This window comes from Bubalus kerabau, chromosome 8 (assembly GCF_029407905.1).
Source record: "Bubalus kerabau isolate K-KA32 ecotype Philippines breed swamp buffalo chromosome 8, PCC_UOA_SB_1v2, whole genome shotgun sequence".
In the NCBI taxonomy this organism is placed as follows: Eukaryota; Metazoa; Chordata; class Mammalia; order Artiodactyla; family Bovidae; genus Bubalus; species Bubalus kerabau.
The window spans coordinates 95,820,381-95,891,340 of NC_073631.1; the positions used below are offsets into that span (position 1 = coordinate 95,820,381).

Sequence of the window (70,960 nt, forward strand, 5' to 3'; positions counted from 1 at the left end):
GTGGTTTAGACTCCGCACTTCCACTGCAGCAGGGGCACAGGTTCGATCCCAGGTCAGGGAATTAGGGTCCCACCTGCTGTTCGGCTTGGACAAAAAAACCAGGAGATGTTTTTCTTCATGGTGTCTTCCCCATCATTAGCAAAGCTTCAAGCCAGGAGGGGATGGAGGGGCCCACCATCATGCCCACTACTTCACCCCAGGGTTTCGTCTGCACACTCCCATGGGGTGGATGGCCCTGAGAAAGCCTGGAGCCCCAGGATGAAGTTGACTGGCCACCCCTCAGCCCTGCCTTTGCCCACACTCCACTATTTTGATCCAGAGGCCCGTGTGGCTGTGGCCCCGTCCCTCTCAACAGTCACAGGCTCTTCCGGGCCACATCCTGCCATAGCTGGTGACAGCCAGGACAAGTGAAGCCCATGCTCCTTCAAGAAACTCTTTTTATGCAAAGGGAGACATGGAGGCCCTGAGGGGGGCAGGTTAGGTGGCAGCAGAGATCAGAGGAGGACAGAGCACTGGCCTGGGTGTCAGATGATCTGGGCTCGCATACCAGCCCTGTCCTGCGCCGGCTCCTCTGTCTGGGCCTCAATTTGCCGTCTCCAAAAGAGATAGTGCTCTCTGGCCTGCCTAACACATAAGGTGGGTCTGGGGTCTGATATAACGAAGGAGTTACACCAGAGTTGACCCTGCTGGCTTGGGAGGAGCCAGAGCACTCTGCCTCGGAGTTGTTCTTTTCCTCTGTGGCGTTGTTGTTGTTCAGTCGCTCAGTCGTGCCCAACTCTTTGCAACCCCACGGACTGCAGCACATCAGGCCTCCCTGTCCTTCACCATCTCCCGGAGCTTGCTTCATGGCATTACCCACCTCTAAAGACACAGGCCTACTTTGTTCCCTAGGGCCCTGCAGCGGCAGTATCGTGAGGGCAGGACAAGCACATATACTCCAGCAAATGATGGCCACTGCCCTCCTGGAGGAGGGGTGTTTGTTGGGGCACTTTTAAAAGAATATTGTCTATAATTCTAACTACAATTTTGCATCCAGCTCCAAAGGGTGTGTTTTTTTCCCCATACTAAGCAATTCTCCAACACCAGCTGGGTGTCCTACATTCCAACTGAATTCTGACACTATCTATTTGGAGATAGCATCGGATCCTGCAGGTTAAAGGCCCAGTCCCCTAAGACTGCTTCCCACCCTCAAATCCAGAAACCAATCACACATTCAGGATGTTACCTGTGCTTCTAACCAATCGGAGGTTCCAGTGACCCCCTCCTAATTTGCTAGAGCAGCTCACAGAACCCAGAGAAACTAGATTACCAATTAATCCTAAGAGGATGTAACTCAGGAACAGCCAGATGGAAGAGACGCACAGGACAAAGCACTGAGAAGGGGCAGGGGGCTTCCATGCCCTCTCCAAGTGAGCCAGCTTCCCCAGCTGCTTTCACGTTTATCAACCCAGAAGTCCTCAGAACCTTGTTCTTCCAGGTTTCCATGGAGGCTTCCTCAAAGAGGTGTGATTGATTAAATCCCTGGCCACTGACGACGGAATCTTCAGCCCATTTCCCTGCATGGGAGATGGGAGGTGAGGCCTGAAAATTCCAACCCTCTGGTCGCTGGGTTGGCTCCACTGGCATCTTTAGGGACATTCCAAAAGTCACCTTATAACAAGACACCTCTTTTGCTCCCTGCACAGGAAGTTCCAAGAGTTTTAGGACCTCTGTTCCACGAACAGGGACAAAGACGAAATATACATTTCAAATTATAAATCACAATATTACACTATCTTTTAAGAAGGGTACACCTAAATCCTCTCATAGGAACAATGTTCTGGACGTCTTCCTCCATCTGAGGTGCCAACTACCACGATAAGGTCTTCCCCAACACAGGTTAAAATAGAAAGCATCTGTCCTGCAGTAGCTTCCAAGGGGAAAACCTCATCAGAAGCCCAGCACCTGAGTATCTTTTGGTTGAAAAATGCATGCAGACAATGGCGTGGCAGACCCAGGACAGAGGAAAGGAAGAGGGGAAAATAGTGAAGCTGAGAGTGAGAAGGTGACACTTGAGAATTAGCTTCTTAATAGGGTTTCTGCACACAGCCTTTAATGCACAGCCCTGTACTTAAGGGCTGGGAGTCCCTCGGGCAGAGGGGGACAGGAATGGGATGGGCGCCAGCCACAAGGCAGATTGAACAATATCTGAGGGAAGTTGCTGTTGGACTGAGGCTCAGACAGTAGTCCAGGGAAGATGAAAATGAGAGACAGGAACTGACATTAACTGAGCACCTACTATGAGGAACAAGGATGAACTAGAAAGAAAAAAAGAAATACTTCAAATGATAGGCTGGGGAGAGGTCACCACAGCAGGTGACTGCTGAACCCCTTATCGTCATCATCCTTATTAGCAATCACTAAGGGCACCATTGGCCATGCCCTGGGGCTGGGATGGCCATCATGGGTTCAGTCTACTCGGGGAGGTCAGACCCAACGAAATGCCTAGTCAGCTAGCTGCATATATTGTCAAAAGAGTAGGACACCAACCAGAAAGTGTCAGGGACCAGGGAAGGGACTGCAATGCCCTGCGTTGGATGAAGTTCCCAGGGAGAAATGGTGGATATGAGTGGAGAGGGACAAATTGGCATGGACCAGGGACAGCAAAGAGAACACAGGTGGCATGCTCAAGGGACTGTGACCAACAATGTATTATTCTTTTTCTATCACTTTGTATTTTGGATCCCTTTCACATACATCACCCCAGGAAACGACTCTGCCGTCCTTCACAAACCCTGCTAAACCCTGGAACAGATGGTCTTCTGTTCCAGGGAGTTCAATGGAGTTAAATGAATTCCTACTACGGGTAAATCATTGTTAAGTATTGCAGGGTATATAGAAAAGTGTAAAATATAGTCCCTGCCCTCAAGGACAAAAAGGATTTCCCTTCTGTCAAAAGGCCAGGGAAGGAGATCCCAGGACGACTCTGCAGCAGTGAAGTCTTATGTCTGACAAAAAGCAGCAGGCTCTGGACGGCGTGGACAAGCCCAAGGAAAATTGGATTTACCATCCGTCAAGATGCTCCATTTGGGGGTGGTCCAAAAGGTTATTCTGGTGACTCTGCAGTTTCCTTCTCAGAATTGGTTACCGAGCTCAAGTCAGTCTGTCCTTCACATTCTTCCCACTATATTACTCCACAAACACAGAAGCCCGTCTGCAGCCAAACACCAGTTCAGAATCAAAAGCCAAAGTCACTGTAGATGTACTTATAACTCATCTACCACCGGGCCACTGAATAACATCCCAATCAATGAGCAGTCTCGGACTCTGCAATTAATCTTGGAGAGGAAGAGGCGTCAGGACAAGAACAAAAGAACCAAAATAAGACAGTGCATCTGTGTAACTTCTAAATTAGTCAACCATAGGCAAAGGGAGGTTTGGAAATTTTTACTCTGCCCGAAGGTAACAAAGCAACCTTATCCTGACCCTTTAAGTGCCAGTGAGGACTGAGTGAGAGAAAGCACAGCTGAGCATCATCTGAGATAAACAGAAATGCAATCTTACCTCGGGAATCCTCAGTCTGATGATGTGGCTACTGTCATGATGGAGCAGTCCATGGAGGAGTCTCAGGAACTTTCCAAGTTGGGTGGGCAGCGTCGCCAGTTCCATGACAAAATTGGCAGAAGCCCGTCAGTCACTTCTCAAAAAGTGAGTGACAAGAATATTAAGCAATGAACTGGCTATATGGGTCAGCCAGAGGGCCTGTGAACCGAAGATTCTGAGTGGTCAGCACTCAGAGGCGTACGTGACCTCCTGCTTCCTCAGATGACTGAAGGTCAAATATATGCTGAGAAGGAGCTCTCTGGAGCCTTGAGGTTCTGTACTCTGAATTTTTAGTTGGAAAACCTCTTTTCAAGACAAAAACATACCAGAGGACATTTGGAAGTATTTCCAAGAACAACTTCACATGCCCTGACTTTGTAATAGAGGGAGTTGGAAATCTCACTTCAAGACAGTGGAGGCAGAATCCTTGCCGCAGGCGAAGTCTAGAGGAAGGGACTTGTACACTGTGGATCAAAGCAGAGACTTCACATCGACCGAGTCTCCCACTTACACCACCCCCTTATTAAAAAAAAAAAAAAAAGCAAAGAAACAGCCAGTACACAATCTTAAGACTCTTTATTTAAAAGAAGTATCTCTGAGTCAAGCTGCTGCATAATCGAGCCAGAAAATCTACTGACGCTTGACAGTTCTGACCGACAGCCTTCAGTCTTGGATGTTAAAGGAAATGTTTGTCTTGATGTTGTTTTTGAACCAAGGAGCCCATAAGTCCACTTTCATGTTTAATTCAGAAAATTCCATTTCATGAAACATCAGGCTTTGAAGTGAAGAAGTGGGCACAATTATCCTTGCGTTAAAACTCCCAAGGCAACCGTAAGAGGCTGCCCAGATAACCGGTGGTAATGTGCCCCCCAGGAGGACGTCACACAAGGAATCTGGGTGTTGAGAAAGTGGATGATTCACCCTAGAAATTTTTAAAGAACTTTTCAAAGAACTTTTCAGGCAACTGAATGATGTTTTAAACATACCGGGTTGCTAAACCTGTCAGGAGAAACATCTGGATCTGAGAAAATCTGGCAAAGCTATCTGAATGAACACCAACTGTTCTCTATCCTAAATGTTAAGATTATTTTTAAAGGTTAATTTATAGATATTTGGACAACAGGGGAAAAACTGTCTGGTGGGCAGAGAGTTGGAGAAGGGAAAACAGAGCAAAGGACAGACAGGCTGTGGATATTCTATGCATTAATACACCCTTAATAACGTGTCTTGACTCCATCCTAGGGTTGATGGGCTGCCAAGCTGCTGCCAGGACTCCCCAGGTCACAGAGTCTCAAGGTAACTCTGGAGACAAGTTCTCTCCAAAAGCTTTCAGCATTTTCATGGTCTTTTACCCATCATTAAGCCAGTTAAGAGCATTTCTGAGCATTCACGAGTTTCCCAAGATACTGCAATGAAATAGTGATATCCTTAGGTCAGCAACAGTTCTGAAGAAAGCCTCTCTCATGATAGCACCAGACTGGACTGGGGAACTAAGAACTCTGTGCTGTATTTCCAACTCTTTCTCTGGCCTCCTGCTCACTGCTCTCTCCACTACCCACTCCGTCTCTGAGTCCACAGGAGGTGGTGCTGGAAGACAGGAAACGTAGGCTAGCACCAGCCAGGCTGGGTCTGTGGGCCACTGCAAACGACTCCAAGTTACTACCAGCTACTCCCCACTCACTTGACAGACAATTATCAAGCGCTGCTCCTGGCCAGGCCCCATGCCCTCGATTACTTTCCAAGTTTCTCCCAACCTCAGAGATTAGGTTGGAAATCATTTTTCTCTGCTCTTTCTTAATTCCTGCAGTATGTAGGCCTACATGACTGAACGAGAGTTGGGAATACATTTATAAATTATAATAAAGGAGTCACATATATTAAAAATGAGAGTCTGTTATTCAAAAAGCCACAAATTAACTCATTTAGAGAAGACACTTAACAAAATATACATCTTAAAACTTTGGTAGTCAAGAATGCTTTTTATAATTGTTTCCATTTGAGAAACACAATTAAAATAAGTAAGAATTAATAGACACAACTTCACTCAGAATTTGTAAAAAGCGTCACATGTTTTTCTGATATTCCTCTTTGTGGTTAGCTAACCACGCACAGGAGGAACCAAAGTCCAAACGTTCACATCCCGAAGTGGCAGTGCTCTCAGGGGGCTTCTTCCCTCGTAAGTGACAAGTGGTGGGGGGAGGAAGCGTTACCAAGATGCACACAATCCAGTTCCTTACCCCGCCTTCTAGCATCATCAACTGTCAAACCATTTGCTCCGCTTTGCAAGAGGAGCTCCTTTAGAAAGTCCCAATAATTTCTGCTTATATTGTTCCACCAGCTGGTTGAAGCGAACTTCTGTCTTATTTCCTTTAGCTTTTTTTCTAGGTACCTACAAATGAAAGGAAACATAAGATAATCAGTTTCAAGCATTAAGCATTACCTTACCCTCAGGCCAGCCAAGGGAGAAAGAGAGTTAGCTTCAGAGATCTTGTCCACCACATGAGGGACTTCCAGGAAGTTACCCCAAAATGATCATCCACTGGTGAGAAAACAGACCAGGAATGCCTAAGAGAAGGACCCCACTAAAACCCTGCTCCCACTCCAACTCCCAAATGCCCACACAGATCTCCTTAAGGATGAGTCAGCCTCGAGTCCAGATGGTCTCACTTGCCCTTTCCTTCACCAAGGATTACAGGGCTTCAAAGAGACCTCTATAAGATGGTCTGCTGGGTCAGAGGCTTTCCAGAGACACAGATTTCTTGAGTGGGATGAGAAGGCAAATGCATCTTGTACCCTTAAAATAAAGGGACTAGGCAAGGAAAAAAGAAAATCTGACCTCAAATGATCAAGAATGCATGACCACCACTTTCTACTAAAAAGAGCCAGGGCCCCTTGGAAGCTAATGCCAGGACTGACAAAGTAATAGATAAGTGGGGACATCCCACTGTGTTAGAAGCAAGGACATTACCACAGGCTAGGTTGCATCAGGACTCAGGAGTCAACCTGAAGGGGCTTCTGCTGGCCTCAGATGGGACAGAATAATGACTGCATCTGACTGAAACATGTCAAGTACATAGAAGCTCGCGAAGTCACAATGCTACAAAAACCTTATTTTCTCAGAGAAGGTTGGTAGGGCAACAACTCATTACTCTGGGAACTAATAAAAATTAAAAAAAACTCAAGCCATTACTTTGCTTTTCCTACACAAATGGTATTCCATGGTAACCAAACAGTTGATAAGGGAAGGCTCTTTTTTCTAGAATTTTACTTAAAAAACACATAAGGATTGATAAAATTAAGAAATTACCATTATGCAACTTGTACTGAAATACAGATCTAAATAAACAGCAATCTTCAATGGGTGCTAAGACTTTACAAATGGAGGGATAAAGCAGACAATCTCTAAGGCTACTGATGAATCAGAGCATCACTAAAAATGGGGCAACCAAGGGAGGAAGAATGGAGCGACGGGGCAGTTAGGGAATTTGGACTGACACGCACACAGTGCAGTATTGTTTAAAATGGATATCCAACAAGGTCCTACCGCACTGCACAGGGAACTCGGCTCAATGTTACGTGGCAGCCTAGACCCATGTATACAATGGATACATGTATTTATATGGCCGAGTCCCTTTGCTGTCCGCCTAAAACTATCACAACATTGTTAATCAGCTATAATCCAATGTAAAATAAAAAGTAAAAAAAAAAAAGAGGCAACCAGACACTATGCACCTCACAGTACAATACAACAGAAAGCACACAGCACCACCTATGAAATACTCTCACCAAGAAAACTGGACCTAAATCTAATCAAGGCTCCGGACCTAAAGTCCAGTTTGTAAGCAACCTGGGGTACTACAGGAACAAGTTAAATGACAGCAACAAGGAAGAAAGCAGCTAAATTCAAAAGGTAATATATTCTAAAAGGCCAAGGACCTGGCTGATCCAGCTAATTAATAGCATGGAAAAAAGGGTGTAGTAAGGAAGACTGGATATTATAGGGGAAAAGAGATTTAAGAGATTTAAAAACCAAATACAGGGGACTCCCTGGTGGTCCAGTGGTTAGGACCCGACACCGTCATGGCTGCGGCACTGCTCCAATCCCCGCTCGAGTAAGTAATCCGGCTTTTTGTTTGGAACCCGATTTATACACACCAACTTAAAAATATGTATTTTTGAGGTAACTGGGAATGTTTTAATATGGGCCACATATTAGCTAGTAAGGGTTTCTTATTAATTTCATTAGATGTGATGATCGCATAACATGTGTCTGTGTGTATGTGTGTTTAAAGTGAAAGCAAGTGTTAGTCGCTCAGTCGTGTCCCAATTTTTGTGATCCCACAGACTACAGCCCGCCAGACTTCTGCTGTCCGTGGAATTCTCCAGACAAGAATACTGGAGTGGGTACCGATTCCCTTCTCCAGGGGGATCTTCCCAACCCAGGGTTCAAACCCAAGTCTCCCACCCTGCAGGCAGATTCTTTACCATATGAGCCACCATATGTGTGTAAGGCCTGATCAGCTGGAGATGAATCCTGAGATATGTTTCTACATGGGGCACATCTACAAGTGAGGTAGAGTTCACTGTAATATACTCACAGGATGGGGTGGGGGTGGGTAGGTAAAACAAGATAATTGTTGAAGCAGAGTAACAAAATCATGGGGTCCATTGTATTCTTCTCCCTACTTTTAGGACTCCACATCTGCAGCCCTGTACATAATCGCAATCTAGAAGAAGCCTTTTCCTTTGCTTAACTAATCAAGGCTCAAGTGGCTGCTGACCCCGGCAGAGCTGTGCCATATCAAAGCCTCAGGGCCCACAGAACTTACCTGCTTGGAAGGTAATTTCTGCTTCTCTTGCTTCTGGTGGTTTGTCTGGGGCTTTGGCTTCTTGGGAGGGAGAGGCTTCGTTTTGCCTTTGTCCCGCAACCTGAAACAACATGGTCAAGTGTCGCCCTGAGTTCTTCCTCTAATTGGCACTCCTGAGGTTTTCTCAGCCCAAAAGATAAAAGGCCTTTTCTTACACTGGCTCTTTCTAAGCCCCTGAGAAATCAAGGCATACTGCAACAGAATGTCCTAGGGCTCAACATTTGTATACTTGTCTTTTGCTTTGGCTTAAAAACCTCAAGGGACTTTCAAAAACCACTGTTTACTTAACAAAAATTTTGTAAAGATTGAGTTTTGTTGACAGCATTAATCTGTTGTTCCAGACAGAAACCTCAAGTAGGTGGGCCTCACAGCCAACCATCAAGACAAGAGGAAGCGCTTCAGAAGAGGAGAAAAGCGGCATGAGAGCCCACCCCGGAAGGCTCCTCTGAGGGGCCCGAGGCCAGTCCTGTTCTGGCCTCCATTTGGTCCAAGAGCGACTCTGCCGGCATAGAGATACTGCATGCGGGACTGGAGCAACCAGCATCCCTTTCATTCACACAAAAGCCCCAAAGAGGAAAAATGGCGAAGTAAGACAAACTGCCTGAGAAGCCATCCCACATCTCACCTAATTTTGGGGCCTCGGTGTGAAGGGAGTGCCAGGACCTTTCTTCTCTTCTTCCCATCAGGCAGCTCCACATGCTCCACTTCGGCCTTGGTCTGGAACCCTGCCCACGAGACAGAGTCTGCTGTCCTCTTCTGCTGCACGGAGGCCTGGCTTTGTTCCTGCATGTGGTTCTGAGCTGCCTTCTGTTGCTTTTTCCCAGGTTCTGGTGGTACCTGCTGGGGCTCACCAGTTCCAGGCTTGGATTTCACTTTTTGCTGCAGAAGACGAGAGAATGCTACTTGGTTACTAGGTGAGATTTATTTGCTGGAAACACTCAGCAGAAGAGGACTGAGTTTGGTGAGAGAAGGGGAATTCTTCCCCCAAATAGTTAGAGACTTTAAGAAAGTGAACACAGGCAGGTCACAGGCCCTGACATCGTAACAGAGGGTTACTGCGTAGGGGACACAAAACAACCATTTTCCTTTTCCCATGCAGAAATGAGGGGAACGTGTAGGTACGTCCCAAACTCAAAAGCCAACAGAAAACAAACAAGAAAGGGCCAGCAGCATGGGGCACAGGTGTAATGGGAAAGAAGAAATACCTGAAGTAATGAGAGTTGAAGATTTTCAAACTTCAACAGACGCTAAACCACAGATTCAGAAAGCTCAGACAAACACCAAACAGGATTAAAAAAAAAAAGTACATCCAGGCGTATCATATCAAATTGCAAGAAATCAAGGAGAAAAATCTTTCCCCAGAGGTAGGGAAAATTCATTACCCACAGAGGAACAAAGTTAAGATTATACTGGATTTCCCTTCAGAAACCATGTAAGCAAGAAGAAAACAGAATAAAGTGTTTAAAGTATGTGTGTGTGGCAGGGGAATCACCAACCTAGAGTTCTGTATCCATGTAATTATCCTTCAAAAGTGAAGGAAAAACAAAACTTTCCCAGACAAACAAAAATTAAAGAAATATGGGGATTCCCTGGGGCCCAGGAGTTAGAACTTGGTGCTCTCACAGCCAGGGCCCTAGGTTTGATCCCTGGTCAGGGAACTAGGATCCTGCAAGCCGCTCGGTGAGGCACCTACCCACCTCAAAAAAAAATTAAGGAAATTTATGACTGGTAGACCTTCGTCACAAGAAATACTAAATGAATTTACTAAGAAAGGTAAAACGACAGGTTAGAAACTCAAATCCACATTAAAAAAAAGGAAGAACCTTAGGGAAAAAAATAAATGAAATGAAGATAAGGAAAAGACATGAGGAGGAGGACATAAAGTATGTTACATATTTATTTTGCACAAGTGGGGGAAGACAAAGAACATTCATGTGAAATCAATGCAGTAATAATAATCTTATTCTGTCCTTTTCACCTCAGAAATCTAAACAGGCATAGTGGGAGAACAAAGATCTATTTTATGCCTCTTATGTGCCAGTCTCTAAGTGGTAAGGGTACAGATGAAAGAATGAAGTATCTACCTTTTAGAACTCACAGCCCAGTGGAGAAAAGAGATATAAACCAAGTAAAAAACTAAAAAAAGAGCCTAAGGACATTCATGAAAGCACAAGCAATAAAGTCTCTTCTCTTCTGAGAGAGGTGGGGAAATGTCACTTGGGGAATATGAGCATGGAAATTGAGAAGGATCCCTGAGTCACGGGAAAGGGGCACTTTTACACAGAAAGACGGGTATGTACCTAAGTATAGATAACAAATAAGGCCACCTGAATTTTCTTTTTAAGCCAGAAGCTACAGAATCACCTCTAATTGAGGCAGTAAATAATTCTATAACTACAATAACAAAGCTGCCTTAAATAATAAGCAGAACCCAGATTTTTCCAACCTAGGGTCATGGTATGAATCACTGAAATTCCTCTTCTATGGGTCACGCTCATGATATACACCATAAAGACCCAGAACACAGCAAATGTTTGGTATATATCCAAGTTAAGGTACACTATCGATGAGACTGTAAGAGTTATGGTATCAAGAATAATCTGGTCTTCTATGTCCTGTGGCATGATGGACAAGAGAATGAGTACTGACTGTGTACTGACCGTGGAGCTTGTGAGACAACTTACACATGGTAACACAGATGACAGTAAACCTATTTTTATAAACTAGAAGCTGAAGCTGAAAGGGGTAGTAACTTGCCAAGGAACTCAGAAAGGGGCAGAGCCTGAGTTTGAACATGAGTCTTCCTGTTCCCAGAGTTCCTCTACACTACACTAGATTAGAAACAGTACTAAAACAACCAGGCATCACACCTCTGGAGTGCACAAGATGAAAAGAGAATTATGGAAGAGATAGCTGAAATCTACAGGTAACGGACAACTTAACCTTGGTTATTAATTCTGACATGTACCATCACCAAACACTGCAGTACAAGCCCTGCTGACTGCCAACAGCATCGGGCTGATTCTCCTCTCCCTTTCCTTCTGTGGAGCTATCGCCAGCCAGGCCAGCGGAGGAGAGACGGCCTGCAGAGTTCTAGGAAACTAGGAAACTAAGAGGAAAGCGTAACCAAGAACCTAGCAAGGCAGAGACCTAATTTAAGGAAACAGAACCACAACTGAACAAAACAGGAGCTTAAATATGGTCTGAAAAAAAATTGAACTGTATGCTTAAAAATAGTAGAGTTTATGTGATGCATATATTACCACAATAAAAAAAACAAAGAGAAAAGAAAAAAAATTTCAATTCTGTACCTGGCTGCGCTGGATCCTCAGTTCCTTGACTTTAAGTTTCCTTCGATCTTCCAAAGAGAATTCCACTATTGGTCTCTGCAGCAGGAGACAGATTGTCATTCATTTGATTTCTTAATCTCTGCATGCAATAGAGCTGAGATGCTCGCCACCCCCGCTCCCACTACTCTCTTGCTTGCAAGTCAGAGGGTGCTGCTCACTTCCCTCTACTTAAAGGCAAGAGGCCAGTTCTGCAAGCAGACTACCCAAATTAGAATTCCCTCCAATCATCCCGTCACCTGAGTCACCGCTCACTTCTCCAAGGCCTTGCCACTCTTATCCATCACACAAGTGTCAGAGGGCTTCCCATAAATGGCCCCCAGAGGACAGGCCCCCCGCCACAGGACAAGGCTCACCTTCTGAGGCCCGAAGATCTCCGGATTGTTGTTGATGTGGCGCAGGGCTGCCAGGGCATGCTCGTGCTCCTGGAACTCTGCAAAGGCGTAGCCCAAGGACTGACCCTTAATTTTCCCATAAGCTCCTTTCAGGTCTCGCATCACCCGACACTACCAGTAGAGTGAGGAAAAGAATCAGTAGTTAGAGGATTTATTTTTAATTTATTTATTTTAATTAGAGACTAATTACTTTACAATATTGTAGTAGTTTTTGCCATACATTGACATGAATCAGCCATAGTTAGAGGATAAAGACCCTTAACAGCTTCAACAAGAAATCAGGTTATTGAAACAGTCTTCATCTATATCACCATCACAAGACTTTTACTGGAGTAACACTTATGAATGTCTGTTTTATTAGAATATACCTGAGAGCACAGAACACATTAAATAGGTATTTTCTTGCTTTCTAAGGGTTTACAAACATCCACACAGACCTCCAAATAAGCATGCAGATAAACTTCCCAAGAAGAATTTTAATGGCTAACTGCTGACGTGACAGCACATACAGGCTGAGAGGTACGTGGTACTTGGGGTGGTATAAATCAGCGCCGGGCCTGAAGCGCTGTCTGCAGGTCTCCTCACTGAAGAAACCCCTCAGAAGAAATATTACTGAAGAAGGGAAGGATGAAGGCCTGATGGCTTTAGATAAGAAAGTTCTGGCATGAGGAAGATCCTGACCAACAAATAGCCTCAGAAATACAGGAAGGAGCTTCAGCTGTATTTGCTCAGAGCTCAGATCTTCTCTTGCATGATTTTTTCCTAAAACTTTAAGCTATACCAGGCATCTTGGGGCACCAAGGAATGGCAGGGTATTTTGGGAAAACTGATCATTTACATGGTTTCACTCCCAGGAAGCTGTGTTTGTCGGGTAATGGAGAAGTCTAGGTATCAGGGACATGTGGATGCCGCATTTGGTATATGTCCAGTATCTACTCTGTGCCTAGAACGGTGCCATGTACTGCAGGGAAATCGAGAAAAGCATATAGGCAGCCGGACACGCTGCGCAGCCCTCCAGTCTCCTCAGCTGCCTCCCCCAGGCCTGGCCCAGGGCCTCTCCTCGATGCAGCATGGCACAGCACCCTCGACTTCATGCTCAAGAGCCAAAGTGAGACCACTGGATGGTGAGACCGTTCCAAAGGCCGCTAGTCCATTTTCTGGGAGCAGGTGATGACGGAGTCAGTGCACACCTGGCGGGACCATGGCTATTTAGCAACCTACATAAAAATGGCAGCTTTTGCCAATTTGAGAATTTACTCGCCTGGATCCAGATTTATTCTGGACCTTCAGAGTTAACGACTGTGATGCCCAAGGCAGAGAAGCTGACAGTCTTTTGAACACAGTAGAAGAATGAAAGGACTGAGTCAGGACAGCACTGAGCAGGTGAAGTGATTACCACCCGTGGCTAGAGGAGGGGCCATCAAGAGATACTGGCCCACTGCGGATGGCAGACTGGTTGGGCACAGCATCGATGAAGTGGTATGTGAAGACTCACCTTAACAAAACTTTAAAATTGTACACTCAAAACAATGTGGAAATATTCTCATCCTCAGTGGGGATGTTACTAAATACTCCATCCCTTGGCACTACCGGTGGGTTGTTTTTATTTTTCAGATGAACATTTACATTATATTCACCTGTGGCTAGTCTGGCATGCTTTATAACAGAGCCATAGAACTGTGTCTTGATACTCTTTTTTTCCTTAGTTTTCTTACTGATTAAGAAATTTGGATTGTATTTCAAAAGAAAATATAACTGATTTTTTTGCTTTTTAAAAAATTTTTCTTGAAGTATAATTGATTTACAATGTTGTTAACTTTCAGTGTATAGTAAAGTGATTCAGGTATTCGTTTAAAAAAAGAAAAGCATAAAATGAGGCTCTTAATCTTCAAAAAGCTTACTATCTTAGCTGAACACTATACTTACACATACGAAAGATTTAAAGAGAAAATTCAATATAATGCAAATACTGTAAAACACACATACATGTCTCTAAGCGATGACAGGTGTTAGATATACAGACTCTTACTAAGTACCGCAGATGCTGATGAGAAATTACATAACTGACTCCTATGACAGTAACTCTTTGAATGGTTCTACCAAGAGTGGTGTTAGCTATGCTCACATTCTCTCCTATAATTCCCTGAGTAGCAATATCATACATTTTGAAGAGGATTTCCAGTAGTAGGAAAATAGTTTATGGTGATGAATCAGAGCAAAGCAGATTCATAATACTGGCTATGCTGCTTATTCAATAAACACTGATCAAAAGATGACTATGTGCCAGTTTCTATGCCAACAACTGGGAACAATGAGATGACACCTGCTCTCAAAGAGCTCAGTGTGGCTGGGAGAAATGACTGACGAACAATTACAGGACCGTGTAGCAATAAATCCCACAGCAGGCATGTGGGGGCGCCGTGGGGGCAGGACAGCGGTTCCTGTAGTCGCACAGAGCCTGACTACGCCTTGGTGTGAGCTCAGAGTTTGTCTAACACAACTGCTGAAGACCCGAGTGACTCCCTGTGCTCACCACAGGGCACTGAGAACTTACTATAGTGCAAGAGCCTAAATGGTAGTGAAATGCTCCTCTAAGGAGCAGAGGACATAGATTATTTTCTCTGCAAGAAAACTAGCATTACAGCACCTGGTATAATGCTGAGAATGCAGCAGGTATCCAATAAATGCTTGCTAAATTAAGTCATGAGCGCAGATACTTCTGCACATTCTGCTGCAACTGGTCAGATGTGAAAAGCAGTTCTTAGAAGAAGGGAAAAAAAGTTTTTTAAACCTCCCCAAACCATGAAAATCACCAAACTCAGTCTTGTCTGCTGACAATGAGCCCAAAAGAAGATCTGTCAATCTACTAGCACCATGGGCATGCATGCTCAGTCGTGTCAGTTGTGTCCGACTCTTTGTGACCCCATGGACTGTAGCCCGCCAAGTTCCTCTGCCCACGGGATTTCCCAAGCAAGAATACTGGAGTGGGTTGCCATTTCCTCCTCCAAGGGATCTTTCTGATCCAGGGATCGAACCTGCGTCTCCTATGTCTCCTGCAATGCAGGTGGATACTTTACTGCTGAGCCACCAGCGAAACCCACTAGCACCACAGCCTGAACTAAACATGTGCTCTGACCCAGGATGAGCAGCGAAGCCCCGAGTGGGCAGGGCCAACTCTCACCTCTTTGATGCGCACCGCCTTCTCCCCTCTGGTGGCATTCAGCAGCAGCTTTCTGAGCTGTTTGTCATCCACAGCCTTTGGGAGATTGTGCAGGCACAGCCTGGTCCGGGAGACAAAGATATTTTGGTCCTTGAGTTTCTGATGCTTCAGCAGCTCGAACTGAAAGAACAACAAATTGTTAACAGTACAATCTACTCTTTAAAGATACAGGCACATAATTCTCCAACAAGAAAGAACCATGACCCCAATCCAGTAACCACACACCTAGAAAGAATAAGGGAAATCACCCACGCTGCAGCCTTTTGATGATGCCCAGCACACAGAGAAAGAAAAGTTCGAGGAGGCAAGAGGGTGGGTGATAAGATCATGGGCTCTGGAGTCGGGCTGAATTCGAGAAGTTACGTAACACTTATTAAGCCTCAATAATTTCACCTACAGGGTAGAACTGCAAACCAAAATATAATACCGATTTTTCAGTACTGATGTGAGGCTGAAATAAGGTAATATGCATAAAATCCCAAGCTCAAATATGGCCCAGAGCAAATAATAAATAATACTGTAGTTAACATCTATGCCAAGTCCTTACCTATCCACCAACTCAAACTGATTATTTAGTCCTTCCAAAAGGAAATGGATTTACTTAAAGGATACGTGACAGAATACTGTCTTGTCTCAACTCTGCCACCTTGAGGCAAAGAAACGTCAATAGAAACAAACAGTTTCCAGAGCCTGACCTATGTTGCTCAAAGCACTGGCCCCAGGACAATCTATCTCTAAAGTGAAAGGGTGACCTTCTTCTCCTGACTTGTTTCTTAAGGGCAACTCAGCCGAAAAAAGTTTTAAGTTAAACTTTTATTAAGTTTCATTTTTGCCACTTCTTATTTGGTAAAGGTACTATTACAGCAACTCACAAAATAAATACCCTGGAAACAAATATTAAAAGGGCTATCTGAAGGGTTATCATGCTTAAATTCAACAGTGCGATTTTTCTCCCAGGAAAAGCTGTGTCTGCTGTTTAATTATAATGCGTATAATCTAGCGAGCCTTTTGCTAGGAAAATTCACTTTAAGGAGAATTAAATGTGTCACTATTGCACTATGATCAGAAAAGGGCATCCAGTGCCCCCCACATACCATAATCTCTAGATGCTCACTACCAAAAACCGTCGAGGACACCAGTCTAGAGCCTGCACAGAAAAGACACGCTGCCTCCGGCCTCACTATATTCTCGTCTCTGTCCGTCATCTTTTGCACTTTCAGGTTCCAGAGCTAATTCTATTCATGATCATGCATCTTTACCATTCTAGGCTGGCTTAGCTTTGTGAAAGTAAACTATACGGGCAAAAGTAAAAATTATTGGAACAAAGATTGCTAAGCAGCAAAGGAACTCAACAGTACCAGTTATCACTAGAAATCCCATAATATGGGGTTTTCCTAAAATGATTTCATAATCTGGAGATACCCTCCCTCCAACAAAATACATCTTATCTCTCCCTTCCAAGACCCACATCCGCACTTCCCTCTCTATTTAGCCCACACTGAACTTCCTTTCTCATGTTACTCTGCATTTATACTGACACCTAATTATATGTAGCCCGAGCCTCTAAGTGTCTACTTCATGATCTAGAAGCATACTATCTGGGAAACACATACTGTTGAGCATTACAAAAACAAAGAATAAGACCCAGCACATAATGTTGACATGGTATCATGTGCACCGCCGGGTTAGCGGCTGTCCCACCTGCACACCTGTTTTCTAACAAAAGTGTAAGTAGCACCTGTGACCGAGACTTGCTTGGCTCTTTGATGAGCACCTTCAGCATTATTATTTATCGATTTATATTGAGTCCTGCAGAACCTGAAGTTGGTGCCTAATCTACTCACTCGTTCTCTCTTGGCCATATCAGCAGCGCTCACACCCTCTGCAGCCTTCGTCCCAGCACGAATCACTGCAGAAAGAGGGAAAAAGGCCAAGACATCAGCAAGGGAATTTTCACTGAGCAATAAGAGGAATGTGATGTGAATGATGCAAGCTCTCTATAGAGGGCCCAGAGGACTATGCTGGCCAGGACACAGTGATATCTGGGTAGGTCCAGAAATAGGCTACAGGGCTAAGTTCTTGTCTATGAGCTGCTCTCAAGGACTAAAACTGAACATTTTGTGATTTTGTTCTTCTTCTTCCTTCCCTTCAAAATATTTCATGTCGTGCCCAAAGTCAGATGGGAAGGCCTAAAGGAAGTTTTGGAAATAAGTACATTTTAGGCATCTGGAATGCCAATATGCTCCACCTATGACCTGTCCTTGGAAATCTCCCTGCTCATGTATTTGGGAGCCATTTCTAAGCGGTGAGATAAGCCAACCAAGAGAACAGCCACACTGTATAACACCGGGCCTGGCCTCAAAGGTTAGCGGCCTTCCATTTGCTAGTCTGGGCAGTTTGCAGCAGGAGGCAATACTGTGTGACCTAAAGGAAGGAATTCTCTCTTTTATCTTAATTAAAGCTAATTTCTGATTATCTTTCTGACACTAAGGGAAAGGTACTCAGTGCATATTTTAAATCCATGAGTAATCCAAAAGAGTAATTTTAGTCATAATTTTCAACTCCTTCAGAAAACCTATCAGAAATGATGACAAGGGACAAAGGTAATTTGGGTTTTTCCTCCCTCTTTGCCCTGATAATCTTCTAATGAAAAGGTCTAAAAGCAATCAATCAGTCAGAAAGGAGAGTGGGGACTGGCTAATCCATGAACTGGGTGAAGGCTTCCTAACAGAAAGCTGTGCATCTGTTAAAGTGGAATCTGCTATATCTGCTAAAGTAGAATAATAATAATATACCACCATTAAAGAGGACGCAGGGTTTTAATCTGAAACATGCTCCAAACATACTACTGTCAGGCTGCTGTCATGGCAAGTGGCCAGCTACTCCGAAGCCTGGTTCCCCTCTCCCTGCCACTACTCACAGCCTTCTCGGGCCAGATAGAGGTTACGGGTCCCAGTAGGCTTCTTCACCTTCTTTGTCCGGAGTTTTGCAGCCTCATCACGGGTCACTGCCAAGTCAACCTTAAGCTGCCGGCCATCCAGTTTAAGTCCACCACCCTGAAACAGATTGCGACCTCTCTCTCAAAATTCATGATGAGTAGAAACTAAGCACCTGACAAGGAGCACCAAGGAAAGGGAAAACAGCAAACCCCCACTGTTGTGTGGACCCCTGCCTCGAGGGTGTTTTAGGCCAGCTGGATGCAAGTGGATCACTGAGCCGAACAGTATTTAGCACAGCTGTGCAAAGGCCACATGTTCATTTGTTTTCAGGGAGTTGATTAGTCCCAAAGTAGACCAAATTAAGAAAAACGACCTGTAAATAGGCAAATTTTTAGTATGCTAAAGAAAGCTAATGAAATAGTATTGGTAACTCTACTCATGAGAATTTAAGAGACAATGGCAACACACAGTAACTCAGCTCAAAACAATCTATACTTGGTTATAGAATACACAGAAAAATTTTCTATCACCTACACACTTTCTCTCTCATTTACTCCACTTCATAGATGGCCTTAATCCCTTCTTGTCCCAGTCTTTCACGCCATCAGCCTACGATAGAGACTGATATAAGAAACTGACCCATAATAAAGATTATTATACCTACTTCCTCACCTATAAAGGATTACTCACCTTACAAACACCTATAGGGCTGATGTGAGGATGTAACAAGGTCATGCGTGTAAAGCTCAGTGCCTAACACACACTCTGCTGTGCTTAGTCCCTCAGTCGTGTCCGACTCTTTGTGACCCCATGGACTGTAGCCCACCACGCGCCTCTGTCCATGGCATTCTCCAGGCAAGAATACTGGAGTGGGTTGCCATGCCCTCATCCACGGGAGCTTCCCCACCCAGGGATCAAACCCAGGTCTCACGTATTGTAGGCAGATTCTTTACCATCTGAGACACCAAGGAAGTCCTAACACACTATGTATTCAATAAGTCTTAGCTTTATTATTTTCATATCATTGACAATAATAATAATAAAGTTTTGTGGAAATATCAGCTGTTGCCCCTGGGAGGCAATCACCTAAATTAAAGAGTAAAGGAAATGTCTTCCTTACCTCAGCCTCTGGAGAAGCAGCTTCAAGGCATTTTTGGGCTGCTTCTTGAGTCATGAACTGGGCAAATGCACAGCCTGCACAGAGAGACAAAACCAAGTGAGATCCCAAACTCGCACGGCCCACTGGAAGCCAAAGACAACACTACGCATGGTGGCAGCCTGACTGAAGTGGAAGGGGTAGTAGCATCCTTGTGTTAAGTACAATGAAACTTAGCTAAAAAGTACTGTGTCCAACACCTGGGGTTCAAGACAGGCAAGACGGCACACCTGCTCATATTGAAATTTTATTACTACAGGCTTCATCTTTTCTAACGCTTCTTAGAAACTTTAGTTGCACCATCTCATGCAATGAGAAATATCCACAAGAAATACTAGAGAAATTCCAGGCTAATGTTTCAGTATCACTTTCTACGTGCTTGTTAGAGGACTAAAAAAAAAAAAAAAAAAAGAAGCAGCAACCACTTAAGCCTGAAACTATAGATCTCACTGTCATCAGAGTCCCTAAGGAGGCATCAAGTGAGGGCAGGTCTAGTTCCTGGAGTAAAAGTCCCTGGCCTCTATCCTGTGAATATAGTGGTGAACTGCAAAGTCATGAGCTCAACTTTTGACTCCTGCTATAGAATTTCCACAGGTATATCTTTCACTGGTTAGAGGCAGGGCCTATCAGCTACCCTAATCTTTTGCTTTTGATAAAAAGCAGCTTTTATAAGGGGGAAAAAAAAAAGTTCATTTTACAGTAAACTAAAAAAAAAAATTAAGTTCCATAATATTTTGTTAGCATTCCTATAAACCTTAGTTCTTCCCCCACAGAGGAAGGCAGTGTCATATTTCCTAGAGCTACTGGGGCACTGACCCTTTGCCCCTCTAAGAATGAATGGCAGCGAACTAGCTGCAAGGACGCATGTGGCAGGCCAACCCAAAGGCCACATCTAGTGAGGCCTTCCCTGCCTCCTGCAGGCAGGGCTAAGTACCCCTGCACCCCTCCCCTGCCCCACACTCCACCCAGGCCATCCTCCACTCCCATTTCTATTATGGATGTCAGAGAGCATCTTCCCTAAAAGACTTGAACGTCTCAGGAAGAAAGCTCATGTTTCTTGGCTGTTTCTACATCCAAAGCACTTACCATGACATCCACCGTTAGTAGATAATCAATAGGAAGCAACAAGTAATACAGAAAGAAGTCCAATATGAAGAAAATGAGGTGGGTTCTTCTCTCTGAATGGGTACGAATGTTATCATGGGAATTTCCAGGGTATATACTGGGTCAGTTTTAACACTTCCCCAAAAGTCTTCAGATAATACTTAGCCCTTCCAGGCAGCAAAATAGCAGCTGACAGGGATGAGGGGTAGGAGGCAGCCAAGGCTGTACGAGTAGGCAGAAAAAGTGCCAGGAAAATCTAATATGAGCTAGGGAAAGACAACATATCATGGGGGAAAAAAAAAAACAAAAAACTACGCTTATTAAAACCATTAACTCTCAGCTAACATTAACAGACCAAGAAAGAGATTGAGCAGTTCAACCACAGACTCCATTCTAAAAATGTCAACCCAATACATTAGGGCACTCAGAAAGAGATAAAAGAGATGACCAAAGTCAAGCAGTATCAGACAGTACTTGCAACATTCTATGCAATTCTAGTTGCCCATTTTCAGAAAAATAAAAATGAAGAAGGTCCAAGAAGTATAATTGAGTATCAGAGCTAAAGGCACCTTAAGTGATTACTCTAGTTGAACTCACTCATTTTACAGATAAGGAACGGAAGCCCACAGTGGTTAAATAGGTGCCAAAAAATCACCCAGCTGGTGATTTAACTGGGATTAGACCCCTAACCTCCAGAAAGCAGTTTAGTCTTTTTTCCATTACACTACCTCATTTTACATCTTCTATAGCTAAGCAAAAACTAAAAATGATCAGGTTTCATCAAACTGGAAAATAAGACTTAGAATGGAGGTAATTAATCCATAGATAGGCTCCAGAGAGCTCCAAAACACTCAGAAATGGCATTTTTATGAGGATAGGGTTCAGAGTTCTTGCTAGATCTCAAAGGGATCAAGAACCAGAATGAATTAAAAAGTCACTGCTTTAGCAGAACAACTGCACTTGATAAAAACCAAAGATTATGAATGGGTTGAAAAGATGCTTATCTAACAACAGTATATCAGAATGAGGAGTGGTCAATCTTTAAGCTCAAAAGAAATAGCTTGGGGAAAAAAAAAAAAAAACCAGCACCACCACTAAGGCAGCACTTCTGCTTTTCCTTTTGACTGTTGGCATTGCAACCAAGTTTCTATCAGCTTCCCTCACTAACAAAAGCAACTGAAAAATATCTCCATAATTTCAAGCACTGTGGAATGATTAATACCCATGAGATGCTATCACATTTGAAATTCAAAGAACAACAAATGGAATTCATTACCCTAAAGTAAATAAGCAAGAGTTTAAAAGCTTAGACAAAATTACAGCTGGCAACACCATGACAGATGCTGAGTCTGACATCACTGGAAGACAACCTCAGAATGTCCTTGGTGCTTCTATGGATCACAGAAACCTGGATGATGGTGGACCCCTGGGAGGGCACACATTATGCTCTCATGTAACCTCATCAGTGCCCATGACAGTGGTCTCCATCGTTTTGGGCCTGACCAGATGACAGCAAATACCTTTAGAATGCTCTGTGTCTGGATGCAAGACGATTCGGACATATTTAAGATCTCCAAATTGCTGCAGGAGCTCTCCAAGGTCTTCTTCCTCTGAGTCAAAGGACAGGTTTCTATGGAGGACAATCAGGTCACAAGAGAGGTCAATTACAAAAGCGAGACCCTGTGTTCCAGTACCAGGTGAGTGAGTCAGACATCATCTGGAGTGGTTCCTTGGAACCACCCTCCCCAAGGATAGCACCAAGGGGTGACCCCCACTAGCCAGGCCACCGATGTATGACTGCCCACTGGCCATAACCGATTGACCTTCCTCTGTTAATCAGATTCTCTCTCCCAGGAATATAAAACTTGAACACACATATACAAAGACCAGAAGTTGCAGACACAGATTCACCTCAAAACAGCAGTGTGGGGAGCTGAAAATGTTCTGTAACATATATATGTATCTCCACATATAAAGGTATATGTATATCTGCGGCTATATATATGAAAAATGTCACTGGGTTGTACACACACTTTACAGAATACATGTTATAACTTAACAAGGGATAAAACAAGAATGAGTGTCTTCAGACAAAGGATCACACAGTCTCCCACAGCAAAGGACCCAGCAAAGGGCCCTTCTTGAGGTTTGCTCTTTGACAACCTTGATTCTGTGAGCTACCCTAACGCTCATCCAACAAACCAGGTTTTTCACTTAAATTGGCTAAAATTAGTTTCCCTTAGAACCAAAAGACTGACAGCAAATGAGAAATCAAACATCTCAATGTCTCCTCTGTATTCCTATGAAATCTAGGTTTCAGTTAAAATTTTACAAAAGTCAGAAAATCCTTCAAAATAATAACTCAAAACCAAACATGGTAAAGTTTATTAGCTAAGTACAAAAAAAAAAGAGGAAGAGAGAGAGAAAACTACTATTTCCCTTGATGGGATTAAAAAATGTTGGAAGGAGATTTTGTTCTACTAAATTTCAACATAGTATAAAGGTTCTTAACCCAGTTATGCACAGCCTTCCAGGGGCAAGAAAAAGAGTTCCAAATAAATATCTACAATTTTACTTCTCTTTTGCTCAATTAACAGCTCCATAAACAGTTTCATCTTATTGAGCAACCAAGATAAAAAAGATTTTCTGCAATAAGACACATCCTAGCTACATTATTGCTTCTAATTTGCCTCATCGTGTTCATAGCCTTCTCTCTTCCATCCCTTTACTTTTCTAAATTCTCTTTAAATTAAAAAGATGTGTAAGGAAGGGAATCTTGGTACTGAGGTCACAGGCTTCTAAGTGTGACATTCCTCATCCCTATTACACAGAATTCTCTACAAACATGAAATTGTTTATATGGAAATTCCAAATAACACAGTAAAAAAAAAAAAATGGAGAGATGTGCTATAAAGGAAGAAAATGGGCTACAGCACAGCATGTATAAGCTGAAATCATCCTTGTTAAGTATTTATGATATGAACACATGCGTGGGTATTCCTTGAGTAGTGATGAAAGTTAATTTTGTGTGTATGTCTTTTTGCCTATTCATTTCCTAAATTTTCCACAATAAACATAAATTACTTGCATAATGAAAACCATCTTTAAAAGACTGTACAAGAGAATGAAACAGAAATCTCTAAAATAGGACTCAAATAGCCCTAGCAAAAATGGTACTTAAGAAAGGACGTAAAGGCCGTTGAGGTGTGCCAAGGACATCCCGACTTCCTGAAAATGCCAACCTATGCAGTCAGTGCAACTGAAACAGCAAAGGCAACATGACATGGGGTCCCCCTCTCTCGGTTTTCCAGGAAACAGACGGGATGCTTCACTTTATGGACGTGACTTTAGATCAGTCAGGCGTGAGGAGAGAATTAACTTGGGACAAGAGGTACAATCCCTCCCCAGTACTCACCCTAAAACAAAGGGCAGAAGCAAGATGCTTCTATTAATAACAGTTAAAGAATTCATTTGTTCCAATGACGCCACCCCAATTACAAAGAATGAAATCTAAATGAGGACAAGATACAAAGACCCCTGCTGTTTATCTCCTGTGTATAGTTGATTCTCCCACACGTTTCTCATTGTGTGCTACATTCCTAGGCAGATGTGCTGATGGTCTTACATGCATCTAACTTTCTGGCCTAGCTAACAGAATTAGTGGAAAAAAAAGAAGAAGAAGGGAGAGAGGAAGAAGAGAAGAAAAACTTACGAAGGCAACAGAAACAGCAGTTCTCCAGACAGAAAGTCATACCTGATAAAGACAGTCTTCCCTTCGTTCACATCAGAGGGTAATTTCCTCTTCTTCCTCTTCTTCTTTGAGACTTCTATATCCAAAGTAAAAAGAAAACCAACAAACTGAATTTAGGACTAGTGCAAGCCTTATAACAAAGAGCTAAGTTGTTAAATATATAAAGATCTTACGTAAATTAAGAAGAAATCCAATTAAAAATGAACGAAGGATATGCAACTAAATATATGAAAATCCTCAAACTCACTCATAATTAAAGAAAGACACAGCACCAGAAATGAGATATTATTTTTCCCTGAAGTTTGGCAAAAATCAAAAAAAATTAAATTCATTGTGGTAAGGGTGTGGGGGAAAATGAGAGAGAAAGAGATTCCCCTACACTGTCTGACGGTAAACTTTCTAGAAATGTAAAATGTAGAACATCCGAAGAGAAAAAAAAATACATTCACATAGACAAATATACATTACACTTTACACCAGTGCATATCCATTCATGTTTTAGCTTACAGAATATTATATTGACCATCCTCAGATACATAAGAACACTGGTTGTCTGGTGGTTTAGTCGCTAAGTTGTGTCCCACTCTCGTGACTCCATGGATTGTAGCCCATCAGGTTGTCTCTGGGGAAGGGCCTTAAGTGGCTGTGGATTTGGGTTTAAGGGAGATTCACTGATTTTAAGAACTGACATATACGCATATATACATGAAGAAAATTTCTGGAAGGATACAAAAGAAATAACAGAGGTTACTTTGGGGGGACTACTGGGAGGATTGGTGAGGAACTTTTAGTTTCTGTATTACACCCTTTTGAACCACACATATATTTTAAATTAATTTTCTCTCATTAGTGTCTATCAGTCATTTTTTCAAGTCAAAGAAGAGACAGCTGAATCTGGTTGTAGAATTAAAGGTCTCTCAGTTCTCTCAGTGTAAAACCTTCTTTGCTTCTAAGGTGTCTACCATTCTCTCCTCATAGAAAAAGTTTATTTCCTCAGATTTCTCATATGGTCAAATCAACATGCCAGACTTACAAAAAAGGGAGAAGGGAGACCTGATTAGTGAATAAAAACCTCCAAAGAAACTAAAGGACCACTTACTGACCACTCTTGATTCTGTAATGACCTGCCTCACTCAATAAATAAGTGGAGTTTAAACCCAACATTCTTGATGAAAGTAGTAAGATGGTTTGGTTACAGTTTTACAAAATGCCCCAGGAGGTCCTTTATCCCCATTTCAATTCAAAATTGTTGTTTATACTCCTGGCACAGAACAGTAACAATGATAATATTGTAGTAGTCATTCTACTATTATCTACCAATGATAATATTGGTAGTCATTCAGTTCAGTTCAGTTCAGTCGCTCAGTCGTGTCCGACTCTTTGCAACCCCATGAATGGCAGCACACCAGGCCTCCCCGTCCATCACCAACTCCCGGAGTTCACTCAGACTCACATCCATCAAGTCATTAGTAGTAAAAATAATTTAATCTTCACAACTCTATGTAGTTATTAGAGCCCTTTTATAGATGAAGAAACTGTGTTATAAAGAGGTTAAGTAACTTGCCCCAAAGTCATACCTCAAGAAAGGAGCAGAGACAGGATTTGAAACCCTTTGCTAAACAAGCTACACCTGTGATCTCTAGGAAACATGGGGTTTTATTTTCTTAATTCACTCCTGTTCACCCAGTATCCAGCACTGCAGGCATTCTGAATATCTGCTATCTGAATAAATCAAGGTGTGTATATCAGAAAAAATATCAACAACCTCAGATATGCACATGATACCACTCTAATGGCAGAAACAGAAGAGGAACTAAAGAGCCCTTGAAGAGAGTGAGAGAGGAGAGTGAAAGCAGGCCTAAAACTCAACATTCACAAAACTAAGATCATGGCATCTGGGCCCATCACTTCATGCCAAACAGATGCAGAAAGGTCGAATCAGTGACATATTTTATTTTCTTGGGTTCCAAAATCACTGCAGATGGTGAATGCACCCATCAAGATGCTTGCTCCCTGGGAAAAAAGCTATGACAAACCCAGACAGCATATTAAAAAGCAGAGACATCACTTTTCTGCCAAAGGTCTGTATAGTCAAAGCTATGGTTTTTCCAGTAGTCAGACGTATGGATGTGAGTAGTAGCAGTGTTAGTCACTCAGTCGTGTCTGACTCTTTGTGACCCACCAGACTAGCTCTCCAGGCTCCTCTGCCCATGGGATTCTCCAGGCAAGAATACTGGAGTGGGTTGCCATTCCCTTCTCCAGAGGGTCTTCCCGACCCAGGGATTGAACCCAAGTCTCCTGCATTGCAGGCATATTCTTTACCATCTGAGCTACAGAAAAATCAGCTGGACCATAAAGAAAGCTGAGCACCGAAAAATTGATGCTTTTGAACTGTGGTGTTGGAGAAGACTCTTGAGAGTTTCTTGGACTGCAAGGAGATCAAACCAGTCAGTCCTAAAGGAAATCAGTCCTGAATATTCACTGGAAGGACTGATCCTGAAGCTCCAATACTTTGGCTACCTATGTGAAGAACTCACTCTGGAAAAGAGCCTGATGCTGGGAAAGATTGAAGGCAGGAGGATGAGAGGGTTGGATGGCATCATCAATGGACATGAGTTTGAGCAAACTCCGGGAGATGGTGAAGGACAGGGAAGCCTGGCGTGCTGCAGTCCATGGGGTTCCAAAGAGGCAAACGCAACTGAGCAACTGAACAATAGTTAAAAAAAAAAAAAAAGAAAAGGTACATTTTTCTATCCTGACAGGTTCAAAAATCACTGTCACATGCAGCATCTATTACAACAGTTCAAAGAGCAAACACTGGGCATTTATTTGCACACAATTTGGAAGGGTATGCACAGAATAACATTCATTCATCAGTTCCAAATTTGTTTATCTACATTGAAAAAAAAAAACTCTGCAAATGCAGAAGTGTTCGTTGGTCTTTGCTTGTTTTCTTGCCAATTCTTTGGGACTGAAAGTCACAGAGCCAGATCAAAACTTCCAGGAGAACAAGGATTTTTTTTTTTTCAGTTCAAAGTTTAACATTAGTAGGTGTTCAATAAGTGTTTCTTTTAAGTGAATGAAGAGGAGAGGGAACTTGTTTTGCTGAACTGGATGGAGTAGTGGAATGCCAAGATTACATTCTAGTTAGCAGAACTCAAAAACTGCCTCTACATCCATCCTAATTACCGCTAAAGCCAGAAGATTCTATCAGCAGCCATCTCACATCTAACTTGATGAGACTTGCACATTTTTTAGAAGACTGTTGGAGTGAGTGAGTGAGTGAAGCCGCTCAGTCGTGTCAGACTCTTTGCAACCCCGTGGACTGTAGCCCACCAGGCTCCTTTGTCCATGGGATTCTCCAGGCAAGAATACTGGAGTGGGTTGTCATTTCCTTCTCCAGGGGATCTTCCCAACCCAGGGATCGAACCCAGGTCTCCCGCACTGCAGGCAGACGCTTTAACCTCTGAGCCACCAGGGAAGCCCTTCTTTTCTTAAAAAGAAGACAGTAGCAACAAAGACAACTAATACCACTGAGAGTCTACTGTAGGGAAGGTACTCTTCTAAATGTCAGGAGATGAGGACCTCTAATATCCAATCACATATGAAGTAATGAGGACACTAGAGGCAAGGACTTGACCGGCCCATACAGCTGGAAATGAAAGAGTCAGAACTTGAACCCACGTGATTTGACTCCTAAGCCCACGCAATGAAAGGCAGAGATGACTGCTAAAAAGAACTGAACTTTTCCAGATAAAAAATTCTGAATTCAGTAGTTTGTTGCTATAATAATGGATTACTTTATTGCTGTTGTTAGTCTCCATCTTGGAAGGTGTCAGTGATTCAAGTACCTCTGATTTTGAGTAGCATATACTAAGCTGAGTTTCTGGGGTTTGCTAACACTGTTGTTGTTGTTTTAGTAACTATGTTGTGTCTGACTCTTTTGCAACCCCAAGAGCTGCAGCCCGCCAGGCTCCTCTGTCCATGGGATTTCCCAAGCAAGAATACTGGAATGGGTTGCCATTTCCTTCTCCACTGCTAACACTGTAGACACTTCAAATAATACTCTTAATCACTGAGGGGAAAAAACACCCTCTTTGGGTTTTCAAATCTACTTCATATAATTTGTTGTTTACAGACAACAGCAAGAATGGAAAAACACAGCAGGGATGGAAAAATGAGTTTGTCACATTTAATAGAATGTAATTTTAGTACAAAAATAAAATAATTAGATTAATGAAAGAGGACCTACTTTGGTGGCAGGATGCAATATCCTGTTTATCCAATTATTCATTCAACATGGATAATTCAGAGAGAGAGAGAGACAAGACCTCAGCAGTAAGCTAGGTTTTAAATTCCCTAAGAATCTTAATCCTCAAAACCACTCCAAACTCATTTAAAAAACAAAAACATCTTTAGAAGAAAGGAATATAAAAGTTTCCCTTTCAGCATTTAAACACAAGTTTGACAGGACATCCTAAGGTCCTATTTAAAAAGAAGCCCGAGTGGAACTGATGCCCACTTCTCAGTAAACTATTTTAAATTTAAGTGTCTACAAAAAGTCCAGGCAAACCTTCCTCCTCTTGCTCTTCACTGCTGGTATCACTCTGAGCCAGGTCCTCTCCACCATCAATACTATCTCTTTCCTCCAGGTCGCTGTCGTCATCAGAATGCTCCTCGTCACTGATTTCTGCAGGTGCTGGCCTCTTGACTGCCCTGCAATGGCACAGATCAGAACTGAGGTTCTGGGCTGAGGGGGCCCTATCCAACTTCACCACTCATGCCAATTCTCCAATGTTGGGGCCAGGGAAAGATACCATCTTCCTCTTAGGGACAGTCCTAAATCTTCCTCTGTTGTCTCAGAACACACTGAGCCACATACCTCTTGTGAATCTGTACAGGTTTGGGCAGCTTTGATTCTTTATCCTCCTCCTCCTCATCCTCGTCATCATCATAATCACTCTCATTCTCCTCCTCCTCCATATCCTCTTCTTCCCTGCCATTCTCTTGACCCAATTCCTGATGTTCAGGTTCAGGCCTCTTCTCCTCACCTTCATAGTCGATAAAGAAAGTTAGGAATTCATCGAGTATCCAAAACAAGGCCATTTAAACAACAGTACCTAACACCCCAAGTTACTGGTTCCTATGGTGTTCCAGACACTCATATATTTTTCTTTCTCTACCTAACAGGAGAAAGTATGAGGAAAAAAAGCAAAAAACAAACAACAAAAACCCCTCATCCCTGAGGTTTCCTTGGAGGCTGTTCCATTCATCAGAAGCCTTAAGGTTAAAACCTGGCTCAGCAACTGAGCCTCTGCAAACAGCCCACCACTGTGTGCCACGGCCAGCACAGGGAACACTCTGGAGCCCAGCTATGAGCTTTAACCTCTGTGGGTTTGTTCTCTGAGCTCCTGGTGGCTTAAAAGCCAATCGTTTTCTAAATAAAACTCAAGTCTCAAGCTTCCCTATTTATAATGTTCCATCACTCCATATTACGAAAGCTGGGAAAGGACAGCAAGTAGTAGGGACAATGAACTTGGGCTCCACTACTCACATCCACATCGAGGAGTGAGCTTAGACTCAAAAGGTCCTGTTTGGAGACCAGATCACCAGATGGTACAATGCGGACCTGCACACAGTTAGGACACACAACCCTGCCTACTCAACACCACTGCATCTTACCTGGGACAGAAGCAGACTGTGTACTTTTATATTTATCCTTTGCCACAGCCCAATCCACAGCCACTGTCCGCCCTGTCAGACAAAAAGTAGCATCAGAAAGGCGTTCTTCTCTTTAACATTCCTATTTCCTATAAACAACTTCCTAGTCATCAAAGACAGTAATGGAACCAAAGGAGGCATATAAACTGCAGATTCAGAGGCTGTCGGTCCTAAAACAAAACTCCTGGTAGGTGTCTATTCTTTTAATCCTTAAGCTTTTTTATCAATGAACAGAACTTTTGCCTTTCTACATAGTCACTACACCTGGGATAAGATAGACTTAAAAAAAAAGTGTTAGTACAGTGCTTCCAGTTAGATCAAGTTTCCAGTTATATTAGCAAGAAAGAAAACAGACATTCTGGAATAATCTGCACATTACTCAGAAGTTAGGAAGTCTCAAAGCCAATCCCTTCTTTAGGCAGAGTACCTGGTAAATCGATACCCAGAGTAACCTCAAGGTCAGTTTAGGAGCCCACATATGCTTAATAGGGATCATAATCAAGAGGGAAGAATCCGCTAATCTCACATCCCCTAGACAGCAATCTGCCTGTATACCAATGATCATTTCAGCAATGGTTTTTCATTAAGAGATTTAAAGGACACTCATCACCGAAAAAAGAAAAAGAGAAGGCTGGGAAGGGTCCTGTTGAGTTTAACCCTAAGATCAAAGCAACTTCTATATTAGCAGTGAGACTCTCAACAAGGCAAACACCTTTTGGAAATGTAGAAAGCGGGTTACTGTGTTAATCTGCATGAACACCAGAAATATCTGAGTCAATAGTATGGGTACAGAAAACTTACCTTTTATCTCTTTCATGTTCATGCCTTTGAGAGCCTTTCCTGCTTCTAGGAGGTTTTTGAACTGAACAAAAGCAAAACCACGCATCTTTCCATCTGTGTACAAACATAACAAAGAAATCAGAGGTAGCAGGAGGAACCAACAGACACTAAGACGGACTATACAGCAACCTGGACTGGCGAGAAGGCTCAAATCCTGCCAGCCAGTCAGCCCCCTGCCCAAAGCAAGAGCCTTTATCCTGCTGATGTTAGCCTGACACAGGCTCAGGAGAGCAATGCATTTCACTCGTCTTCTAAAAGGAGTTCTGATCTAACTAAAAACACCATCTGGGGAATAAACATTGTTCTGTGTCAAGCACTATACTTTATATATACCATATCATCTGGGGCTTGGAGAGTATGACCCCAACCTTATATTTCTATTTCAAATAGTACTTAGTTGAAAGGTGACTTGGAAAAACACCATTATGTAAAATAATCTAATCCACACAAAATAAAGGTTGGCAGGTACCTGGTTTCCTGGGGATATTTACTTCCAGGATAGTTCCAAACTGAGAAAATACTGTTTTCAAGTCATCTTCTGAGCACTGAACCGGAAAGTGAGAAAGAAAGAGATGTTATCATGGCAAATAAATATAAAACATCAACTATTAAATTAGTTCACTGGGAAGAGCTTGAGTATTTTTACTCCTTTTAAAATTTTGAGACTAGGACATAAAACATTCCCAAGTAGAGGACATCTTGCTTTGTACCTAAATGGTAAAAAGGACAGACGTGAGAGAGCTTGTCCTCCTCTCCCAATCTCAGCAGTGGTTTCCACAAAAGGAAGACATCTTCATGCTTTCTATCCTCAATAAATTCTTGTTTATACAAGCCCATTTTCTGAATTCAACGCTGCTAAAGGTCATTCCCAGGAGGAATGAAGCCCAATTATACCACCCTGGTGGGGAGTTCAACCAACAAGTAGGCCCTGGCTCCAAGAGCCTTCAGAACACTCACTGTTTCCTCTCTCTTACCTTAAAGCTCAGGTTTCGAATAATTAATCTGGCTTTCTTATCTGCCACTTTGGCTTTTTTAGGCTTCAGCTCCTTCTTTGCGGACTCTGAATTTTCTGAAAAATAACAGGCAGTGAAGTAAGTCTGTGATCCTCTCAGCCCAGGATATCACAGGGAAGAAGTACTAGCAACAGAAGGCATTTATCTCAGGGTTAAGTACGGCAATGCCCAGCAACACCAGGTTTTCCAAACTCATAAGTAAACAAAAGACTAAAATGAGTAAAAAACACACTGGATGATTCTGGACATCAAAAGAAAATTCAGGAAGCTTTTAGGTCTAGATGCTACCCCCAGCCAATCCACTGTCCCCTCAATCCTGGGGGAAAACTCCTTTCAGTTACTAGAAACTCACCAGTTTTCCCCTTTTCCTTGGACTTATTTCTCAGTTTTTTCTTGGCAATGGTCACGTTGATCTTGCACCCTTCAAAGGTGGTAATCTCCTTGAGGGCCCTCTGAACATCCTCCAGCATAGAAAAAGTGACATAGCCGAAGCCTCGACATGCCTTACTCCCTGGAAGGTATGGGGTGGGGAGGGATTAACAGTAAGCCAAGATCTCTAAACCAGTCAATTCTCACAGCCCTAAACTGGCAGATATACAGCCAGGCCAGCCAGTTATCAGTTGGCCAAAGTTCTCAAGAGGGAAAGAAACAAGATTAACATGAGAGCCTCCCCCCATCTCCTTTTTCCTCAAAAATTGTTAGGCTTCCTCTTCTAATGTGGTGCCTTGGCTGTTAGCTCCCTTTCTTCCATCTTTCCTGGTAATCTCAAGAATATGGAGGACCCATAATATGCATTACACCTCCAAAGAAGAACTCACATCACACAGAACAAAACATCACCAGAGAAGGTAGGAAAGGTAAGGCTGGTAGCTTCAAAAACTACAATGAAATAATTCAGTTACACCTCCTCAGAAAAGAGGACAGATCAGCAATGAATGCTGGGGGCCCTGAGAAAAGAACCTCAAACAATAAACACTGCTTCAGGAGCCTGCAGATACTATTACTGTTATTACCAAGCCTTAGAAATCAATATCAAATTAAACCTTTCCAAAGCAGCTGTAAATCTCTTATCTCATTTTGTCAGAACATACCAAGAAGGGAAAAGCCAATATTATCATCACTTTTTTCCAAAGGAATCGCTGAAGATGAACAGTTGCAAATGTCAACTGTAACCCACCTTTGCCCTTTCTGGTATGCTTTTTTTTTTTTAGTTTAATATTTTTGTGTAATAAAATTTTAAGTAATTTACTGCATCAAAAAAGAAAAAGACCAAGCAGTCTGCCTTGGTCTACCCGAAAAAGAAACAAAACTCCACACACTCTCCTTTACAACTACACCCTTACCTGCTTTAGGGTACAAGCCTTCTAACACGGGACGCTGAGCCACATAAACTGGTTAAAGTTGACACCTGGCACTAGGAAAGCATACTATATATATTTCTTTTCCTTGAAACTCCTTCTCAAAATGCCTGCCCACTCACCTTTCAGAAAACAAGAACAAGAAAAATCAGGGCCCTTCTTAATCAGTACAACCAAAAATAAAAAGCAGCTGAAACATGAAGAAGTTTGCTGACAAAATAAAAGCACGTAGTCACAAAAAAGCCTATAGTCACAAAAACACCGCCCATTATAAACAATTACAACAATCCTGTGAAATTATTCCCATCTTAAAGAGGGTAAGTGGCAAGTTCAAGTCACCACTAGTGGTAAGACCTTATCTGCCATCCCCTCCCTCCCATCCTTTGAAGTAGAGTACTCAATACATTTGGCTGTCTAGACAGGAAAGCAGCTTTTTTGTTGTTGCTGTTTAATGGGAATAGGAGCTTTTGTTAAAGATGCTGACTATGTACATAGCTACAGGTAAGGTTACACGTAGCCTATATTCTGAGGACCCAAAGGAGAATTCCCATTCAAAGGCCTGCTCCTCCCTGGAACGCAACCAAGCATTGCAGAGCAGTGTTTCTCAGACTGGTTTGATGACCCACAGTAACAAATGTGATTTACAGTGGACCCAGTTGTTTATATACTGAAAAAAAAAAGTCTCATGAAAACTTCTCCTTTACCATATATAGATATACTACTATTTCATTAAAAAAAAAAAAACAAACTCCAGTCATTAACCACTCAAGACCCACAAATGAACAATGATCTGCCATTTAAGAAACACTGCTGTACAGCACTCTCATTCTCTCATTCGCCCATATCTATACTTAAAATGATAAAGGCCCCAGCTGTGTGTATACCAATCAGAGCCATGTCAATGATCTTAAATCTAATTTCTGTTACTAACAAAACAGAAGATAAGGATGGAGTGATTATTAGTGCACTTTTAGGACTGCCTACTCACACACTCTGGTACCATGCGGGAAAAGAGGGGTACCCAAGATATTACTTCAAACCAGTTGCTAGCCTGAAAGGCAAGAAAGCAGCCACCTACAGCGACAGATTGATGACTTGGAAGGAAGCTAAATTTGTGTTCTGGGCAACATCAGGTGCCATGTAATATAGTCTAGGTAAGAAGAAGAAATGCTTCTACAATTAAAACCCTTACAATTCTTACTCATTCTAATACATGCTAACCCTCCTTCATAGTGATGCCATGAACATCAAATAGAATGAGAGGCATATGGCAGTATTCCACAAGTCAGTAAATACCTCCAGTGGCTCAAATCAAAACCCCTGGAGTCAGATTTGACACTTTTTTTCCTCAGACCCCAAATCTGATCCATATTCCAATCATGTTTTACCTTCTTCGCTGCTAGAGCACCTGGTCCAACCCCATGAGCTTTCACCTGGATTACCACAAGAGCCTAGTAACTGGTCTCCTGTCCTATTCTTAACGGCCTATTCTCAGCATGGCAGTCTCAGAGAATCTTTCAAAATGCAAGGCAGATCATATTCACTGCTCCCTGCTCAAAATCAGTGGTTTCCTATCTCAGAGTAAAAGTCAAAGTCCTTTTGATGGCCTGTAAGGTCCTACATGATCTGGAAGGACCAGGTGGCATCTGCTAATTCTCTTTCCTTCACTCAGTGCACACCAGTAACCCTGGTCTCGTCTATATTCCTCCACTATACTATACGCACTCCTCTTCAGTATCCTTGAGCTCCCTCTGCCTAAGCTGTTCCTCGCACTGAGAAACCCAAGTTCACTCTCTCACATCAGTAAGGTTTCCCCATGTCCATTCTTCACTCCTCTACAGCTTCCCCACCACCACCACCCTATCTTTCTTCCCTGACTTATTTTTCTCTCAGTATTTATCGCCATCATCTAGTGATGATGATATTTTGCTCATTGGCTGTCTTCCACATCCTGAACACAGATCAAGGCTTTTGGTCTGTGTACTAATGTATCCCGAGGACCTACAACAGTTGCCTGGATCCTAGTAAACATTCAACTAATATTTACGGAATACATAAATGGGTGAATGAATAACATATTGGTTAAGAGCTCGGGGTCTGGTGATCAAATTTTGAATCCACTTCTTACTAGCAGTACGAACTTAAGCTGAAGTTACTAAATTTCCCTAAGCCCTAGATTTCTCATCTGTAAAATGGAGTTTACTCTCCACCCAACAAGACTGATGGGGAAATTAAAGGAAGTAACAGATGAAACTCAAGCACCGCACCTGGCAATCAGCTGCTTCTCAGTAAGTCTTAGTGGTGTTTCATTAAGTCCAGTTCAGTCGCCCAGTCGTGTCTGACTCTTTGCAACCCCATGGACTGGAGCACGCCAGGCCTCCCTGTCCATCACATTTATTAAGTTATTCACTAATAAATAAGATCTTGTATGTGAGCGCGCATGATAAACAGGAAACCTACATAAACTTAAGGGGTTGACTTGACTTTCAGAAACGGCTCCTATGGATTTATCTAGTGTAGAGTCCGTTTGGAAAAGAAATTCAACTTCCAAGGCCTTTCATTTAAGGGCTCACTTAAGGCTGGGAGAATGTCCTCTGCCTCCATCCGGCTCCCGGGAACCCCAACTCTGTTCTCGATCGCCCCGCCCCCTACCTTTTTCGGTCACCACGAAGCACTGCTTGACCGGCCCCACCTGACTGAATAGCTCCTCCAGTTGTTCGCTGCGAGCCGAGGGCGGGAGGCGGCCCACAAACAGGGTCAGTCCGGCCATGAGGCCGAGAAACAGGCGCGCAAGGTCGCGCACCCGAGTCAAGTAACTGGCTTTAGTAAGCGGACCACGCTTACTAAAGTTGCCGGGGGACTCCGGAAGTGCGCGTCACTCAAAAGAGTCCGGAGGAAGACGTAGAGGAAAGGGAAAAACCAGTCCGGAAGGGAAGAAAAAATCGTGCCGCCTGAGGGCGGAGCTTCCTGAGCGGGGCTCCACCCCCTAACCCAAGTACCGCCCCCGCCTCTGTAGGGAAATTTGGCTTCCATTAGGAGAAGGGCTCGGAGAAGGCAATGGCACCCCACTCCAGTACTCTTGCATGGAAAATCCCATGGATGGAGGAGCCTGATGGGCTGCAGTCCATGGGGTCGCTAGGAGTCGGACACGACTGAGTGACTTCACTTTCACTTTTCACTTTCATGCATTGGAGAAGGAAATGGCAACCCACTCCAGTGTTCTTGCCTGGAGAATCCCAGGGACAGGGGAGCCTGGTGGGCTGCCGTCTATGGGGTCGCACAGAGTCGGACACGACTGAAGCGACTTAGCAGCAGCAGCAGCAGGAGAAGGGCTGCCGTCTATGGGGTCGCACAGAGTCGGACACGACTGAAACAACTTAGCAGCAGCAGCAGCAGAAGGCAATCGGAGAAGGCAATGGCACCCCACTCCAGTACTCTTGCCTGGAAAATCCCATGGATGGAGGAGCCTGGTAGGCTGCAGTCCATGAGGTCGCTGAGGGTCGGACACGACTGAGCGACTTCACTTTCACTTTTCACTTTCATGCATTGGAGAAGGAAATGACAACCCACTCCAGTGTTCTTGCCTGGAGAACCCCAGGGACGGGGGAGCCTGGTGGGCTGCCGTCTATGGGGTCGCACAGAGTCAGACACGACTGAAATGACTTAGCAGCAGCAGCAGGAGAAGGCAATGGCATCCCACTCCAGTACTCTTGCCTGGAAAATCCATGGACAGAGGAGCCTGGTAGGCTGCAGTCCATGGGGTCGCTAAGAGTCGGACACAACTGAGCGACTTCACTTTCACTTTTCTCTTTCATGCATTGGAGAAGGAAATGGCAACCCATTCCAGTATTCTTGCCTGCAGAATCCCAGGGACAGCAGAGCCTGGTGGGCTGCCGTCTATGGGGCTGCACAGAGTTAGACACGACTGAAGCAGCTTAGCAGCAGCAGCAGCAGTTTCTAGGCTTATTACAATCTAACCTGCTGGGGATCAATATCAAACTCAGCAGGGCAGGCAGGAGAAGCTGTTTTTGCTCTGGGTCTAACCCAGGATCTGACACATAGTGGATGTTTAATAAATATTTTCCAAAGTGCCTGTGTTCCAGGATCCAGGAGCACCAAGATTACGTGCATAAAACACAGCCATAATGCAAGTCAAAACAAGTAATCACATGTATCATTTGAACAAATTTCCAGTTCTCAGAGAATATGAGACATCTGTCACACTTTAACAGATAACTAAATCTGTGCCTTTAACACTTCGCTGACAAATTAAAGCTATTAAGGTTCAAATAGGCACAGGTCATACATAATCATTCTTTCAAAAAATATTTACTGAGTTCCTACTATGTGCCAGGCACTAAAGATAAAATTGATGAGCTAAAAAAAGACAGGGCTCCTGCCTTCATGGAGAATAGTTTTGGGGAGATAGGCAAACATCAGTACAAAAAAAACTTACAAGTAAAGCAAAGCCTGCACCATGCAAGATCACAAGAGAACACACCCAGAACAAGCAATACATCCAGCTTACACAGACCTAGAACCCAGGTCTTCCCAGAGACAGCTTTCCTCAGGTCAGCTTATTAGATGGACCCAAGGCTGTGTAATCGCACTGGCCAGGAGATCTGGGTGCTCCTGGATCCTAGAACACAGACAGTGTTTGCCACCCCATTGGGCTCAGGAACTGACCTGTGTGCAAGACTGCAGCACCCTGCAGAACATTTGTATAGAACAAAAGTACCCAATGCGATTTTTTAGTAATTACTTTTAAACGGTATAACCTGAACACAGAGCAGGTAGAACATTCAAAAAGTACAAAAGGTACAGTGAAAAGGGTTTCCCTTTCTCCTCAAACCCCATCTACTTTCCACATATTTTGGATTGGTGGATAACTGGTTGATAGCAATGGGGGGGGGGAAGGGAAAACGTTTAACATTAGATTTATGAAACCCTAACTCCAAGCATTTATGCTTAAAAGAAAAAGCCACAGTTATTTTTAAACACATAACTCAATGGAGGAAGTATTGAAATATGAAACAGATTTATAAGGCAATGGGTTAATTCCATCCAGGATAAAGAGAGACAAATAGACAAAGGAAAATGGACCCTTTGAATAAAGTTAGTTTGGAATTCCACATTTCTCCTTATTTTCTCCTCCTCTCCTGCCCCCTCACCACCTTAGAAATAAAAATTTCATACCCAAAATCTAAATGACAAGCATCAGGGCCCTAGCTATGGGGACACCTTCCCAGTCCTGGCTGCAGCGTGCACTGGGGAGAGAATCCTGAGAAGGCTGCTCCAGCATCCCTTTGGGACACCCCCTACAGTGTTAAGTTGGAGATGCTTTGGACCCAAACCTTCCCTACAGAACAAAAAGAAACTGCGGTCCTGTGCCCATCAGAGGGCAGCAGCCACCCACAGTGCAGAGGAGCTCCATGCCCCTAGGGAAGGAAAACAGTGCAGCTGACCCTTTGTACTCTTCCCAACTTTCAGACCTGGCTCCCCATCTCAGTCTCCCAGCCTCAGCCTCAGCCCCATCGCCTCGTATCCACTCATATCAGGAAGGCCATGTGGTTCTTCAATCAGGAATATTTGCTCATTCATCTATCCAGGACACATGCAGGGTTCTTTATTAAATAGCAGGAGTCATGGTACCCTGCACCACATCAGCAATGTGGCTTCCAGGGGAAATAAACTGCTAGACTCTCTCTCATCCATCACTTGCAGGAGGCTGGAAAGGATGTAGGAGAGGGCTGGGCTGTACTCAGCCAGCCTCTGCCAAGCTCCATCCTTTTGGCTCCATTCCTGCTTGCAAGCTAAACATTCTTATAATACTGCATACTTCTCATTCTTAGCACTTTTAATCACTGTATTTAATTATTTGTGTTATTGGAATTACTTATATGATGTGCTCTTTAATGTCTGCTTTCCCCCAAAGAGCTTCAGCTTCACGAGTTCAGGATTGTTGTCCACCTGCTGCTGCTGCTGCTAAGTCGCTTCAGTCTTGTCCGACTCTGTGTGACCCCATAGACAGTAGCCCACCAGGCTCCCCCGTCCCTGGGATTCTCCAGGCAAGAACACTGGAGTGGGTTGCCATTTCCTTCTCCAATGCATGAAAGTGAAAAGTGAAAGTGAAGTCACTTAGTCATGTCCGACTCTTCGAGACCCCATGGACTGCAGCCTACCAGGCTCCTCCATCCATGGGATTTTCCAGGCAAGAGTACTGGAGTGGGGTGCCATTGCCTTCTCCGGTTGTCCACCTAGGTCACCTTTTTACTCTCACCATCTAGCACATTGTAAGAACTCAATAAAATGTTTTAAAGAGATTGAATGAATGAAGATGAGTTTGTCTCTCAGTCTCCTATAGCACTAAGAACTGGAACTGAGGGTGTATATATTACATCCTGGTCTACCCAGGCTCTTCTGGGAAACTGCTTTGGGTTAGGAAGGGCTGAGGCATGAGATAAAAGGGAAGGGTTGTCTCACCAAAGCCTCAGCCTCTTGATCAAGTCAAAGGGCTTAGGCGATTCTCACTGAGGAAAATCATAGAAGTGATGGAGTTGATGGACACCAAGCTCTATTCCCCCACCCCACTCCCAACTCACCAGCCCCATTCAGAATGTCCAGACAGAAAAGGAGCCTCTGTGTATGTGTGTGTGTGAGAGAGAGAGACAGAGTGACTGGAGGTACGTGGGTCTTGGACTGCTTTGCTGGGAGGTGTGTACCTGAACTCAAGGACCCATGGTGGGAAGAGTGAGTAAGAGCAGCTGGAAAGCATTACAATGAGGAAGAGACAGCAGAGAGGAGTTGAGTGTGAGCAGAGGCAGATGGAGGTGTACATGGGGAAGAAAAGAAACAATTTCTCACAACAGCAAGCACTCCTTCCATGACACAAAGCAGCTCTGAGGCTGGGGCTGCTACAGCCGCTATGACACCAGTGAGAAATGCCTGTAATTAGCAGTATGGCAGTTCTCTGGGCCTCAGCCCAGAGTGACGATGCAGCAGGAATTTCTGAGCCAAGCTGAGCCAGGTGATGGAGAAGACACAGTCAGAACCACTCGGGTCCCATCCCTCAGCAGTACCTGCCCTATCCTCCTCTCATTTTCTTCCCTACTATGACCCTCACTTACTGCCCTTCTCCTTCTGAGGTTCCAAGCCCTGGATGCTCCCTTCAGCCAAGACAGAGCTTCAGGGGCAAGCTGAACAGTGCTGTAATTCTTCCACTAGAGCATTAGGCCTGGTCTGCTGAGCGCCCCACCCCCTCCCAGCCTGCTTCCCTCTTGGCTCCCTTGCTTCCCTTCTCAAATCCTCATGAGCTGATGGGCAGAGTTGGAAGAAAAAACCATTCCTATTCCTGTTTTTCCACTTCAAGCCTAGTATTTGTGCCCCTGTGGGCCTCCCTGTGATGTGCAGGACATCTGCCAAAACACTGCCAGAATTTTGTTCTAAAATCTACAACTCTGTTTTAGTGCCACTCTGAACTTACTGCATTTGAGCCAAATGACAAATGCATACTACAGCGCTCAGAGCCAAATGCCCTGGACAAGGGAGGGATTACAGAGTGCCTGGTGGCTGGATGTATTCATGGATCTCTGCACTGTGAGCTCTGCTTTGGTGGGTAGGACGGTGCTGGGGCTTGGAGAAGACAGGCTTTCCCCAGGGAAGCTCTGCACCTGTGGGAGATGAATGTTCTCCAGGGAAGAGGGTTGTGAGTGCAGACTTGAAGAGGTCCTGTTGGTAGATGGAGCGAGCAATTTCTTCTGTGAATCCAAAAGGCCTCTGTGAATTCCTCTAGATATATGGCAGGGAGATTGCTGGGAATCCCAGCTCAAAGTGATCATGCTTTTGAGATGCGTATCAACGTTTCCATGAAGGACTTTGCTACTAACTAGTCCCTAACCAGTTGTCCCCCAGGATGTGAAGCCAGGTCCCTAGGAATAGAGACATTTCCACCAACTACTGCAGAGTTTCTGCCTCACCTCTCAGGGTTGTGTTCCACCTCTGAAAAGCCACTTCCTGGGGAGTCAGAAGGATCTTCAAGGGGCCACTCCCAGGACCTTCGCTCATCCCGATGGGCCATGGAGCCATCTATGGGGAAAGGTCATGTGGAGGACAAGACTCATTTGGGTCAGGAGTCACTAGGGTCTGAGATGGACCCACCCCACCCAAACACTGCTTCTCTTTCTGTTCTCGCAGAACCACTGCTGCTGTTGCCTCATCTAGGCTTTTCCAAGAAGGTCAGACCTTTCTCCTCTGAAAATATTTTATTGATAAATTAACTCTGAAAGCACTCACCTCCCACCCAACTGCTGCAGAGTCTCCTAGATGGGCCATGGACCCTTCTACGGGGAAGGATCATGTGGAGGACATGGGAGTCTCACTCAGCAGGGATGGTATTCCTGGGCGTAGCAGAGGTGGGTCTGGGGACAGTGGTGGGTCCTGAGGTCGTCTAAGGACAGCCCCTCTCACTCAGCACCAGAGTGGGAAGTGGTGGTCTGGAGTGGAGCACCTTGGAGCTTTATTGCTGGTGAATGCCAAGGACAGTGGGACCCCTGCCAGCCTAGAATTGCAGCTGAGGGCATCAACGCCCCGGGGCTCCAGAGAAGGTGGCACTAGTTCCCCATCAACAGAGCCTGGCTGCTGACCCACCCATCCAGGGATCTCTGGATGGGAAAGGAAGCCGGGAGAGGTATCTGAGCCAGGCAGGATTGGGGAAGGGTTACAGTGTGCAGGTCTTGGGTGGGGAGTGGGGGGGCAGAACAGGCGCCAGAAGGGGGCGTGCGATCGGGGGTGGCTGGGGGGCCACCTCTTCACAGGTCTATGGTGTCGCTGCCCATGCTCAGCTCGTCAATCTGTCGGCAGGCGTCCAGGAATTGCTCCTGCAGCAAGGCCTCTTCGGCCTGCAGCTCAGGAGCAGGTTCTGGGGAGTCGCGGGAGGGTGGGGACAGGGCCTGGTAGGATCCTGAGGCCGGGAGGCTGGGGCTGCTTCCTGAGGGCCGCGGGGGGCTGAGGACGCAGACCAGCGGACAGCGCGGGGCCCTGTCCGGGCTGGAGCACAGGAGCACGGACGAGCTGTCCCGCGAGAGTCCGCACAGCGAGCCGGAGGAGGCGCTGCTGCCCGCGGGCCAGGTCCCGGGAGAGGGGAGCTCGCGGGGCGCCGGGGAGCCAAGGGCCTCCCCAGACCTCCCAATGGGCCCGACCCCGGTCTGAGCCCCCAGCGAGGCGGTGCGGTAGACGCCGAGGCTAGGCAGAGCTTCCCCGAAGGCTGGGACCTGGAAGAGGCCGGGCGCCAGCAGTGCTTCGCTGCAGAGGGCCTCCTCGATGCTGCGCCGCAGGTTGATGGGGGAGGGCGGGCGGAAGTCCACTGTGTCATCGCTGCAGGGAGACGAGGCCGGGGAAGGCGCCGGGTGGGCGGCCGCGCCGTCGAAGCTCCGGCAGCCTCCTCCCTGGAGGAGGAGGTCGGGGCCCGGTCCGGCCAGGGCGCACAGCTGCAGCAGTTCCGCATCGCCACGCGCGATGGCGCTCCCCAGCGGCTTCTTGTCCGGGGCCCCGGTGACCCAGCCTCCGGGCAGCAGCGGGGCGGCGTGGCCGGGGGACAGACGGAAGAGCTTGGCCCAGCAGCGCGGCGGCACGCGGGGACTGCAGAGCGCCGGGTAGAGGCCCAGCAGCGCCAACGGGAGCGCGACGCCCACCTCACCGAGGCGCAGGCCGAGCTGGAAGGCCCACCAAGGCCAGGGCCCCTCCAGGCCAGGTTGGCCGCCGTAGCCCAGGGCGTGCAGCACTTCGTAGCCCTGCAGAGCTCCGCTCAGCAGCCCAAAGGTGCCCGCCACAGGGGCCGTGCGCGCCGCGCGCCGCCAGGACTCACGCGGGCCGAAGGGGCTGCGCGCCTGCGGGAGAGGCGTGGCGCCCTTGAAGCCTGCCGCTCCCAGGGGCGCTCCGGCCCGCCGCCGCCGGCCCCCCAAGCAGGAGAGCGCCAGCAGGAGCCCGGAAAGAAGGGCGGCGAGGAAGGCGTGCAGCCCGCGGGAGGCGAGCCGCAGAGCCCGCAGCGGGCGGTGGGCGGCGCTCCCGAGGGCGGCGGCGGCCGCCAGCCCCAACCCCAGGAGCAGCAGCGCGGCCAGGCCGGCGGGGCAGCGCGGCGGGCGCGGCCGGGCCAGCAGCAGGCAGGCCAGGCCCAGGCCGGCGGCCAGGCAGGGCAGCGGGAGGTCCTGCAGCAGCAGCCAGGCCAGCGCCGGCAGTCGGTCGCGGTGCCCGTAGGCGTCGTAGAAGAGCGGGAAGGCCCGCGTGGTCCCAGCCGAGAGCAGGAGCATGTCCAGCAGCGCCAGGCAGGGGGCGCCGGGCGGGCAGCGCCAGGGCAGGAGGGCCAGCGCCAGCAGCGCCAGCAGGGCCACCAGGCCGAAGAGCGCACCTACCCCGTACACGTGGGCCTCCCAGGCCAGACCCCAGCGAGCCTTGGCCTCTGCCCAGTCGGCCTCCAGCGTCAGGAAGAAGAGGGGCAGGGGGGCCGCAGGCGGCTGCCCCTCGCGTTCAGGCAGCTCTCTGATACTGCAGGACCCTGGCCCACACTCTGGCTGCACCGAAAGGTTCCCAAGGCTGGCAGGAGAGGGGTCGTCCAGGCCAGAGGGGGCGGTGGTGGACTCTGTGAGCAAAGAATGTTAGTCTGAGGCATTCGTGCAACCCTCCCCTTACCCACCATACTGCCAGTAGCCTGTATGCCAATGGGAGTCCTTCTGACATCCAGGAAGGACTTGTCATAAATAGGAGACTCACGGACCTGGCCACCACTCACCGGCCCCTCCCATATCAAACTCCTCCAGAGTTTCAGCTCTCATCCCCTCCGGTCATCCCATCCAGGCCTGGCTCCCAGCTTTGTTCAGTACACTGTGATTCCACTGAAAAGGGTTTTCCTTAAGAGGTCACAGAATTTTACAAGTGAAGGGAGCTATAGAAGCCCCCTCTAACTGAACCCTCCTGCCAGGAAGGAGGAGTCATGAGAACAAGGATTTTTGTTTGCTTTGCTCACATCTGAATACTCCTCCCTAAAACGTCCTGGCACAGAGTTGGCGTTCAGAAGATACTCATTGAATACATGCCAAGTGAAGATACTGAGGCTGTGCCGAGAGGCAAAGTGACTTGTCCAAGGTTACACATTAGCAGAGCTGCATCTAAAATCCAGATCTGAGCACCAGTTTGAGCCCCTCTTCTTGATGGCACGGCAACCTTATAATACTACTTTGCTTATCTCTTGTTCTGCACCCCTGACTCCCATCTCACACCTTGGTGCTAGAAGGAGCTTCTCCAGCCTTTTTTCAATAGCTTCCCTCTTCTCCCAGTCTCTTCAGGGAAGGCCACCATGCGTGCATGTGCACGCATGCACACACACAGCAGAGGAAGTGATACAACCCTCCTGTCGCCAGCAATCTTTCATATTTACTGGCCTTCCTGCCTGCTATACCTCCAACCCTCAGCCTACCAATGGCCATGGTCCCCATCCTGACTTAACTACAAGCTATTAGTCTGAGGCCCTTAATACTCCTTTGGTTTTCACCCCTTTTGCAGAAGATGACATTGAGATCACTCCCCTAGGTCTCAAGACTACCCTTGAACTCCCAGGAAGGAACAGTTGTGGGGGTCATAGTGGGATAAAATGCCATCTTAGCGAATGAGCCCCTCAGATGCTCTGGGGGGCTCTGGCTAACTCGGGCTCCCAGCCCCACACATCCCTTGGGGAAAGGAAAGTCGGGTAAGAGAGTGTGAGGACTAAGATCCCCCATGCTACTCTCCTGGAACAAGAGAGGAATGAGAAAGAGCTAGACCCAAGGATTTTCCTCCTGGCCAGGCAGCAAGGGAAGATGCTTCAGGCTAAACCTCCCTCCCCCACCTAGCCAGCTGGGCAGAAGCACAGCTGCAGGCAGGGATGGAGGCAGAAAGATTGTGGTGAAGGATGGGGGAGCCAGCTGGGGATGGGGAGGTGCATAGGAGACAGGTGTAGAATGAGGCAAGGAGGATCTCTTGACAAGCAGACCCCTGCCCCAACTGCCTGGCCATACTCAGCCCTGCCTCGGTGGGACAGAACAGGAAGGCCCCAGGAACACCCCCCTACCCCACCCCACCCCAGGCAGTGCCAGCTTGAGCTGCTGCTGCTAAATTGCTTCAGTCGCGTCTGACTCTGTGCAACCCCATAGACGGCAGCCCACAAGGCTCCACCGTCCCTGGTATTCTCCAGGCAAGAACACTGGAGTGGGTTGCCATTTCCTTCTCCAATGCATGAAAGTGAAAAGTGAAAGTGAAGTCGCTCAGTCATGTCTGACTCTTCGAGACCCCATGGACTGCAGCCTACCAGGGTCCTCCATCCATGGGATTTTCCAGGCAAGAGTACTGGAGTGGGGTGCCATTGCCTTCTCCGAGTTTAAGCTTAGGACATGCAAAACTGAGCATTCCTGAGAACAAGGGTAAGGAGTGAGGGGGCCTGAAAGCAGTCCCGGAGAGAAGGGAGGGAAAGGTAGAACTGGGCAACTGGGGAGGTCAGAGAGGGAGCTGCCAAAACATTACATATTTACAGCAGGCTGCCTGCTCAGTGGCAGCATGTTCCCTAGTTCCTGTCCCATCACATTCCTCGAGTCTGAAATTAAGAGCGGGGCTGTGATGAGGATAAATGGCCAATGTGTGCAAAGCTCTGTGGAGAGCCTGGTGCATAATCAGCATTCGATATACAACTGCTGTTGGTCTCATCATTATGGGCTAATGTTCATCACCCATCAGTCATTGGTGTGTGTCCGTGTGAGTGTGACCATTTCTGGGGCCTCAAACTCATTCTTGATTTAACTAACAAAAGGCTGTTGTCCCCTATAAAGTCAACAATTAGCCAAATCAGTGAACATCAACACATTGTCTCACTCTGTGAACCCTGTTTGAAGAACACCATTTGGATAGACTGACCATCCCCAAACACCTCCTGAAGACACAGCAGTGAATTAAAATGGAGAATCATTCAGCTGGATCTGACGGTTTGCTGGTGGGGGTGGGGTGGGGCAGAGCCAGTCTGACAGTAGTGGAATCAAATACACACACACTCTCCCTCACCCCTCATGTTTTGATCTCCTCAGATGCCCTTACATGACTACTGGAAAAACCATAGCTTTATACGGACCTTTGTTGGCAAAGTAATGTCTCCGCTTTTTAATACGCTGTCTAGGTTTGTCATAGCTTTTCTTCCAAGAAGCAAGCAACTTTTCATTTCATGGCTACAGTCACCATCCACAGTGATTTTGGAGCCCAAGAAAATAAAGTCTGTCACTGCTTCCACTTTTCCCCATCTATTTGCCATGAAGTGATGGGACTGGATGCCATGATCTTAGTTTTTTGAATGTTGAGTTTTAAGCCAGTTTTTTCACATTCCTCTTTCAGGTCCAAAGAGGAACTACAGAAGAGAAGCCCTAGGGCCAAAGATTAACTGTACCTAGGTTAGAAAGTTCCTAGAGAAGATACAGAGAGATTCCTTTATCTCCTAACTACTTGGCACTACTCCCCTCAGAAGGTACTGGCGTGAACAAGAAACCCTTTGGCCTTTTTCTCCAGGAGGCCTGGAGCTCTCCGGAGTTTATCCAGAAGGAACAGCCAGGAAGAAACTGGCTTCCTGCAGCTATCATTGAGGAGGGGGAAGGAGGGTGGGGCCACCAGCCGCCGGGCTGCCTCTGATACTGTCCAGACTCATTAAACCTGCCTGGCCACAGTGCTGTCACCAAGGCTGACAGACCGCCAGCCAGCCTCCTTCCCTTGAGGTCACAGAGCCTGCCCCCAGCTCCACAGCAGATCCTGCCAGTGCTGCTCACTGGGATGGATGGGGAAGACACGGCAGGCTTCCCACCCACATGCCCAGGAGTGCTGGGACCGCTAGGGAGTGAGTGACAGTCAGGTGCTGTGTTAAGTCTAGAGCTGGAAGAAGCTTGGGGACCAGTGGTTTCCTTTGCTGCACCAGTTCCTGGTGTGGGGTGGCTCAGAGCATTCCCAGTCCCAGTTAGCCCTTTGCATGGCTCCCTTGGCTTCACCTCCCAGAACCCTTCCCCAAGCAGCTTGTCCTCTGCCTTTTACAGTATGTGTTGTCCCATCACATTTTGGGGCCACAGCTGCGATGTCTGAGAGGTATACCTGGAAGTGCTTTTGGAACATGATGGGGGGAAACCACATTAACAGATACTATTTAATGAGCTAATACTTCATGACCAGCCTCATGCCTGAAATTTACATTACATGGAAGCTTTACAATAGCAAAATAGGCAGTATTACTAAACTCTAGATATATGAGAAAATTAAGGCTCAAAGAACTTAAATAGCCTATCCAGCCATCATTGAGGAGGGGGAAGGAGGGTGGGGCCACTGGCCCGTTAGGAAGCAGATTGGGATCCAAAGCCAGGTTTCAAGATCCCCCAGCCCCTGGTCTTTCCTCTGCACCACCAGCTTGCCGCCACGCATGTTCTGAAAGGCTCCCTTGACAAGGATGGTGTCTGTCTGCTCAGGGTCTTCTCTTCAATGTCTTCCCAATGAGGGGCCCTGCTCTGCCCATATGTGACAGCATGTCATGTCAGATCAGACGGCAAAGGAGAGAGCCCCAAGCTCAGAGTGGGAGGGTGGGAGGCAGGCCAGGCAGATTGAAGTGGAGGGCGGGGTTAGTACTGAGGCTGTGGAAATCAGGAAGGAGTTCCTGAGTCTGTTTGCCCTGATACATTTGTCTACATCCTGCTCTGCCTATGATTACAAAACTCCCAGAGGACTGCTATTTAACTCTGTGGGACCATCCTCAGCAACACTTGCTCTCAGACCATTAATATACATCTCCATGGTGATGATGAACAGAATGGTGATCATGATCATGATGACCATCAAATAAAAGGATCCCAGAATGTCAGTGCATGGCTAGCACATATTATGTGCTCAATAAATAATCGTCAAGTTCAAATGAATTGGACACTTACCTAGTGATGCTGTTGCAATTAACGCAGAGCTTAGAGAAGCAGCTGGGTCCAGTGGCCTTGGACTTGGGAGCTTTCTTTCCTGGGGGGATGGGGGCGGGGACAGAGTGGTGCCAAAGAATCCTGCAAAGGAAGCACATTAGGGCTAGAGTGCCAGCCGGGCATTGGCCTCTGGAACTTTGGAGAAAATCAAGTCCTTTCTTAGAGCTTGACCAAAAGGGGACACTGTCCCAGGAATTGGAGCCACATGTATGCGTGTGTGCGTGCTAAGTGGCTTCAGTCGTGTCTGACTCTTTGCAACCCTAGGGGCTGTAGCCCGCCAGGCTCCTCCAGGCGAGAATACCGGAGTTGGTTGTCATTTCTTTCCCCAGGGGGTCTTCCCCACCCAGGGGGACCCCGTCTCCTACATCTCCTGCATTGGCAGCAGGGTTCTTTACCACCAGTGCCACCTAGAAAGCCCAGCCACATGTATGTGCTGTGCTGTGCTTCACTGCTCAGTTGTCTGACTCTTTGCAACCCCATGGACTGTAGCCCACCAGGCTCCTCTGTTCACAGAGACTCTCCAGGCAAGAATACTGGAATGGGTTGCCATGCCCTCCTCCAGGGGATTTCCCCAACCCAGGGATTGAACCCAGGTCTCCGGCATTGCAGGCGGATTCTTTACCGTCTGAGCCATCAGGGAAACCCGAGAATACTGGAGTGGGTAGCCAATCCCTTCTCCAGGGGGATCTTCCCAACCCAGGAATCAAACCAGCATCTCCTGCATTGTAGGTAGATTCTTTACCAGCTGAGCTACCAGGGAAGCCCAGCCACGTGTATACCAGAAGCTAAACTACAAGGGCCAAACCAGACTTTGTATGACAAAGAGAGCATTTCCCCATGGGAGCAGTGGCTGTATCCCAGGGCCTGGGAGAAGGAATGCAAGCTCCCCTTAAGTCAGAGAAAAAAGGAGGCACTGTCATTTAGAAGCATTCTATAAACGTTTGTTGCAGTGAAATAGACACTCACCTGGAGAATCTGAAACTCCAGCGGCAGAGCCTGGGGATGTAATTGGGCCTGGGGGGCTCGGGCTTGATAAGTTCCGGAGCGGGGACACTGTAGTGCCAAAGAACCCTGCAAAAGGAGCCCCATGCTGAAGCTTCCTCCTACCTGCCAGATGGCCCAGCAGCAGCTCTCCTTGGGAGGGGGTGGGTACTCACCAAAGGGTCCCAGGCGCCCAGCAATCTCTGCCAGGCTGGCCCGCAGGCTGGGCAGCAGGGGCAGCGTTCGATGCCCGAGCGTGGGGGCTGCGCCTGCTCTCAGTGCCACATCGAATTTCAGCTCCAGCTCGCTCTGGCGGAGCCTAGGCGCACTGGATGGAGGCGCTGTGGCTGTCAGAGCAGTGTCCCAGGTCACAGTGCCCATCCCGGGCCAATAGGGTGCAGTGGGCCCATCAGCGGGCCCCGAGAGGAGGGATGCGGACTCCAGAGCTGGGGAGGAGGCCCACGGAGTAGAGCTGCCTTCTGCAGAGCCCCACTCTGGGGGGGAGTTTCCGAGAGAGCCCACCAGCAGTTCCCAAAGCGGGTCAGCCCTCAGCCCACTGGCTGCCTCTTCCTTGGGCTCCCTGCTCGGCCTGGGAGAAAGTGCCTGGGTCTCCGTGACAGGGTTCCCCCAGACAGCAGCCGGTCCCCGAAGGTGGAATTTGAAGTTAAGTCCCAGGTTGAGAGAGAGCATAGAGGCCTCACTCTGGGGCGGGGGGTTCAAAGTGGTGAGAGGGGCCCCTGGGACAGAGGAGGCAGGCTGGGGGCCCACAGGAACAGCAAGCAGGACCCAGCAGAACAGCCCCAGCCCCAGATAGCCGTACCCTGCCATGGCCTGGTGGGGCCGTGAACTTGGGTCTTCTGCACCTTTGCGCACGAAGGTCCTGGAGAGAGGAGAGGTGCTATGAGCCCTACCGGGTTGGAATCTGATGCCTCCAAGAGAGGCTGCGGATCCAGGAGAAGCAGGTGGTGGGGGCAAGACACAAAGGCTTCTGCCCAAGGAGAGTGGCCAGCTTCTTGCTGAACATTCAGGCCCCAGCACCAGTCTCTCCCCTGCAGTCCCCTTCCCTTCCAGCCAAGGCTCCTCTTCCCTAAGTACCCACCCCCCACCCCCACCTGCTTAGTCTGAGGCCTGGGGTCTGACTGCATCCAGCTGCCCTCACCCTTGACTGATAACTGAGCGCATGGACTTGACTCCCAGCCTCTGATCCCCTCCCTTCCTTTCTTCCCTCTTTCCTCCTTTTGCCCTAGAGTATCTATTCAGGCCTACTACGTGCCGAGCACCCTTCTGATAACAGAACTGTGAACAAGCTCCCCTCACAGATGAGTGTCCCCCTATTCCCACCCCTGCTCCAGCCTCACTCTCACTCAGACCCAGGGAGCCCTGGAGGGATAAAGCACAGAGTGAGTGATGGCAGAGGTTGAGGAAAGCGGCTCTGGCCAGGGAAGCAGCATGCCCTGGGCTGGCAGAAGCTCTGCCCCTTCAGCCTTTTCCCTCTTGCCTGGGGTTTGGCTTGCTCTCCATCCCTTAACCCTAGAAGTACTGGGGGGAGGGATGGCCTGGCCATCTCTGGCTTCCTGGGGGGAAGATGGCCAGGCAGGCAAGCTGGACCAAGGGCTGGCTGCAGTACACGCCTGACCCACCCCAGGCACACAAAGCTGGAAGGGGAAGGGGAGGGGAAGCCAGGGGGCACACATGTGTACCCACCACTGTTACATCACACACACGGCCACACCTAGCACCCTGACCCACACTCACCTACTCACCCTTCACACATCCCTGCGCCTAAGTGCACACACACACAAACACACACACATTCAGTCCTGCCAAGCCCCCTCCCTCCTACATGGGTTCAGATCCAAGCTCTGTGAGCTTCCAGCCTGCTCTGTCTCACACACACACACACACCCCTACCTCACAGACACACAGTATACACAGACACAGAGGCACACACACCCCTACGCACACATTCGCACAGTCAATACAGATACACATCACACCCCATCATCCCCCTCCACACGCACATTCCTACACACCCACCGCTACAGACAGGCACACGCGCACACACACATACACGCGCGCACACACACACACACCTCCCTCTCCCCCTGCCCAGACAGCAGACCTTCTCCTCTCCCGCAGGCGGTTCTCCTAGGCCAAGTCCCCCGAAAAGGGGCGGTCGCGGCGACCCAGGCGCCCAGCTGGGCGACGCTCCACCGAGTCTGGCCGGTGCTCCCAGCGCCCGACGCCCCCTCGGCTCGTCCGGGTCACGGCGGCTTCGCCGACGCGCGGCCCCCACTCTGGCGCGGCCCGGCCCCGGCCCGCAGCGCTGGCCCCAGGCGGGCGGCCCGGCCCGGCTCGGGCTCCGCGCTCCCACCCGCCGCGCCGCCTCCTGGCTGCGAGCCTCGCTCCCCGGCAGAGCCGCCCGCGCCGGGCTCCGCGGCAGCCGCGCTCTGCCCGCCCTCCCCGCCTCCTGCGCTCCCGCCCCGCGCGCCCGCCCTCTCCCCTCCTCCTCCCCCGGCCCGCGGCCCGCGGTCCGCCCCTCACCCGGCCGGCAGGCGGGCGCGCACCGCAGCCCCGAGCCGCCGCCGCCTCTGTGCCTGCGTCCCCACGCGCGCTCACTCACTCAGCGCTGCCCGCCGGCCGGGGCGGGCGCCGGTGCCGCGCTCTCAGCCTGGTGCCCGCAGCCGCACGCTCCCAGGGCGGCCCATCACACACATCCACTCGCAAGCCCTCCCCGGGAAACACCGCGGGCTAGAGCACCGGGTGCACTCTCGTGTGCACACACGCGCGCGTGCACACACACGGCAGCCTACCCAGGCAAGAAGAATCACTATGTTTATTAAGCGGTGAGTGGAAAGTGTAATAAGCACGTCCACACCCCTTGTTTCATTAGTCCCTGACAACAACTCTGTGGGTGTACCCATTTCACAGATGAGTAAATTAAGGCTTGGGGGGAAAAAAATAACTCAGGAATTTGTCCAAGATGGCACCGTTTGGCAACCTGAACTCAGTCTCTCTGCTGTCTGCTTCATCACCTGGTGGCTTTCAATAGTTGGAAGTGCCTCCAACATTTCATAGCTGAACAGCCAAGGCTCAATCCATGTGTAACATTTCTTTTTGCTAAGACTGAGTTCTCAAAAAAAAAAAAACCTTAAAGAGCTTTGTGAGAAGTGGTTTACAACTTGTTTCTAATAATGGGCAAGAAGAGAACAGTGAAGTCAAAGAGTGTTAGCCCAGGAATATAAGTGCACCCAGGCCAGTGTGGAAGATTATTCAAGAGCAGGGCAGTTACTGTGGACACTTCAGGGACCCTGTGTTTCTGTCGCAGTGACTGATTTAAATAGTACTGGCTGGTTTATGCAGACTTGAATCTCTAAATCCCCAAAATGTTCCTATTTGAAAGTATCAGGAAAACATAAAACACAGTGGGTTCTCTGCCCCATATAAAGCTATCCTGGAAAAACCCAGACATCCTACCATGCTGGGTGCTTAGGCATCTCCTCACTTAGTCCTCATCACAAGCCACATAGGGAGAAAATGTGTCACGAGATTACAGCCTTGGATGTTACCCTGATCCCCCTAACTTGCTGCTCTGTAAGGTTGGGGAGTGGGTGCTCAAAGAGTTACCTAGGGCAGGTCTGTCTCAGGTATGGCCAGCATAGCACTTGGCCCAGGGGCGTGCTCACCATGTATTAGCAAAGTGGATAACGAATGAACGATTCTGGGGCCCAAATGGGCAATGGGTAGCATTTCAGAAAGGCATCCAGGGCTCACTTTCTTATCACAGAATCCCCCCAATTGATGTAAGATAAAATCAGGCCACTGAATGAACACCCCCCACCCTTCCAGGGCACATCACTGATGAAATCTGGGATTTATTCTGAGTCTCTAAACAAAACATTGCCAAGGGCATTCCCTGGATGCACCCTCAGGGATTGCTACAGGGTCCTTCCTCTAGTACGGAAACTCTGCCCGCTCCCCCCACAGCCCAACAACCTTGTAATTTAGGGGCTGCCTGGAGACTGCATACTGAGATCCAGCCTCTGGGCTTCTGTCATATACTTAATAAAAGTTATCCCACTAGAGACATTTTCCTTTAATCTTCCTCATAGAAAGGCTCATTTCCTGCTAATCATGTTCACGGAAAGACTTCTAAATGGAAAGACAGAAATAAACATACCCCAGTACATTAAAATAACAGCCCTCCATGACCAAGGAAGGTGATTCCCAGGAATTATCTTTTTAAAAACATATTGAAAAGGGATGTTAAGGTTCTGGGTTAAGATGGTAATTGAATGTGTGTATCTACTTTCACTCCTTCCCAAAACCCCACTAAAACTTCAATAAAGAGGTTTTTTAAATCAAGAGATAAACTTACAAAGATAGAGAGAACATGGAAAAAGACAACAGCCACGACATTTTTGAAGCAGAATGGCAGACCAGCACTGACTTATCGGCGCCAAGGAAAGAGTCATGTCAGCTGTCACGGCTGACGGGAGCTGAGAACTAACTGGATCTGCATTGCAAGATTCTCAGAGGCATAGAGAACCTCTCCGTGGTACCTGTGGATTCCTAGAAGTGAAAGGTGGAAGAGGTTGCTAAGATAAGGACCAGAATGGGCAGTTAGATCCCTCCATCTCTCCCCCAGCTCCAAACTCCTGGGCAACAGCCCCTCTCATATCCCAGCCAGAGTCCGGGGAGTTTTCTTCTGAAGATAAGATAGAGGGTGTTTGGGTTGGAGCACAGTTGTCAATGGAGATACCACACTGAAAAATACTGAAATCCAAAGGATCAGTTGACCTTGCCACATGGAATGGTGAAATGCAGAGATGCTGAGCTTTCTGCCACCATCAGGCTCCCCAAGTGCTGGGAGTAGGACCTAGATAGGAAACTGGATGACGCTACTCGGGGTATTTCACCAGACCAAGAGGAGAGACCTAAAGTTACTGATATAAGAAACAGCCCAGCTGGCCCACGCTGCAGTGGCAAACCCAGCCTCTCTCTGAGCTCAGAGTTTCTGACTAGCCTCCCTCCCATCCCCACAATCTTAATCATAGCCAAAGATTGCCAGACATCTAGGGAATTTTCAAATGCAGAAGAGAGTAACAAAACAGTCAGAAAAAGTAACTTCAAGGAAACAGATTACCCAGAGAGAAGAGAGGGTCAAAAAGACCACAGTATCCTTAGAGGGATAAGATCTGCATCCATGAAACAAGAACAAGGTGCTATACAAAGAAACATCCACAGAATAGCAAAAGCAACAATTATGTTTTGAGAAATAAAATCATGACAGCAGAAACAAAAACATCAACAGAAAGACAGGCAGGTAAAGCTGATTGAATCTCCCTGGAAAGTAAAACAAACATACAGAGAGATAGAAAATGTAGGAATGTAGGAGAGGAAAGATGAGAGCGTTTTAAAAATTGGAATATAGTTGATTTACAATGTGTTATTATAGTTTCAGGTGTACAGCAAAGTGAATCGGTTATACATATACATATGTCTATTCTTTTTAAGATTATTTTCCCAAATATGCCATTACAGAGCGTTGAGTAGAGTTCCCTGTGCTATACAGTACGTTCTTATTGATAAGAACTTTAAAGGACACTTTCAGGATAATAGAAATAAGATAAATTCTAAAAAGAGAAAAACGAAAGGGAGGAAATCATCAATGAACTAATTGGAGGAAATTTTCCAGAACAGAAGGATATGAGTTACTGGATTATAAGGGTTGGTTGGATGAAAATAAACCCATACCCAGGCAAATTAGAAGAGTCAAGAAACTTTCAAAAAGGAAAAAAAAAAAAGTAACATACAAAGGATTACATATAAGAAAGGCTTTGGATTTGGATTCATTCAAGTTATCTATCAAGTAAAAAGATAGAACATATAGATTTTTCAGAAATACAAGATTTCAAAAAGTTTATCTTTCCTGCAGGTTTTCTGGAAAGCATAGGAAATCCGTCACAGGAGACAGGCAAAGGGGTCTCCTGGGAAGATGGTGAAGGGGGATTCCAGGGCGTCGGCTGTGTGCCTCGTGGAAAGGGACATGGGTTCAGATCGGAGCAGCGTGACTGACTCAAGAGACGGACACGCTGACAGTTGTCACCAAGATCCTTGACACCAGATCCTGGCACCGTCTTTAGACTCTCAGCTCAGAATGTCTGGGTGAGCCTGCTCCGGTCGGTATTTGCGGTACTTGCCTTGTCTTGACTGAGTACAGTGAGGCTGCTGTTCACCCTTCCACACCTGCTGAGGAAGGGTCCCAGCGTGACCTGCTCCCGAGAGAAGATGGGAGTGAGCTCAGAAGCAGAGAGCACACACTGCTGTGTGGCAGCCTGGATGGGAGGGGAGCTGGGGGGAGAATGGGTACACATGTATGTGTGGCTGAGTCACTCTGCTGTGCACCTGAATCTATCATGACACTGTGAATCAGATATACTCCAATATAAAATAAAAAGGTTTTAAAAAGAAGAAGCAGCAGAGAGCGCAGCACAGCCTACTGCCCTGACCATATTCCATCCAGATGTCCGAGGTCTAGTTCACAACTGCGGCTCTCACCGCGGTGAGCTCTGTGTTTTTCAGGACTCCCTCGAGATGTGCTCCACAGTTATTCCCAGCAAAGGGTCTTGTAAACTCTCAGGGAAGCCAAAGTCACACCAAAACCCAGAAGCTCTGTTCAGCATCTCTCATCCTGGAAGAGTGCAAGATTGGCCTTTTGTTTCACAGTTAGGATTATGTTCCTTCTCAGCCCTGTTTAGGAAAATACACAGATGCGGTGAAACCATAAACAAAAGCAAGGAAGGGATTAGCCTAAACATCAAGAGACTCATTTCCTAGGGGAGGGGAGGACATAACCAGGGACTGGTTAAGACTGGATGAAGGGAACTCAGGGGGCTTCTAACATGCTCCCTTCCTCCCAAAGGAAAGGAGGGACTTCCTTGGTAGTCCAGTGGTTAAGATTCTACCCTTCCATTGCAGGGAGCATGGGTTTGATCCCTGGTCAGGGAACTAAGATCCCACATGCCTCACTTTGATCCCTGGCCAAAAAAACAAAATAAAAGATGAGATGCTGGTCATGTTCTATTTCTTACCTTATGTGGTAGATATATGAGTGTCCATTTTAGTATATTTTTATAATACCATATATACTTTTTTCTTTTTTTACATATAATTTTATAAACTCTTTTGAATGCATGATACCAATACCTTTTTCAATAAAAATTTAAATGCACTAAATAATATATCAACAGACCCACTACGAAAAATATATTTTCTCGTTTTACTAGATGTTCAAAAGATACTCAAAAACGAATAATGGGAGGATATCATCTTTATTGATAAAAATTATATTTCAAAAGAACAGCTAACCCCATACTTAACTGTCAAACACAAGAGAAATTCTCATTAAAATTAGAAGTAGAGATTCTTCTATCAATGCTTTCTCCAACATGACTTTGTTTCGCAATTTGTAGCCAAATTGAGATGTAAAAATGTGAGAAGAAAAAGGAGGAGGAAGGTGAAGAGGAATAGAAGGAGGAAGAAGAAACATGAGTATGAAATATTGGAAAAGAGTAAATGAGATGCCAAAATAGCATTACACTGTGAAACACTTGGAAAACCATTAGAAAAAACTGTGATTAGGTTAAAGCTAAATATCCCCATCAATAGCTTTTCTATACAAGATTTGGGAGAAATATCCCATTTGATATAGGCAAAATGCATCAAGGAAAGAAAGAAACTTAACAGGAAATGAAAGAAACCTAGGTGAAGAAAACTACAGAACCGTATGAGAACAATAGAGACTGTTAAGAATCCTTCCACGATGTGTGCACGTGCCAGATCATCACATGACATGCTCACCTATCTTACAATTTTGTGTGTCAATTTGTACCTCAATAAAACTGAAAAAATTGAAAAAGGCCTTGACCAATGGAGAAACAAATCTCGTTTCTGGGTAGAACTTCTCACCATTTTATAAGATCATTAATTCTTTCCAACTTGACTTATATGTTGAGTGCTATTCCAATTAAAATATCAATGAGATTTTTTAAATTTTTGAAATGATTATTCTATAGCTCAGCTGTAAGAATAACAGGCAAAAATACTTAAGAACTTTTGGGGACAGAAGAGTGGCAAATGGGATGTATGGCAAAAACTTGCTCCTTGGGTGGTATATATCCATTTATATAAATATTAAACTATATTACAAAGCTACAATGACTTATTTTTTATATAATTTTAAAGGTCAGGAAGCAACAGTTAGAACTGGACATGGAACAACAGACTGGTTCCAAATAGGAAAAGGAGTACATCAAGGCTGTATATTGCCACCCTGCTTATTTAACTTATATGCAGAGTACATCACGAGAAACGCTGGGCTGGAAGAAGCACAAGCTGGAATCAACATTGCCGGGAGAAATATCAATAACCTCAGATATGCAGATGACACCACCCTTATGGCAGAAAGTGAGGAGGAACTAAAAAGCCTCTTGATGAAAGCGAAAGAGGAGAGTGAAAAAGTTGGCTTAAAGCTCAACATTCAGAAAACCAAGATCATGGCATCCGGTCTCATCACTTCATGGGAAGTGGATGGGGAAACAGTGGAAACAGTGTCAGACTTTATACTGGGGGGCTCCAAAATCACTGCAGATGGTGACTGCAGCCATGAAAGTAAAAGACACTTACTCCTTGCAAGAAAAGTTATGACCAACCTAGATAGCATATTCCAAAGCAGAGACATTACTTTGCGAACAAAGGTCCGTCTAGTAAAGTCTATGGTTTTTCCAGTGGTCATGTATGGATGTGAGAGTTGGACTGTGAAGAAAGCTGAGCGCCAAAGAATTGATGGTTTTGAACTGTGGTGTTGGAGAAGACTCTTGAGAGTCCCTTGGACTGCAAGGAGAGCCAACCAGTCCATTCTAAAGGAGATCAGTCCTGGGTGTTCTTTGGAAGGAATGATGCTACAGCTGAAACTCCAATACTTTGGCCACCTCATGCGAAGAGTTGACTCATTGGAAAAACTCTGATGATGGAAGGGATTGGGGGCAAGAGGAGAAGGAGACAACAGAGGATGAGATGGCTGGATGGCATCACCAACTCGATGGACATGAGTTTGAGTGAACTCCGGGAGTTTGTGATGGACAGGGAGGCCTGGCGTGCTGAGATTCATGGGGTCGGACATGACTGAGCAACTGAACTGAACTGAAATGAAAGGTTACTTTCCATTTACAGTTATTACAAAATAATGGCTGTATTTCCCCTGTTGTACACTACATCCTTGAGCCTATCTTACACCCAGTACTTTGAACCTCCCACTCCCCCACTGCTATATTGCACCCCAACTGATAACCACTAGTTTGTTCTCTATATCTGAGAGTCTACTTCTTTTATGCTATATTCACTGGTTTGTTGTACTTTTAATTTTTATTTATTTATTTATTTATTTATTAATTTTTATTTATTTTTTAAAGAACATTTTATATGGACCATTTTTAAAGTCTTTATTGAATTTGTTACGATAATATTTCTGTTTTATGTTTTGGCTTTTTGGCCGAGAAGCAGGTGGGATCTTAACTCCCTCACTAGGGATCAAACCCACTTAATCACTGGACCACTGGGGAGATCCCTGTTGAACTTTTTAAGATTCCACATATAAGCGATAGACAATGATTTCTTTTTTTAAATGTAACTCAACAGAGCACAAGAATCAACAGGTAGGGGAAAGCAGTGGTAAGAAGCACTAGCCAAGCAACTGGCCTATTGCTTTGCTCGTCACGGCAGAACTTCTCCAGCTGTCTGCCCCATCATCTCCACTTCCTTACCTCCTGCTCCAGCATGGCCTCCATCCCACTGCAATCCTGAAACAGCTCCTGTCAAGACCAAGTGCAATGGACCTGAATCTTCTTTCTTGACTTCCCTGAAACAGTAGACAACCTCCATCGCTGTTTCCTCTGTTGCTCAGTCCTCTTGGCTCTGGAGACGCTGTGCCTGCCCAGCTCCCCTCCTCTGCTGCTCAGCCTCCTCCACATATGGTATATAGTCTTGCTTAGGCAATCTCACCCGGAAACTTGGCTTTAAATACCAACTCTGACTTCTGGGCTCCAGACTTCTATTGTCTAACCACCTACCTGACATCTCTGCTCAACTAAGAGATGCTTCTTGTCGTGTCCAAAACACAGCTTCATCCCCCAGTCATTTCCCACAAAACACCAGGCAACCTCTCCACCGAGAGAACTTTCCCTTCAGTCTCCCTCATTCTTTCCTATTTTGTGTAATGCTACTACTTTCCCCTCCTCAGTTGACTAACCAAAAATCTAACTGTTTTTCCTGACTCCTCTCTTGCCCTCATCCTTCTATCTAATTCATCAACAAACCCAGGGAGCTTTATCTCTAAAAGCCTTCTCAGTCACCCCTTACCACCCTCTGTCACCATCACTGTCTCACCTAGATTACTGCTTTCTGTTCCCCAGCCCCCAGCAACGACTGATCCTTTCACTGTCTCCATTCAGTTCAGTTCAGTCCCTCAGTCGTGTCTGACTCTTTGTGACCCCATGGACTGCAGCACGCCAGGCTTCCCTGTCTGTCACCAACTCCTGGAGTTGACTCAAACTCATGTCCATTGAGTCGGTGATGCCATCCAGCCATCTCATCATTTGTCATCCCCTTCTCCTCCCATCTTCAATCTTTCTCAGCATCAGGATCTTTTCAAATGAGTCAGTTCTTTGCATCAGGTGGCCAAATATGTTTTGCCTTTTCAAAAATGTCATTTGGTTGAAATCATATAGTATGTAGCCTTTTCAAACTGGTTTCCTTCATTGAGAAATATGTGTCTAAGTTTCCTCCTTGTCTCATGGCTCAATAGCTCTTTTCTTCCTCGTGCTGAAGGATACCCCATTGTCTGGATGAACCACAGTTTAGTTATCCATTCTCACATTATCACATTTACTTATCCATCCACCTACTGAAGAACATCTCGGTTACCTCCCAAGTTTTGTCAGTTATGATAGAGCTGCCACAACATTCATAGGCAGGTTTTGTATGTTTTCAATTCATCTGGGTAAATATCAAGGAGCACAATTGTTAGATCATATGGTAAGAAAGTGTTTTGAAACAACCAGTCTCCCCACTTTGCATTCCCACCAGCAGTGAATGAGAGTTTCTGTTTCTCCACATGCTCAATAGCATTTGGTGATGTCAGTGTTTCAGATTTTAGCCCTCCTAATAAATATGTAACAGAATCTCATTGCTTTTTTAGTTTTGAATTCCCTGATAACACAGGATGTTGAGCACCTTTTCCTTTGCTTATTTACCACCTTCTTCAGTGAGATGTCTTTCAACTCTTTTGCTCATTTTAAAATTGAGCTATTTCCTTTTCTTGTTGAGTTTTAAGAATTCTTTGTATACTTTAATGATAGTCCTTTATCAGATACATCTTTTGCAAATACTTTCCGTCCGTGAAAACTCAGTGATTTGCCCAAACATTACTTTTTAACCAGAAAAATAGAGCTTTTCACATTCAGTACAACATGCATCACCCAGGCAAGTGCTTCAACACCTTCAACACCTCCATCACCCAAGAATCCTACAATCTCCCTGAGTCCCACACTAGGACCCCTCTCAGCTCCTCCCAGTGGCCTGGCTAACGTCTTCCCTCAGATACTGCCCTATCCAGCCTTCCTGAGCCCGGCTGTTCTCTAACACTCCCTCTGAACCTTGCTCTGAGACTTCCTACCCCTTCTCTGCGGACAGAAGATGAGGTCACATTCCAGGGATGCCCCTGGCAGCCATGAGCCAACCACCTGGGAGTGGAGTTTCGTTTGACCCTCAGAGGCAGAAGGGTGGAGGGGCCACAGCAGGAACCATTGAGAAGAGTCAGGTTTCAGGCCTGGGGTGGGGGCTCCTCTGCTCAGCAGGTCAGAACACCTCCCCAGCACCCAGAAGGCCAGTGCCTGTGGCTGATTGCCTGTTTTCTCCAAGAGAGATGAAGACAAATAGGGGCAAAGGAGAAGCAGCATGGTAAGAGAAAGGAGGCTCCAGGGACCAAGCTGGCCCCCAGGGTGGAGGAGCTGGGGCAGGTTGGCAGAGAGCCTCCCCAGCAAGTCCCTGCATTTCATCTCTTTGTGTCTTTAGCTCTTGGGGATTAGGAGTGACTGGGACAAGGGTCAGGAAGGTCTGCTGCACACATTACTGTGCAATTTTTTAAAAAAGAAGAAGAGTGCTTTCATCTTTTGACAAGGACAGCTGTTGCCAAATGTCTGCTTTGGGGCTCTCTAGCTCCTTGATTTCTGCAGTCCTTAGACTTAACTCAACCTTACTGTTTTCCAGTGATTCAGACTCCTCATTTGCCAAATGGGGATAACAAAAACCCTTCCTCCATAGAGTAACTAACTGGGACCACTAGATGAGTCTATATACACGAATTGCATATATATATATATGGCTGCACTGAGTCTTTAGTTGCAGCATGTGGGACCTAGTTCCCTGACCAGGGTTCAAACCCAGGCCTCCTGCATTGAGAGGGCAGAGTCTTAGCCACTGAGCCACCAGGGAAGCCCCCAAAATTCTTTGGATACATAGAAATGGCACACAAAATACTATGGAGCTGTTTGCTGCCATATTACCATGGTGTTATGATTCTAGGGGTGACAAATAAAGCCTCTGGGGTGAGTGGAGGGGTTGAAGTTTGGGGGGAGCATACAGAAGAGACTGGAGGGGGATGGTGTACCAGGAGCAGGTGGGAACGAGTAAGAGATAGAAGTGGCTGGGAGAGGAGGATTATTCCTACCCAGGAAGGGACGGCAAGGTGCACTCTCCCCAGCAGGTAGAAGTAAAGAGGTTGCGGCTGGTAGGAGCACTGATACCATCTGTGAGGTTGATCTGTTTAAGTTTTATAGGGCAGAGTGGGCCCCAGGGAAAAGTGTCCTGGTTCTATTATCCCAGTGTAAAAGCACACGCCCTGCTTAGGGCTAAGGTCCCTACTCTGCCCCTCCCATCCTACCCAGACCCTGGGACCACCCAGGATTAGGATCAGAGGGCAGTGGGGGCAAAAGGTTGAGACCCGAAACTGGGGCTCGGCCCCTCCTCCCACACAAACAGGGGTTGGAGCAAACCGCAGCTGGGCTTTGGTTTTTGACAGCAGAAAGCCTCCCCACAAGGGCCAGGAGAACCCAGTCATTTTCCGCAGCAGGGGAGTGGAGACCCACAGCCCAAGCGCCTCTGTCTGTCACTTTTCCAACCTCCTGGCGATGCCCCCAGCCCTCAGGTGCTGGGAGGAACAGAGAAGCAGCTGAGGGGCCCACGGGGCCGGGGTGGGGATGACTACAGCCACCGCAGCAGCACCCACATGAGGTCTGGCCAGGGCATGGATGGGGGGAGGCCCCCTACTCAACCTCTATTGCCAGAGGAGAAGCCAGCAGCTCAACCCGGAGCCAGCTTCTCCTGCAGCCGGCTAAGGAGCCTCACAGCAATCTCCTGTCCTCATCTCAGATCTCCTCCTTTCCTGAGACCTGATGCCTTCATTATGTAAATGGCGAAGTTGACACCGGGGACTCACTTCTACCTTACCTGCCACAGCACCTTCGCTGGGTGAGGAAGGAGGGAGCAGACAGGCTCCAGGCTTGGGGCTGCCCAGTTGGATGCCCTGGGGTCCCCTCACCCTGAAACATGGGCTGTGGGTACAAGTGGCCCATGGTCTATGTGTTTCTGTGCTCTGGGCCCTACTCCCAGCACATGTGTAACCTCTGATCAGGTTGCCTGTGAGAGGGGGGCCGGTGAGGTTTCTTGCAAAACTTTTCTAGGAAGAAAGACAAGGGTGAGGGGCAAATCAGAAATACTGTTGCCTCAGGCAGTTGGAGCAGATTGTTTATAACAAGTATCTTGTTTCACAATGTGAAATAAGCGATTCATCAAACTCTATCATTAACAGTAACGGTGATAATAATAATAACAACTAATGATGTGTCTGAAGAAGCCTCACTGGGGAACCGAGAGGGCAGTGTTCTAGTCCTGGCTCGGGCAGAGCTGTGAGGAATGCTCACTTTTCCCTTTGGGCTGGGTTGATGCCGATAGGAGGGTGAAGTCATGTCTGCAGGGTAAGGACAGGAAAAACTTGAAGGGTGGAGACCGCCAGGAGCCTTGGGGCAGGCAGGGGCTCGGGAGGTGATAAGGGAAGTCAGAGTGGACACTGAGATACGGGGAGTGGGGGAGAGGTGGGGGTGACATGGGAGGAGGGCAGAGAGTGACATCCTGTGTGAAAGTGAAAGTGTTAGTCATGCAGTTGAGTCCAACTCCTTTCTATCCCATGGTCTGTAGCCCTCCAGGCTTCTCTGTCCATGGAATCCTCTAGGCAAGAATACTGGAGTGGGTAGCCATGCCCTTCTCCAGGGGATCTTCCCAATCCAGGGATCAAACCTGCGTCTCCTGCATTGCAGGCAGATTCTTTACTGTCTGAGCCACCAGGGAAGTCCCGTACTGTGGAAGTGCAGAAAATACTGAATCATGGACTGAATACAGGGGAGAGTGCAATACAAACCAACCCTCATTCCAGCATCTCCTCACAGCCTCCTTGGCCTCGGCCCCTGGTGCTGGGTGAATCTTTGCAGAAGGCTGGTTCAGAGAAGGGAGCCCAGAAAAGGCGGGTGAGGACCAGCCAGAGCAGGGTTTGTTGATTCTCGGAGGTCAACCCCCTTCTAAGAATCTGGTGCTTCCTCAGCCCAGAAAAATAGACACTCAACCTTACATGCATGGCGGGGGGCTGCCAGAGCCCACAAAACCCGGCCCACAAAATCCTCTCTCTTCTTACCATCCTGACATTGCCCATGTGCCTACTCCTCCATGCCCCATGCCAGCGCCCCAGAAGCTAAGACACAACCCCCTGCTTCGGGGCAGCCTGTTGGCCAGACCAAGATGCAAACCCAAGGGGCTCAGAGCTAAAGCATAGCGGCCAGTGGGAATTCCCAGAAGGGAGGGGTTCGTTTCCAATCTGGAGAAGCAATCTTGGGAGCACAGTGAGCCCACAGGCTCTGGAGTCCGCAAGCTCTCCATCATACAGTGGGGATCTGGAACCACCTCTTAGGAATGGTGTGGTACACAGTGTCTACTGTATTTCAATATGTATTTCTTTGGCTGCGCTGGGTCTTGGTTGTAGCATGCGGGGTCTTCCATCTTTGCCGAGGCACACAGGAGCTTCAAGCTGTGGCATGTGAACTCTTATTTAGGATCTAGTTCCCCGACCAGGGATTGAACCTAGGGCCTCCTGTATTGGGAGCGGGGAGTGTTAGCCACTGGACCACCAGGGAAGTCCCTTGTCCGTGGTATTTAGCAGACAGCAAGGTTCAGGTAAAAGGGCCATAAACACAGAGGAGGTAAGCATCCTGCTGGTGTGGTAAGCTGAATGACGGCCCTCCAAAAATGCCCATGTCCTAGTCACTGGAACCTGTGACTCTCACACGGCCAAAGGGACTCTGCAGATGAGACCACATCAAAGGTTTCAAGGTGGGCTGTTATTATGGATTATCCAGGTGGAGTGATGATTATAAGAGTCTTCCAGGGAGGCTTCCCTAGTGGCTCAGATGGTAAAGCGTCTGCCTGCAATATGGAGGACTGGGGTTCAATCCCGGGTTGGAAAGATCCCTTGGAGAAGGAAATGGCAACCCACTCCAGTATTCTTGCCTGGAAAATTCCATGGACGAAGGAGCCTGGTGGGCTACACAGTCCATGGGGTAGCAAAGAGTCAGACACGACTGAGCAACTTCACTTTCCAGGGAGGCAGGAGTGTCAGTCGGAGCAGATGTGACCGTGGGCGCTGAGGTCAGAAAGGCAGTGTGGTTTGAAAATGCACTGCTGGCTTTAAAGATGCAGGAAGGGGCCCAGAGCTGAAGAATTCAGGTGGTCTCTAGAAGCTAGAAAAAGCAAGGGAGTTTTCTCTCTTCTAGGGCCTCCAGAAGGAACAGAGGCCAGGGACTTCCCTGGTGGTTCAGTGGTTAAGACTCCCTGCTTCCAGTGCAGGGGATGTAGGTTTGATCCCTGATCAGGATCTCACATGCCATGCAGCATAGCCAAAAAGAAAAAAAGAAAAACCAGAAGGAACAGCCTGGAGGATCCATTTTCAACTTCAGACTTCCAGAACTATAAGATAGAACATTTGTGTTGTTTTATTAAAAGATAAACTCGTGGTAATTTGTTACAGCAGCCACAGTAAACTAATACACCAGGCCTTGCCGGGGAAGGCCAGATTTGGTTGTGATGCAGGAGGGAGTTTGCAGGGGGCATTTTGCAGCCCACAGGGCGAGGAGTGAGACTCTGATGGGAGGGAGGAGGGGCCAGGCACTGAGTGCTCAGCCCGTGACCTCACCCTTGGCCAGCCAAGCTGCCCTGGCATCCGGACGCCTGTCAGCCCGGGGTTACATGCCTCACTGGGCCAGAAAGGGATCCCTATGTAGCCAGGCCCCAGGCAAGGGTGGGGGTGTGGCAGAGAAGGCTGGTGCCAGGGGAGGGAGCCCCATCAATCCCCAGGGCTGCAGAGGCCACACGAGTAAAGGGGGTGGGGAGAGGCCGGCAGGGGCTGGCGAGGTGCACGGACACCCAGGCCCCCCTGCCGGCTCAGTCCCACTCTGCTTCTCTCCTGCGGGGCAAAAAACTCTCCCTTCCTCTCCTCTTTTTCCTTCTCCACCCCTGGAATCCCCTGGGAAAGTGGGAGGAGGAGGGACTTGGGGCCTAGAGAGCAAGCGATGGTGTCACAATCTCAGTTCAGTGACTGAGTAGCTGGGTGACCTTGGGCAAATCCCTTTGCCTCTCTGGGCCTGTTTTCTCCTCTGGAATTGAGGACATAGTCTCCACTTCATGTGGCTATATTAAATGACATAACACAGGCCTATACAGTGCCCAGCATATGGCAAACCCTCCAAGGGCATCATATGTTATCATATGTATACATGCCACTGCCCACAGATAGAACATCAAGTTTATCTGCCCAGCCAGGTGCCAGGTTCCACCAGGGGAACATGGTGTCCTGTCCATCTTTGTATCTCAGCACTGCTCTACTTACCGGTGTGTATTAGGCGATGCATATGTATGAATCATTCACTCACGCAGAGAGTATGTTTGTGATTGTTATGAAAAACAGCAAAGAAAGAAGAGGGAATGCCAGCAGTGGGGGTAGGGTGGTGGTTTGCTGCTTCATACAGGGTGTCAGAGAGAAGATTGTCTCACAAGAGGCAGCTGGAGTAGAGACTCGAGGGACGTGAAGAAGTGAGCCCCGTGGGTTTCTGGGGAAGTGGAGGGCTCTGGCTGGGTGGAAACACTGGAGAATAGCAAGGCTTGTGAGGTGGGATCAGAGCGGGTGAGGGCAGAGGGAGAGAAAACAAGGTCTGGCATAGAGGGGCCGGATCACACAGGGCTTTGTAGGCCACAGTAGACTGAGCCTTACTTGCTGAGCCTGAGGGGGCCTTCTTGGTGAAGCCTTGCTGCTTGGGAGAGGCCCCCAAGGGCCCTGGGAAGCAGTGCTCCACCTCCCATTGGGCTTCTAGGAGGGGATCATAGGGGCACCCCTAGAGTCAGGCCACTGCCTGAGGAGAAGCAAAGACCCCAGTGCGCACCCCAGCCCCCCTTACTGTGACTCCTTGCACTCAGAAATGACCTGTGGGCTGGGGGACCCAGGATGTTTTTAAACCTAGGGTTTGGATTCTGGACTAAGCTCCATCCATGTCACTCACAAGTTTCTGTCTACATTTTTAGCTTTTTTAATAAAAAATTTTTAAAAATACAGAAAGCAGAAGTTTTCACAGCGCAGAAGTGTGCCAGGGGTTTGGCACACTTGTCTGTGCCCACCTGCTTCGCCCTGGCCCACTGGTCCCATTCCCTGGGCAGATTCACACCCAGGAACCCTTTCACTAACAGACCAGGTCACACACACAGTGGCACTGTAACAGACTGCCACACACACACTCTCACTCACCTGTGGGTTTTGGATTCCATTCACTTGGGGCTTTTAACTTTACAGGGTCAGTTCTGCTTCGCCCCTCCTTTTGTATGGAGTTCCATCTGAGGGATTTCACCTCCTGCTTCAGTCCCGAGGCCTCCTGAACCTTACGTGATACACCCCAAGTCATCTATGTTTCTTATATTATTATTGATAATAATCATAATATTATTATGTAATACATTTATAAGAAATGAAAAAAAAAAAAGACAGACTGGGCTTTACTTTGGCACAAGGGGTGCCTGGCCTCTGGAAGGCTTTGAAGAGAGGCATGAGTTGCGCTGGCTTATGTTTTAAAAGAATCACCTGGGACTTCCCTGGTGGTCCAATGGCTGACACTCCGCACTCCCAGTGCAGGAGGCCAGGGTTCCATCCCTGGTCAGGGAACTAGATTCCACACGCCACAACTAAGAGTTTGCATGCTACAACTAATGATCCTTCATGCTGCAATTAAGACCTGGTGCAGCCGAATAAATAAATAAAATAAAAACTGTTTTAAAAAATAAAAGAATCACCTGGCTGCTATGTTGGGAAGATTCTGTAGGGAGACAACACAGGGGGCTGGGAGAACGGGAACTCACTGCAGGAACCCAGGTAAGAGATGGTGATGGCCTGGGCCAGCATTGCTATGGGAGAGAGTGGAGGAAGCGGTCAGACTGAAGATATATTATGAATACAGTGAAGACAGGATTTGCTGATGGATTAAACATGGGGTGTAGGAACTGAGGGTGGCTCCAACAGTTTGGATGCGGGTTGTTATTATTTGTTTATCTGAGCAACTAGAAAAATAGAATTGCTATTTTTTGAGATGGGGTAAGTTTAAGGAGAACCAGGTCTGGGAGGACGGTGAGGGAGTGTGGTGATTAATTTTATGTGTTAACCTGACTGGGCCATGTGGTCCCCAGGTATTTGGTCACACATTCTGGGTGTTTGTGCAGGTATTTCTGGATGGGATGAACACCTGAATCTGCAAGACTGGGTAAGGTAGGCTTCATCCAATCTGCTGAAGGCCTGAAGAGAACAACGACAACAAAAGGCTAAGAGAGCATTTGCTCCGTCTGCCTAAGTCCTTGAACTCAGACATAGATCTCTTCCTGCTTTTGGAACTGGGCTCAGGCTGGATGGCTCTCCCGGTTCTCAGGCATAAATAAATATTGTGTATATATGTCCTATTGGTTCTGTTTCATTGGACACACAACAGAGTCGGAAGTTGGGGTGCTGCTTCTGTTCAGCATGAGATCCTACTCAGTATCCTGAAGGAGATGGGGAGTAGGCAGAGATACGAGATCACGAGGCAGTGAGAGCCGAATCGATCATTGAACTGAATCCTCCCAATCTCTGTCCTCCCCCCCCCAATATTTATTTATTTGGCTGCACCAGGTCTTAGTTGTGGCATGTGGGATCTAGTTCCCTGACCATGGGTTGAACCTGCAATGAGAGCTTGGAGTCTTAGTCACTGGACCACCAGGGAAGTCCCCCAGTCTCTGTCCCTTGACCCAGCGGAAGTTGCTTTTCTCTTCTGCACAGCTGCTGAAGCATCCTTTCCTGATTCTTCTCCCCAGAATAGTCCTGGGCTCCAGCTTTGTGTCCTGCTTAGAGAGTCACCTGTCTTTGGTTTCCCTAGAGGGTTCACATAATCCCCAAGAAGCCCTAAATCCCCTCCCCTCCAACTGTGCAGTCCTCTGACAGAGGGGAGACCCCTACAAGATGAGGGAGCCCTGAATAGAGAACTACCCCACCCACACCAGGCGAGAACAGCTGGGCTGGAAGGGGTGGGCTTCTCTTCACTGCTCTCTCCTGTTCTCCCAACAGGTCTGGGCCCCAGAAGCACCCCCCACGCCAGCTTCTCTTGTGGGGTTGGACCCTTCACACAGGACCAGGAGGTGCAGTGGAAGGGAAGGGTCATCCAGGCAGGTCCAGCTTCCCAACTGGGCACACCTCTCATCACTGGTGACCTGGGCAAGACATTTTGTCTCTCTGAGCCTCATTCTCCCCATCCACAACACAGCGATACGTGTGAGTGCCTTACAGTATAGCTGAGAGTGGGATGCACCTGCCGCAGTGACCTGTCCTTAGCAAAAGAACAGCAGAGAGCAGGTCTTTCGAGTCTTCTCTCATCCTCAGCCAGCCTCTATCCTTTCTGAGATTAGATTATTTTACCCCCAGCCTGTCCTTCAGAAACCAAATATTTACTAGGGACACGGGCAACCAGGGAACGGTTGCCAAGGGCAGGGCTTTCTGAAAGGCTACCCGTCGTCCAGGAAACTGCCCCACTCTGGTTCCCTGGGGTCCAGCAGGTCGATGGATTCTGGTGCCACCTGCTGGATACTGTGCCACACTGCTCCTAAAGCACCCACATGCGGGAGTCCCGGCATCCCCGGGCAGGGAACACCCTCTGCCCCGCCCCTCTTCTCGCCCCAGCATCTCCACCGTGAAAAGTCCTTCCTACTTCTTGTCCCTAGGTTTTCCCAGAGACTAGAAGAAAGGAAAGGAGCTGGAAGCACTGTGAACCACGGGGAGCGGTGGGAGGAGCAGTGTCCTTCCCGGAGAACGGCGAGGATCGAGGAGCAGGACTCCCGGTGGTGCGGGGTCCGAAGGAAACCCCTCCCCTTAATAGGCTTCCTGAAGCTCCGACTCCGCAGTGCAGACACACGTTTCGCTTCTCATTCGTTCGCTTCCCACCGAGAGCAGCGGCGGGGTGGGGAGTAAGAGGTTAACATGGGGTGGGAGAATGACGTGTAAGGTCACAGCCAGGTCCTTACACAACATCCCCTCCTGGCTCCCTCCTCCTTGCCAGCCGCTCAGCCCCTGATGCTCTAGTGCGGACTTCCCTCTTCTTCCCTAGGGAAAAACTGCCTACCTACCTTGACAGCATGTCAGACCAACCCCACCTCCCAACCCCCACCGTGGAGCCTCCGATCACCCTGCTTCAAAGGGAATCCTCAGTGCAGGCCAGGTCTCCTGAGTTGGATTCCTGCCTGGGGCAGCCCCTGTGCCTGGCCATCCTGAGGTCAGCCTGCCCTGAAAAGTGAAGGGTGAGGTGGAGCCGCTGCTGAGTGTGTGTGTGTGTATGTGTGTGTGTGTGTGTGTGTGTGTGTGTGTGTGTGTGTGTGTGTTGGGGAGTGATAAAAAGACAAGAAGCTGTTGGGGTGCCTGTGGATGGCTCCTCTTTCCCTGGTTAGGATCACAAACAGAGAAAATGAGGCGGAGGCACTTAGGAAAGGCTGGTCTCTACCTACCTGTCCCAGGGGAATACTGCACCTTGCAACCCACATGCCTCCTCTCAGACTTTTATCTGGGCTGGGGATGTCGCTGACTTGTGAGCCAGACACCCTGGCTCCCAGCCCAGAAGCTCATGTTGCCAATGTGCTTAAGAAGGGTGGGGGATGGAGCAGGAAGTTGGGGACCAAGGTCTCCCAGGTCACAGACCCCTCCCATCTTCCCTCCGTATTTGAGTGGCAGGGAAGGGAAAGGAGGCTGATGGAGGTGAGTCCACATCCTGCAGGCGAGGGGCGCTGCCCTGAGTACAGTAGGTATGGGGAGCGGAGTCGGGGAGCTGGGCCCCGGGAGAGGTTATGGGGTAGGGGGCCCTGCATGCTTTGACTCTGGTACTACCCTCTGACTCCAAACTCCCCTCAGCTGATGGCAGAAGGGCTGCTGGGAGTGCACTGGGGTGGATAGACTTGGCCCCTCAACTTCC

General features: G+C 47.2%; 2 protein-coding genes across 3 annotated transcripts; both read right to left on the reverse strand.

Annotated features, from left to right (window-relative positions):
• Positions 1 to 4,145: 4,145 nt before the first annotated feature.
• Positions 4,146 to 36,209, reverse strand: RBM28 (RNA binding motif protein 28). The gene is made up of 19 exons (XM_055590847.1): positions 35,947 to 36,209; positions 32,289 to 32,447; positions 31,898 to 31,992; positions 31,393 to 31,468; positions 30,885 to 30,977; positions 30,045 to 30,116; positions 29,245 to 29,413; positions 28,936 to 29,078; positions 24,366 to 24,438; positions 22,132 to 22,241; positions 19,472 to 19,545; positions 18,333 to 18,468; positions 17,257 to 17,321; positions 15,374 to 15,532; positions 12,154 to 12,303; positions 11,762 to 11,836; positions 9,076 to 9,329; positions 8,412 to 8,511; positions 4,146 to 5,971 (listed from the first exon to the last, which is right to left on the reverse strand). The coding sequence occupies exons 1-19, from the start codon at positions 36,062 to 36,064 to the stop codon at positions 5,837 to 5,839; spliced, it is 2,256 nt and encodes a 751-aa protein (XP_055446822.1). The 5' UTR covers positions 36,065 to 36,209; the 3' UTR covers positions 4,146 to 5,836.
• Positions 36,210 to 41,536: 5,327 nt separating this feature from the next.
• PRRT4 (proline rich transmembrane protein 4) lies at positions 41,537 to 50,178 on the reverse strand. Of its 2 annotated transcripts, none has more exons than XM_055590850.1 (4): positions 49,457 to 50,178; positions 49,266 to 49,370; positions 48,261 to 48,380; positions 41,537 to 42,666 (listed from the first exon to the last, which is right to left on the reverse strand). In XM_055590850.1, exons 1-4 carry the CDS (start codon positions 50,106 to 50,108, stop codon positions 42,131 to 42,133), a joined length of 1,413 nt encoding a protein of 470 aa, XP_055446825.1. In that variant the 5' UTR covers positions 50,109 to 50,178; the 3' UTR covers positions 41,537 to 42,130. The 2 variants fall into 2 exon arrangements, with proteins under 2 accessions (XP_055446825.1, XP_055446824.1); XM_055590849.1 differs by having other exon boundaries at positions 41,537 to 43,927.
• Between the last annotated feature and the right edge of the window lie 20,782 nt (positions 50,179 to 70,960).

Bases quoted from the DNA above. Each gene is read 5' to 3' on its own strand.
- RBM28 (XM_055590847.1), bottom strand. From the start codon at position 36,064: ATGGCCGGACTGACCCTGTTTGTGGGCCGCCTCCCGCCCTCGGCTCGC. The intron at 30,117-30,884 runs GTAAGTTTTCTG...TTTGTCTGACAG, and splicing joins GAACATGAAAGAGATAAAAG to GGCGGACAGTGGCTGTGGAT. The intron at 9,330-11,761 runs GTACAGAATTGA...CGTCTTCTGCAG, and splicing joins TGAGGATCCAGCGCAGCCAG to CAAAAAGTGAAATCCAAGCC.
- PRRT4 (XM_055590849.1), bottom strand. From the start codon at position 50,108: ATGGCAGGGTACGGCTATCTGGGGCTGGGGCTGTTCTGCTGGGTCCTG. The intron at 49,371-49,456 runs GTGAGTACCCAC...CTCCTTTTGCAG, and splicing joins TGGGCGCCTGGGACCCTTTG to GGTTCTTTGGCACTACAGTG. The intron at 43,928-48,260 runs GTAAGTGTCCAA...CTTTGCTCACAG, and splicing joins AATTGCAACAGCATCACTAG to AGTCCACCACCGCCCCCTCT.